The sequence below is a fragment of the Chenopodium album genome, chromosome 26 (assembly GCF_948465745.1).
Source record: "Chenopodium album chromosome 26, dcCheAlbu1.1, whole genome shotgun sequence".
In the NCBI taxonomy this organism is placed as follows: Eukaryota; Viridiplantae; Streptophyta; class Magnoliopsida; order Caryophyllales; family Amaranthaceae; genus Chenopodium; species Chenopodium album.
In genome coordinates, this window is record NC_137859.1 from 9,597,163 (window position 1) to 9,649,730 (window position 52,568).

Here is a 52,568-nt window from a genome sequence, read left to right on the forward strand (position 1 = left end):
TATTTTATCAAAGCTATTTGCATATAAACGATAAATGTGTTGGATGTTGTGCAATATTCTAAACTTTAGTTGAACTACTTTAAAATAACGCTCACATAAAGAAACAACCTTTCGTTGTCCAATATCTAATGCTGTTATATAATTAAACCATAAAATTTTAAACAATTCTAAACTTTATTATTCCAATCCTCCATTTAATTTATGATTAATTGATAAAATTGCAAAATTAATTACACATGAGGATAAGAAGGTAAATAAATATTTAGAGGGGTATAATAGTCCGAGCACTATTCATAAGGTAGGGAAAAGTTACCACTTTTCACATAAAAACCACTCATAATGTATTAGATTAATCATATCCTTTATAACTTGTATCCATTGAAAAATACACATTAAAATAAATTCAAACTCATTACAAATTAAAAGTTACCTTTAGATAAGTTAAAGTCACCATATCAATCAATCAATCAATCAATCAAAGCCTTAATCCCAAAAGTGGGGTCGGCTAACATGAACCAAATTTGATTATTCCGTGTAGTCATCAACATAAATCTTTCTCCTCCATCCCTTACGATCCAAAACTTCATCCTCACGTAAATCCATGCACTTCATATCCTTCCTCACTCCTTCCAACCAAGTCATCTTTGGTCTCCCTCTTCCTCGTTTAATCCCTCCATGGTCCCACTCTTCCACTCTTCGCACCGGTGCACCCTCGGGTCTCCGTCTTACATGTCCAAACCAACGCAGACGATTTTCCCTTTAGATAAGTTAAAGTCACCATAATAATTGTTAATTTGACCGTCAGTCAATAAAGTTAACAAATGTTCGCCTTATGTAAATCTTATTACAAAAAAGAGAAGAAAAAAAAAAATAGATACTCATACAAGACTTGAAAACTCATTTTGATCTCTTCACATGTGATGATTCTTGGACTCTTGGTGTACGCCATGGTTAAGGAGTATTATGAATTCATAAGAGTGTACGTAGTTTTATTCTAAAGAAAAAGGAAGGTTGCCACTTAGAATCCCCTATATATGTGTAGTTTAGACAAATCTAAGTGCTGATAAAAAATTAATGGATTTGAACAATAATATGTGTACTTAAATGGATTAAATTTTAACCCAAATAACCTTTAAAATTAATGGGTGCTTGGTTAGTTGGTGATGTCCATGTCATGGAGCATAGCAATATAGCATCATAAACATTCATTTAATTCAATTTCAATTCAATAGCTAGAACATTCATCAGTTTATTGAGAGGCAGATAGAGTGAATGATTAGACCACAAATGTTGGTCACCTAGTCAGTGATTGCATGAATATTATCCATTGTGATAACTCTAGTCTTGTTTCCATTATCTTTTCTGATACATTAGAAATTCCCCATGTGAAAAGGTTTTCTTTTTATTTTTCTAACCTTGCCCGAGCTAGCTTTCTATACAATTGTTTTTCTAAAGATTGATTAAGATCACGTGGTGTCATGTAATGCTTGATGATAAGCCAAGTCTGCATGTCATGGTGCTAGCTAGACCTAGCCAACTATGTTCATGCTATGGCATAATTTTCAATAAGTTAGCCTACACAAGGTCCAAAGTCCATGTTATCATATTGTGCTTAAATATAACCCATCATTTACAAATTTGACAATTACCAATTTACCATACCATAATGCCCACTCCATATCATTGCCCGGTTAATCTGGTATCCTCTTTTCGTACGCGAAATTCCTAACTCCTAACACTGATAAAGTGATAAGTTTAATAAACTTATCAAGTGGCAAATAAGAAAATAAAAAGAACTTTTGTATTATAAAATAATAATAAAACAAAAAATGCAAATATGAAATTACAAACATACCCCTTTGAGCTATTAAGTGAGCAAGGTAGGTATTAGTATGCAATTACAAATATACCCCTTGATAAGTTTTATAAAATTATCAAAGTTAAGAGTTGGGCAGCCCTCATTTTTCGTATTGCACTATGTCGCACTAGAGGTGTCAAAAGCACACCCAACCCAACCCAACTTCGTATAACTCAACTTTTAAAATTGACATGACCCGATCTGACCTTATCAGACCCAATTCGATCATCTAAACTGACACCCCTATGTCGCATCGTATCATGTCATGCGTCAGCCCAGGCTAGTCGATTGCAAATTTCGTAAGTAACTCTATCCATCGAACTCCCCAACATTCAAAACATAAAAACCCAATGGCAATACAGTCAGTTACAGGACCCACCTTCCCCTTCCCGCCGGCACCCAACCACCACCGTCCAACACCTTCATCAACAGCAACACCCCTTCGCTCCAAACCCACCACTTCTTCCGACCCAGATTCCTCTGACCACCTTCCTTCTTCTTCAACCTCCATTAAAACCGACAACACCCAGAAAAAATGGTGGTTTCCTGATTCCAAAGAGAAGGAGAGAGAAGCAAAAGAGAGAAAAGAAGAAATCAACAGAAAAATTGCATCCCAAAAAGCCATTTCTGTCATTCTTAGAAGGGAAGCTACTAAAGCTGTTATTGAGAAGAAGAAAGGGATTAGTTCTAAAAGGCTGTTACCTAGGACTGTTCTTGAAGCTCTTCATGAACGTATTAAAGCTCTTCGTTGGGAATCTTCCCTCAAGGTTTAATTTTCAGTTTTGATAATTTTTTGAATTAGATGGTTTGCTTTAATTTCTTCATTGATGAATTTTGATATTTGGGTATTGTTGTGAATTAATTTTTGAGGGTTTATTTGCTTCTTTAATTGAATTTTGGAGTTGGGTTTTTTGTTATAATGTTTGTGATTGAAGTTTTGAATTAGCAGGTCTACTGTTTGTGAAGGAATGTGAGGTTTGTTCAAGTGCTTGTATTGTATTGTGTATTACTGTGGTTTATTAGCTAGATGAGTGTGTGTTTGAACAGCATTGATCCGTCCCGAAATCGGAGCAATTAAGAGCAGGAGCTAAATAGAAATGTTGTCTGATTCTTAGTCCGTTAGAGTGAAATCGAATGGAATGGACTGATTTCAATCCTTTGAATTCATTAGATGCTGGATCCTTGTGAGGTAGAAGTCATTAGTTGTTATCGAAAAATATTTAGGAAAAGATTTTGTTGGGAGAGAGTTCATTAGTGGTGATTTTGGGGTGTTCAAATAAAGAATATGTTTTACGCCAACCAGCATTTTGAGCAAGTTAGTATGCTAATTTAGGTGTAGGTTGAGAAACATATCAATAAAAACATTTGTTTGGCATTCTTTTTTGTTTTCAGTATTCTGATTTTTTAAAAAACAGAAAACTGTTTCCACTTTTCATTGTCAGTTTTCAAAATTATTATGATTTTAATATTTGTGGAATGGACTATGGAGGATGGATATATTATTAAGACTGATACTAAAGTTTTGTTAGTCTATTTTGCCCGAAGCCCCAAACTCATAGTTATTCCTATTCTGGTTTTAGATGGATTACATTATGAGCTTTCATATATATTTTTTTTTTGGTGCAAAGTTTTCATATATTAATAGCTTTATGGATACCCATTTGTGGTTTGAGAGACACATGCAGTGGCATATGATATGAGGAAGGTAGAGAGATTCCAGCTGGTAACTATATTGAGGCTTTAGCTCATAAACTCTTGCTTAGACCTTTTGAACTGCAAACTCATAAACTCTGGTACAGGGCTACTTGTTAATCATTGTAGTTTGTGCTGGTAGCATGTGTGCTATATATTGGACTTTATTGTGCAAGTTATTCAAGGATGAATTGAGTCTAACCTACATCATAATGACGCAACGGTCTTCAATTCTAGAAGCTGGTGTGATATATTCTCATTATCAAAAGGCTAGTTTATTATAGCATGTCCTTTATACTTGGAAGTTGGAACATGAAGCAATTCTTACAAAGATCATAAGATATATTAAGTGCACAGATTGCATCAACCTAGATTTTTTTTCTCATTCAAATCTGCTTATTTTACTTTTTTAAATAGTGGGTGCACACAATATTTTGTGCCCTCATCTGTACAACCTAGGACAGATAATCATTTGCTGCTATTCTACTTGTCTGTGCCTTGGAGTCAGATTGAATTTGGGATCCTTTAACAGACTAGATTTGTAAGCCCTGTGATGTATATACTGTAATTACCAAATGTAAAGATGCTGAAAATAAACCCTTGAAAATTGATGTCTTGTTTTATAAGAGTTGATACTTCTATGAAGGGATAGGCTTTCTCTAAAACATCTCCAGGTGATATAATGCAGGTGTTTGAACTAATGCGGGAGCAGTTGTGGTATAGACCCAACTCTGGTATATACATCAAGCTTATTGTCATGCTTGGAAAGTGTAAGCAGCCTCAGAAAGCCCATGAATTGTTTCAAACTATGGTTGATGAGGGCTGCATTATAGATCATGAAGCATGCACTGCACTCATGTCAGCCTACAGCAGGAGCTGTCAGTTTGATGAAGCCTTCTCGCTGCTTGAGCATATGAAGAACAGTACTAATTGTAGACCTGATGTTTATACGTACTCAATCCTCATAAAGTCGTGCCTCCAAGTCTTTGCCTTTGATAAAGTTCATATGCTGCTTTCTGATATGGTATCACAGGGAATTCCACCTAATACCGTCACATATAATACACTGATTGATGCTTATGGGAAATCAGGAAAGTATGTGGGTTTTATCTCTTCTCTTTACTTTCTGTTCGGATAATTAGAGAGCCTTTTGTGTTTGGGCTATCTATTAATTCATGTTATTTGTTCAATATCTGTTGCATTAGTTGCATGCTTGTTTCTGTTTTCCGAATCGAGTTATGTCTGCATAAATGCAACTATGGTGCTTGTACCAGGTTTTGGTTGTCTTGGTCCTTGCTCCTTGCCCTAAATTTGTTGTGGTCAAATGACAAAAAAACATATGAATTTTTTCAACCTCTATTTTTTTTTTTTATCCATCCAAAATTAAGTGTTTGCTAACTGAATTCTGAGCTAGTCTTGGAGTACTTTGTTTGTTCTGGTCGTGCTATGTGTGATAACTTCTTATGAAAGATATGCATGGTTTCCTCTGGATTTAAAATTGGAAATCGTACATTTATTTATTTATGTTATTCTTTGTAAATTTACACAAAATTGACCCCCCACCTTCAAGCAACCTTTTGTAATTCTTGTTTTTCCTTTTTTTTTCCCCCCCTTTTGCAACCAGATGGGTGTGACATTTGTGGTGATGGTCAGAGAATTCATTTACTTTCTCCTATTTCATAAAAAGGTTTGCAGAAATGGAATCAGTACTAGCAGAGATGCTTACTAATCAGAATTGTGAACTTGATGTATGGACCATGAATTCTACGCTCCGAGCTTTTGGCAACAGCGGACAAATTGAGATGATGGAGAAATGTTATGAGAAGTTCCAGGGTGCTGGAATTGAACCCAATATCAGAACTTTCAACATACTCTTAGATTCATACGGCAAAGTTGGACAGTATAAAAAGATGAGTGCTGTTATGGAATATATGCAGAAATATCACTACTCCTGGACAATTGTGACCTACAATGTGGTAATAGATGCATTTGGAAAGGCTGGGAAATTAAAGCAAATGGAATATTTGTTTAGGTTGATGCAATCAGAAAGGGTTAAGCCAAATTGTGTCACATTTTGCTCACTTGTGAGGGCTTATGGTGAAGCTGGAAGCGGTGACAAAATTGGTACTGTGTTGCGGATTATTGAGAACACGGATGTAACTTTGGATACCATGTTCTTTAACTGTCTGGTTGATGCATATGGGAGGATGGAACGATTTGCTGAGATGAAGGAGGTTCTTGAGATGATGAAGAAGAAGGGATGTAAGCCTGATAGTGTTACTTATAGAACCATGATTAAAGCTTATAACATTGCTGGCATGACAAATCAAGCAAAGGAGTTAAGAGATTTCATTACATCTTCAGAAAAATCTTTGAGATTGAAGGACCAACATTAATGTACGAATTTTTTTTATATTTTTTTTGGTTGGAAAAATAAAAAATTAGGTTGAAAGTTATATTGTAGAAAACTATACCTTGTAATTATTTCGGTATACCTCCTCTATTCCTATTTAGTTGATAAACTTTGACTTTTAGCACAAATTTAACCTTTTTTTTTTTTTTTTTTTTTTTTGTTGTATAAAAACACATATTTTTTTAGGATAAAATGTAAAATCATTTTTTGTCTAATTGTTTTTTATAATATCCTCACTCGATAATCCATAGAGACATTCACATAATCCCTTCGTTTTTTTTTATTTGCATCACTTTCTTTTTATGGGTGTTTTTTTTAATTGCATCTCTTCTATATTTGGTAACTTTATACAATATTTTATCATTTCTCTCTCTTACTTTAAACCCCACTGAAATTATTTTATCATTTTTCTCTCTTTCAAGGTCCTCCCTTAAATAACAAAAATATTTATCTTCAATTCTTTCACATACGTTCTCTTTCATGGTCACCATCTTACTTTTACAATGTAATACAATTATTTATTCATCTACTCGTAATATTTTATTACTCTTCTAAAACTTTGTGCATTCTCAAGTGATGCAAAAAAAATGGAAGGAGTAATAAACTATGACTAATTAAGGTTGTAGTAAATATCCCGTAATAATAAAAAAAAAAAAAAAAAAAAGTTTATAATAAATACATGTACCAAGTTTCCAAAAAAAAAAAAAAATTGGTGCATGTACAAACTAGGGGATGGTCTCCCCAAAACTATTGGCTTTTGGATTAGATACATACACCACGAATTTGGATATAAACTGTCTTGGGTGTGGCTTGCCAGTTGTCACATCGTGTAAAATAACAAGGTAACCCCTATAATAATAACGATGTCACATATGAGAATGTGTGATATATTTGTTAGCAATTGTTTAAAATACTTGTACAATATAGTTTTTTAAGTTTATGGAGTACATTAGAATGTTGTCATAAATGATTATGGGAAAAACAAACTAAATTTGTTATTTGCATAATAAAATGACAAAGGGAAAAAAAATTATGAAGGAAAATTCCCCCCAAAAAAAACCTTCATTGTAATATAGTATGAACCACATCCGGTTGATCCGTTAGACATATCTGGGGGTATTATAGTAGCCTTCTCAAATGGTAAGTCGGATATATATGCGTAATTTGCAAGAAACTTCATTAGATGGGCTTTTAATTGACGTTTACCTTCATCTTCTTCTTCCTCCCACTTGTCTTCAAGCTACTTCGATTTGGACATCACCAACACCAACATCTTCTTCTTCTTCCTCCCACTCATCTCCAAGCTACTTCAATTTCGACATCCCCAACACCAACGGCGGCTTCACCGCCAAATTAAACGAAAACCCTTAAAACAAATTGAGAAATAAAGGATTTATATGGTTAACCCTAAAGGATAGGTGATGAGCTTTCCCTCCCTCGTTCACCATTGAAGCTGAGCCTCCCCTTATTATCCATTGAAGCTGAGATTCATCAATGGCAGCCCGTACTTGATTTGTGACAATTACTTTGCGAAATTAAAAAGAAATTACCTCATTCTTTTGTGCAGTGGATAATCTGAATTTTACATTGATAAATTTGTTGCTTTGTTGGTGTTATTAATCGATATAATCATATAATTATAAGGTGGGAAATAATTATTGAGAAGAGAGAGAAAATGAAAACTGAAGCCCACTTTCACCGTTACATGTATGTAGCCAAACGGTAGGAAACAGTAGAAACATGTCGCTTTCGATCAACTTGAAAATTATAAAACAACAGCTAGCAAAAGTAATAATAAGATTATGAACAGTGTCGTTCATATATACGAGTTTGCCACCAGATCAACGAAATTCATTAAAAGAAAAGCAGTGGCTATTATATCACCAACCGCAGCTAGAAAGAGAACAGAAGAGTAGTGAAGAAGAAATCCCTCAAAGCCCCTTTCCATCTCTAGTAGAGTAGCAGCTGGCATTCCTATATTCCTTATTAGATTTTATGTTAATTTCTTTAATTTAGCAGATCCGGTATCGGAGGCATTCTTCTAACATTAAGAATCTTCCAGGGGGAGTAGCATTTCTACCTATACTTGAAGTAGCTAAGGTGTTAACTCAGTAACCTAAGTTAAGGAATACATGGAAATCTCCAAAGGTAAGGCTTTAAAAGAGTTTTCTTTTTTGGAGGATAGCAGAAATAGCCAAGAACTCAGCCGGAATCTCAATACTTTTTAGTACCCGAAGCAAGCTAAACGAGCCACCAGTCCAAACTCAATAAATGAAACGGTTTATTAATGGTTTATTTCGGCGATATTCAATCTTGGTATGAGTTAGCGGAAGTTTTCTAGCTTGATGCGGGTCTCAAGACTTCCCAAGTCTTTGATAACGTTGTAAACAAAAGGAGTTTATAAATAGAGATTTACCTTAGTAAGAAAGGCGTCAATAAAAAATCCTTAATCAGTAGAAGACTAATAAAGCTGTATAGCCTAAGGATATAATATAGATGGGTAAAATGACTATTTATAAACTACCTTTAGCAGTTTCTTTTAAACAAATCAAGTAGTTTTATGTTAATCATGGATAATATGGAGTAATTAGATTTTACATTCTTATATATGAAATTATAATTGAATTCTTTTAACAAATCATGCATTTTTTTTGTTATAATAATAATAATTTAGTAAGGAGAACATGTGATAAGTGATAATATAGCTCACTGTATAAATTTTTAGTTATGAACCTTAGTGGATGACATGAAATGACTTAGAGCCTCATGTCTCACATAAACATTAATAAGAGCATTTCGTATTACATTAGCTCGGTCTTATGTATATATGAATCTACGAAGAGAATATGAGAGATGTACTGCTTGAGCATGTGATGTCTAGAACCATCTATTTGAGGAGATTATGGAAGTTTCTAGAGAGGCGTTGTAAGTAGGATGGAGTACTATAAATAGGCTCCAAGGCTCATCTGTACATTCCAAGTTGAAAGTTCAATACAAGAAGCATTCTCAAAGCATTTGTGTACTCTTGCAACTCAATCTCTAAATGTACAAGGAAACTAAGGCATGAGGGTAAAAAATGAGTGTTTGGATAAAGGAGAAAGGGGAGTAAGAATTTTAATTACTTAATTTGTTTGGATAAAGGAGAAAGGGGAGGGATGAGGTTTTGCATAGATTGTACATAGCAAAAACTCATTTTAGGATTTTCTTTAACATACATAAATATTTCATACATCAAACATTAATAAAGCACTACAAACAAACAATTAACATCTAATGAGTCTAATCAAAATTATTTAACCCAAAAATCAGAAATTTTTTCTTGTTCACAAATTAGTTTCATCCATTAATACTAGTTCCAATTCATGAATTACACTACTAAAAATTGGCCAAATTGCGACCGGCGCAAACGGTCGCAAAAAATAGTGAAAACGGTCGCAAAACATAATTGCGACCATCAACGGTCGCAACATGGCGGTCGTTATTATCATGGTCGCAAAAATAAAAAATTACGACTGTTTGACGGTCGCAAATTTTTAACGACCGTTTTAACTATTTTCAACGACCGTCATAAAAACGGTCGCAAATATTTAAAATTGCGACCGCCTTATGAAACGGTCGCAAACATCGAATTTAGCGACCGTCATAAGCCGTCGCTAAAAGTTTTAAAAAAAACAAAAAAAAAAAAAGACCCACCCACCCACCCACCCTTAGCCCAGATCCATCCAAACCAGATCCCACCCAAACCACCACCACTGCTCACCCTAAACAACCACTAGCTGCCTCTGCCGCCCTCTACCCACCATCACCGTCGCCCACCAATACCCAGCACCACCCACCCATCCTTAACCCAGAAAAACAGTTAAAAAAATACCCAAAAAACAGCAAACAAAAACGAAATAAAACATTATCAAACAATCAAACAATTTCGAACAAAAATCCAAAAAAGACATAATTCGAACAAATTTATCAAAACAATTTAACCCACAAATAAAATGCTCAAAAATTAAACCAAAAAAATCGCCCAAAAATTCAACCCATAATTATACCCAAAAAAATAAAACCACAACAATTAAACCCACAATTTTGAACAAAAAAATCGACAAAAAAATCAAACAAAAACGAAATAAAACCCTCATAAATCGAACCTAAATTCGAGAAGTTCAAGCTCAAAATCAAACCAAAAATCTATGAAATTCGAACAAACAAAGAACAAATTCGAACAGAATTAACAAAAACTCGAAATAAAACCAAAATCTAAGGAATTCGAACAGAAACGCAAACAAAAATCGATAACAAAATCAAACAAACATGGAAATTCGAACAGAAAACGAATTCAACCACAAAATTCGAAAATAAACAAAATTTTCAGAAAATTAAACATACCTTTCATTATATATCTTCCTCTTTAGGTGAATATGGTCAAATTCGACCAAGAAAACTCCAGATCTGAAATTTTTGAGGTCGAATTTGACCATAAACACCAAAGTTCGTGTGTTGTTTTTAACGGTGGGCTTTGCTTGTAACGGTGGCTGCTCTATTTCGGGTTGGTGAAGAGAGGAGATGCGAGAGAAAGAGAAAAAGATGAGGAGAAGAGGATGAGTGAGAAGAGGGCCGTTCACTGGGAGGTGGAAAGAGGAAAGAGAAGAGAGAGACAGAAGAAGGGTGTGAGAAAAAGAAAGGAGAAGAGGATGTGTGAGGAGAGAGAAAGGATAGAGGATGCGTTAGGACTTAGGAGAAGAGGACGGCTGCTTCTAATATTAGGGTTTGGGTGATCTTGTTTTATACCCTTTTTTTTTAATTTGAAAAAGCACTTTTGCGACCGTTATGGCGGTCGTAATGTTGCGACCGTTTCTCAAACGGTCGTAATTAAAGCATTTTGCGACCGCTACTAACGGTCGTAACAAAATTAATTTAATTTTGAATAAATTTTCACATGAATTTTATTTTTTAAATATATTTAAGTACCTTTGCGACCGTTTTATAGCCCAAAACCGGTCGCAAATATCAATTTTTGCGACCGTTTTGATGACGGTCGTAGAAAAACGGTCGCAATTCGCCCGAATTTTAGTAGTGTTAGTTTCATCCATTAAAACTAGTTTCATTTCACAATTTCTAGAGTAGAGGAGAAGAGAGAAAATAACATGTTGTATTATTTTGATCTTTACAGTGGCGGGTCCAAGATGTTTAATGAAGTAAAAATAAGCAGTTGTTTAAGAAAATTTAAAACTAAAATTAAAACCGGACTTTATTTTAGCTATTTATATTGAAAAATTCCCACAAAACGATTAGCAAAATAATAATCCGAGTGATTTTATTGATGCAATGCAATGTGTTAGTATATTGTTGTGCTACTTGTTAATTGACAATGTGATTTTGGACATGCATACATTTGACCGAGAACTTAAAACAATTAATAAGATATATTATACTTTTAAAAAATAATTACGATTAAAAAAACTACATAATGGCATGAAGTATCAAATTAATTATTTTTAGAAATTAATACTAGTGATTTTACTTGTACTTTTATTTAAACAAACAATTCGTATCTAATTAATCATTATAGTTTCCCTCAAAAAAAAAAAATCATTATATAAAATAAACCATAAATCATAGATAATTTGTGAAAATGAAATAAAATCTTTATTAATAAGAGACCAAAACTGAGGCAGATTTTCTCTTACCACTGCAACATTGATAAACATTTAATATAAATGTTCAATATTAAAAAATTTATACCAAATTTCTGGGGGTTTGTTACTATGTGGATCCGCCATTTGACCTTTACTTTGAATAAAACTCGAAGAGATGTTAAGAGAAGGCAAAACCCTATGAATGGGTGGAAATCTTGACGGTAGGGTAAGAGAGAAAATAAGATTGATCATAATGTATAATGTTATAAAAAAAATAAAAAAGTACAATTGTCTTTTCACAATTAATTAGTTTGTATAATATGTTTCTTCTATATCTTTTTCAAATTTGGAAAGATTTTAATCTTAAATAATTACACAAAACTTTTCATCCATTTCCCTCCCATTCATTTCCCTTACCCCTAATTTGTTATCCAACAATGGATTTAGTCCTCTCTTTTCCCTCCATTATTTCTAATCCAAACACACCGTAAGACACTAAGAAAGAGTGCTTAGTTCAATCATGGAGAAAGTTTGACTCGTCATTGTAAATGGGTGGTGCACGGTGCGTAACTAGGTCAGATTCAACACGTGACATGGATAAAACAGAGAAAAACCGTTTTAATTTAATCAGTTAAGTTTTACATAATTATATGATTACCCGATGAAAAAATTGTATTATAAAAAGTTAATCTATTAGAGAAACAAAAAAAAATTAATTCACTTTTTAGGTTTAAGCAATGATATTGTTAAAAAAGTGTGTGCATTAGCATACAAACAAATTAAAGTATATAATAATAAGTGACATATTTCTATAAAAATGTTTTTGTTAAGTGTTATAGTAGATGATTTAAATTTGTTTTATATAACACGATTATTGTTTCTATTAATACAATTTTTAAAGAAACAAATTAATGTCAATTTGGTTGACAATTTGGAGAGATTGTTATATACACCTGTGTACACAGAGTATATATAACAATTTATAGACAAATTAACAAGCTGAATAGTCAAGCGATAATCCATTTACAATAAACTTATATAAATACTCGAGTTCATTTATAGTATACAATAAAATTCAAGGGAAATTGTAATCCGATTATTTGAAACTATTTAGTCGCTATGCCATTGAGCTTATTTTATATGGACATGTTTGTAATTAACTCAACTTATTTCATCTTAATCTATCCAAACTTATTTTATAAACTTTATGTGTGACTTATTCTATATATAATCATTTATGTATACTTATTGTATCTAGAATTATTTTATTTGGAATTAAATTATTTATGTATGTAATTTAATCATCTTTATTTTTATATTTCTAATTAATTTCCATATCATATGTACTTTTGTTTGAAATATAGATGTAAGTCATGTAGCAACTTGGTTGCTCACTCATAAACATAGAGATTGAAGGCAAATTTTTTTCCACATCACCTTTATGATAGAATAAGTAATGTAATAATTAATTTATTGTTGCCATGGGCCATTTTTTTCTATTCAAAAGATGGATTATCTACACGGATTTACGAAGATACACAAATTATAAGAAAATCAAAAATAAAATGTATTGTTTACCCAAAAATTGCATCCAATTAGATTGTCTAAAAACTTGATTTGGTTATAGATATTAAGATGCAGAGTACATCATTTTCTACAATCATCTCAAATTATATTGTACCAAAAGTGAGCACATTCGGATCATAAATTTACAAAAATTTCATATTGTGAGAATAAATTTACAATAATCCATTAATGCGTGTTTTAGCTACATGCTATCCCTTGTTCTCTCTATCTTTCTCGATTCATATATTACATTAACAAGAGTTTGATATATCAATGGTGAGTCTTTCTCTATGTGAATATTTCCTTTGATGACCAAACACAAGTAATATATTACTGAGCTTAAAATATTTTTGAAAGCTGATATATAAAATTCACCCTTATTTACAGAGTGAATGCTAGCAACCTCCAGTTTACCGAATCATTGAGAATTATAAAGTCGCAGATTCAGGTTCGTACCTATTATTTTAATCGCAAACTTGTTCTATGCATTAATATATATGCACTTGTATTTTACGAATCTAATTTTTTCTATTAAAACACTGAGATACTTTATACTCCGTATTAGATGTAATCATTTTTCTGATCGATAACATTATTATTCTATTCGAAAAATCTACATATTCCCTCAATTTTACAATTTTATAAAAACATAGTTCCCCACGTCCAAGCCCACTTTGCTTCCTCTTACTATTTAGATCCCCTTACCACTATTACACATCTTTTTAGAGAGAGAAAAACAAGGTACTCAATTTTGAGAGAAAAAAACAAAACCAAATTTTATTTATTACACCAAAAGAGAGGGAAAGAAAAACAAAAAAAAACCAAAGTTTTGTTTTTTATTTTTTTATATTTATATTTATTGTCTTGGGGAAAAAAAAAAATCCACGTGGGAAAAAAAATTATTTTTATTTTAATTTTTTTTTTGAAACGAAGAACCAACGTCGAGGTCGAAAAGCTTGTATTTTTTTTTTTCTGGGAAAAAGGGGGAAAACAAAAACAGCAAAAAAAAGAAAAAATTGAGTACACTTCGATTTGAGGACGTGTTTGCATGCTTCGACATTTTTACAGAGAAATTGGAGAGAGAAATTGGTTGATAATTTCATGAAATTTTGCTGGGAATTCGTTGTTTGAAAAGGGGGAAAAACAAAAATCAAATTTTATTTTCTTTCACTTTCGTTTTACAAGCCCTAAAAAAACCCTAGTTTCGAAAATTAGGGCAACGGATTTCATACTTTGCTTCATTCTCGTGCCCTAGAGTTTGTATCTAAGGGTTTCGCGTTGCGCGGGTGTTGTATTTTGCTCAGGTGATCTTCTCGACCTTCAATTTTGACCTAATTTTTTGTTTTTGGGTTCGCAAACCCTAGAATGTCATCAAGTTTGGGAAATTAGGGTTAGGGGATGTTAAATTATGTTCAATTTGTCTTGATTTTCGACTTGTTTGGTCAATTGATGAGCTGGGGATTGTCGAAATGTGATTATCCTTGCATTATGCTGCTCAATTTTTGTTGGGATGGTGATGGGGTGATATTTTTTTGATAGTTCTTCAAATCTCGAAGCTTTTTATCTGTGGCATTGAATGCTAAACTGTAATTTGAGCTCGCTCTAGATGTAAAGTGAAGTTCGTTGTCGGGAGGTCATTATTTGATCATTTCTAGTCAAGGTTTTGTGTTGCTGGCATCTGTAGAATGTTGTTTCTAAGGTGAAATGAGGAACCATTGTTTCATTTATTTGTTCACTTGTTAATGTTGTTATTAAATAGCTTTCGTTTCGTTGTTTGCTGATAGTGCACGGTACAATTTCGGTACATTTTCTGAAAGTCTGTACAGTTTTCAAACTTTGGTGTGGCTGTGTTCTGCAACTAGTTTAGTTTGTCTCAGATAATTAGTCATGGTTTTATCAGCATTAGATTAGATGTATATCTGTCCACCTATTTTGGTTTAAGAGTGTTGAGAGCACTGCTCGTATATCTCCTCCCACCCCCCTTGACCATTTTGTTGGTCAATATGTATTAAATGTTTTTTTTTTTTTTTTTTTTTTTTTTTTTTTTTTTTTTTGAGGGAAATATGTATTAAATGTTAATATCCATTTACATGTTAAAACATTAGTTTTTGTTGCACTGTAATTATTGTACAAAGATAATAGTTATTAAGCTAATGAGAGGAGTCATTGTGGTATAAATATATATAATCCAAACAATATTGTGAGTTTCAGGTTCGTTTCGTCAAATTCTTTGTTTTTACCTTCTTTTATGAATAAATTATTGATATTTGCCAATAATATTCCTCAATATTATATGGAGCATGGCACGAGAGCAAGTCAAACTCCCTCATCGTTATATTGGTGGGTTGCTGTGAGTATGTATACATTGTATAGTATATGACACACGGAATTACATTCTAGATTGGCAGTGTCAATGGGTATTTGTGTTTCATAATTTTCCCTATGTAAGTCCTTTGAATGCCTGAGCAATAAAGCATTTTTAATATTTGTAATTTAGTAATAAAGTCTATTGCAGCTAGGATTAGCAATGAAAAGGAAAATCTGACAATATTAATAGAAAAGCTATAATTAGTGATTTAAATAAGTGTACATAACATACAAGTACATGCTTTTGTGCTTGCATACACGCGCACAAGCACACAATCACATGAATGCATATACTAGTTATGAATATGTAAAGAAGTATAGCATGTGTGTGTCTATATAGAAGGCGGGTTATTCAAAATGGATTTTTAGAATTAGGATTTATAACGTTTAATATTCAATAAATCTGAGATTCAATGACACACAACTGTTGGTAGTAGGAACCTGAGCCATTTAATTTTTTTATTGTACTCGTACTGCTCTAAGCTCTCCTAATTTTACCCTGTATCTCCTTTCTCTTCAATTCTCTCTCCTTGAAATTAACTATTGGCTGGCCATAAATGGATTCAAGCAACTGGCTAGACTTTCTTTGATGGTTTAAATAGTTATTCTTTTTCCTTTGTTTTTACTTGAATATTTTAAACATCCATTGTCCTCTCGTTCTTTCTAAACAACATCTTCACCTGTTTTTCAATTTTTATTCATACATGGTTTCCTACCCCAATTGGTAGTTTGGAGCTTCAATAGGTGGTTTTGGATGGTTTCTCTCTTAGATTTTTTCCTTATAGATTTTTATCGAGTTAGTTGGAACTTAATTTCGTAAAATTTGCTAGTATCCAAAATTATTGATCTGATAGCAAGCTTATTATTATTTTTTTCTTGTTCAAATTTCCTGTAATTGATCTTGCACTCACTATTGAATTCAAGTTTTGAGGTTCAACAGGCCCGAATTGTGTTTTTTATTGTGAATTTATTTATTACTTTTTTTTTATCCTTAAACTGTAGTTGAAACAGTAAGCAACTTAACTCCGATACGGAACTTTTGCCAAGTATTTTTCATTTTTTCCCTGTTTAGTTAGATGTTTCTCATTTTGGTAATGAACATCTTAAATGCATGATATCGTAGTTGCTTGATTGTTTTCTAGGAAGTCACGGATTGATCTTTGACTTTCACATTAGTTTTTGGCTGCTGGCTTTTTGACGACAAGGCTGTTAGTTGAGAGAAGGGGGAGGGTGCAGGGAGCAAAATAAAGGGGTTGTTAAGGATTTTGGCAAAGGTTTTTTGGTACTTATTTTGTTTCAGCCCTTATTAGCATAATTAGTTAGATATATTTACAAATATGTCATTAATGGTTCTGCCTTAGGGTATCTATTAGATTCAGTTTTCCACTTATTATTATTATTATTTTATTATTTTTATTTTTTAGAGTTAACTACTCTTGTTATTTAAGTTCATATCTAAGTAGGCATGAGTGACCTATGATTTCTTCATGAATTTGGATCTTTGTATGGTTGGGAGATTATAATTATTGGGACTTAAATGGGCATTTGCTACATTCTAACAGATTTTAGAATTTAGATCTTTGTATGGCTGGGGGATTGTAATTATTATGTGGGACTTAATTGGACAACTGCAACATGCTAACAGATCTTAGAGTGCAAATTTATTTTATACATATTTCCATTAATCTAGTAAAATTCTTGTAGGGCTTAAGCTCTGGGCCCTGGGGCTTCGTGTGGGTATTTGTTGTACTGTGTTGCTTATCTTTCTTGATCATAGTTTACCTTTAATCTTTTATTGTATTCAACAGCAATGACTTTTGAAGATTCAGTTGTATGGTGTGTGGATATGGATTCACAGATGTATGTAAGCCCTATATGTAGTCCAGAATTGCGGAGAGACCGTTCCTGAATTTTGGCTGTATGCAATATGGCTAAACTTCAGTATACTTACCTGTTTTCGATAGTCTGTAGTTGTCCTATCAAATTGCTAATCAAGTTCTGTGCTAAGCAGTTATAATTTCTACTCCAGTTTCTTTATTGTGACTTATCAATTTCCTAATTTTATTTCATCTTTTTTACTGTCAAAGTTTATCTATAACTTGAGGCAATAATTTTTTTTTGGTGATGTTCTTTTCTTCAGAGACCTGACAAAATTTTAGAGCAATGGAAGGGGGCCAGCTATAGCTTTCTGGATAGGAATGCATGGATTTAGTTCTGGATCTACTTTCCTCGTAAATGCTGAGGTTGATTCCATGGGAGGAGTTGTTGACGGTGGAGTTGGTATTGGCAACAAACCCTCTCCATGCCGAGCAGCAATTGCAAAAGCACAGGCTGATCTACGGTAAGATGGATTTATCTCTTAGAGATTGTTGTTTTTTTTGGTTGTTTTACCTACAATACTTACACTCATGACAGACTGGAATATGATGTTCGAGAGGAGAGGAGGAGAGAGCTTGAGTTTCTTGAGAAAGTAAGAATCTCTATCATCCTTTTTCAGTGCATCAATGCCATCCTCTATTGTTGTGTGGTTCATGTGTTAAATACTTCTGTTGCTAATGCCCTTCTCTTTGCAGGGTGGAAACCCTCTTGACTTCAAATTTGGTCATGCTGCGTCAGTGAGTGTCCAGTCTACTTCACATACGTATCAACACCCAGATCAGATTTTGACTAGGTAGCAACTAAACTTGATTTCTTATGCGGAAGTGTGGACAATGTGTATTAATCAGTAGTTATTTATTATTATGATTTTTTATTGTGATACAGTGAAGCAAAAGGCAGTTTTGCACTGACTGCGTCACCTCATGGAGATTCTGTGGAAAGTAGTGGGAGACTGGGTATAACTACAGCCTGTGAGCCAAATAGTGCTGATAATTTTGATGGTGATAACGAGACTCTTGAAAGTGAAAGAAAGTCTAAACATCCTACTAGGGCTAGCATTACTCCTTCAGAGCATTCTTCTCAACTTGATGGGAGCCAAAATGTCAAAGATTCTGAGGACTCCCCTATTTTTCAGCCCAAAAAGGGTCAAGCATATAAGAGAAGGAATCGGTCTCGGACAAACCGTGATGGCCCTCGATCAAGTTCCAGTGACATGGCTACTCGTGGTGGACCTAATTCCGCTTTGCCTGGTCGACATGGATTACTTTCAAAACCGGTTTTTCCTGAGAATAAGTTTGTAATAGAGTCAGATGGTGCCCATGGCTTGCATTTATCAACAACCTCTAGACCTATTGAAAATTCTGAAGGTAAGTTAAATATGTCATCTTTAAAGGATAAATGGGAGGAACTGGGTACTTCAAGAGTAAAAGCTGATGATGTTCCTGCTGCTACTACCTCTGTCAAAACTGATCTAGCTGCAGTAAATGAAGATGTAGTTACTGTAGATGCTGCAGGTCCTCCTGGTTCTGGTACAGAGAAAAAGGAAGATATTGCTAGTTCTTCCCAACCAGATGAGTGTGGTAAACTCAATGGTGATGGAAAATCGACACCAAATGATGCCCTTATTTACAATGCTGCAGTTGTTACTAAGGGAATAGATTCTGAGTCTTCGTGCACCCATACTAGCGTTAGTGTAGATGGAAATGGAAATATTGAGAGTGATTTGTATACTAACTTAAAGAATGTAGATAGTAATGGGGCCCCTAAGGAGCACAAGCTACCACTTGGGGATAAGTCCATCAGTGTAGATGATGAAATGCTGTATGAGAAGCATGTTACCAATACAGTAGAAACTTCTTGTGTTAAGGATGTTCAGAATTCTATCAGTCACCAAAGCAATGGCTTTGCTGATAAGGATCAAGAAGTTGAGGTAGATAAATCTTCTAGAGACAAGTCTGAGTGTCCTAATATTAGAGAGGAGTTAGGGGCAAATGATCATGCTGAGACAAAACCAGATAAAGAGCATGGTCTCCTTGGTGATTCAGTTCCCAAAGCAGAGAGCTCTTGTCCCGTGGGACCACTTTCCTCTGTCGAACCTTCTTCCCATGAGGTGAATAACGATTTCCCTGCTCCACCTCCTGCTTCGAAGCCTCAAACTTCTAATGATAACCAACGGAAGCAGGTTGACAAGGCACACGAGGACAGGGTATTAGAAGAGGCACGGATTATAGAGGTAATTTTTTTTTTTCATTTATGATATCTTAGCTCTTAGATTGTGTACCTGTTGCTTTTTGATCAAGGGATTATGTTTTTTTAAATAGGCCAAACGTAAAAGAATAGCAGAATTGTCTGTTGGTTTGATGCCAAGGGAGCATAAACGTAAATCTCATTGGGACTTTGTTCTTGAAGAGATGGCTTGGTTAGCAAATGATTTTTCGCAGGTCTGTTAAGCTGAACCTGTCTTTTCTTTGTTATTGCCATAAATTTAATTCGTTTCCTCCTCTAGTCTCGGAGTTCGTGATTTCTGTTGCCGGACATTTCAGGAAGTTCCATCAGTGTCATATATCTTTCTTATCTCAGTTTTTGTACTTTTGAATTTTTTCCAGGAGCGTGTTTGGAAGATAGCAGCTGCTGCTCAACTTGGCCACCGGGTAGCCTTTGCGTCTCGGTCAAGAGCGGAGAAACAACATAAGTTAATGAAGCAGAAAAGTGTAGCCCATACTTTGGCAAATGCCGTGATGGAGTTTTGGCATTCAGCAAGTCTTCGTGCTGAAAATGTTGCCAGTTCTCAGTCAGAGAAATGTACGAGTGATGCTTCAATAATGGCACATGCAACTGGACAGGCGAAGGATGAGGCTGGAGCTCCTGATAAGGTATTGCGTGTCTGCTTATTATCTAGTTTTTACCTTTGGAATGTGTGGTTTTCATTTTTATTATCATTTACTCCCTCCGTTTTATTTTGTTCGTCCCACTCTCTATTTTAGAGTACCATTTTTGATTCTAATCCCTCATATATCCTCTTTATTTCCCCATATTTCCCTCATTTTAATGGTTCATAACTCCATATGCAAAACTTTAATGGTCCCAATGTATTTTATTCCAATAGATGGGTGGGCCCCAATGTATTTTAATGGTCCCAATGTACATGAATCATCGCTTTTCTTAATTTACGCAAATGATTCTAAATGCGACTAACATTATGAAACGGAGGGAGTAAATGAGTAATAGTTTGTCCAAATAGTCTGGATCAAATTTGTTTTTTTGTAGCAGGCTTACTCTATGTTCCTCTCTGACATAGTTGTATCATTGTTGCTTGCCTGTTGTTTATTGATTAATGATGAACAGTATTGATGCTGGATATGAATTTTATTATGATATATTTCAATGTAGTAATGTCTTTTCAGTTCATTAGACTATTGTGTCACTGAGTTGGTATGCTCTAGTTTTTCATTGGGTAATTGTTTTCATTCTGTCCTATGTGAATCACAATAAAGCAACAAGTCTTAATGCAGTTTTTGTTTGTGATTGGATGTCTTCTGCTGCTAGATATCATATTTGTTTTTTTTAGGTTATATTATTTGGTGCTACTGGTGTGTTACATTTCCTGATGGCATTTGTTATTAGATAGTACATATTGCTTTTGAGTGCCTATAACTTTAGTGCATGTTATTGTTTGTCAGGATGAAGCTTCTGAAGAGAAGCGGCAATCTACTGGAAGTAAACAGGACCTTGCTCTCTATGGATACGCAGTTAGGTTTTTGCAATACAATTGCTCCCTAACACCTCTTGTCAAAGTTGAGGATTCAGGGACCCCAGATGTTGCATATGATATGGACCTGACAGGAGTTTCCTGGCAGGACCAGCTAACCGAGGTATGTATGGATTTGGTGATGTTGGGAATGTCATACGGCTATCTGTATCTGTCCATGGGTTTTGCTTAAAAGATGACATGTTAACATGTGTGTATGGTTGTATTCCACTTGTTAGCCCCTTCTTTTGGAATCACTATCCTTTGTACATTGCCCTGCGGCCCCTGCCTGTTTATGTTGTCTTAAATGGCTATAAAAACTTGGCTATGATCTTTTATCGATTAGACACCCAATCCCCGTAATTGTTGTAACTAAGTGAAATTGGGGGATTTAAGGAAAGGGAAATCACTTGGCTTATCAAGATTTTAAGAAAAGGAGAGTATTGTTTGATTCATTGCTATTATAAAAACCTATATATATGTGAGTTATAAACTACTGTTTTTGCATTTACCCAAGACAACATTAACTTGTTATGGGATGTCTAAATGTATTTTAAATAAGAGAATTTCTCATTGGTAGCCATAAAGAATTGCACATTCTCAATGGTAACAAATTTTTGTACAAATTCTCTAAAATAGCATTACTCTTATTAATTTTCCCTAACATGACAATATTTTTGTATAACCACTAATAAACTTAATTAAACAATAATTAACTAAATAATTAACAAAAAAAATAATAAAAAAACCTAGCCATCCCAGCACCTTGCCCCCACCTCCGCTACCCTGCTCCCCACCCCGACCACCCCATGCCGGCGCCGTACTACCCATGAAAACGCGTGCCGGAGCCGGAGATACCCATCTCAACCCGAATTACCTTCCCCGTCAGCTGAACCACCTTAGCCCCTCCCCTCCCTCGAAAAACACTATTTCCCCACCGGCTGGCGCTAAAATCCCTTCCCTGGGCGAACACGATTAACGCCATCTCCATTCCATTTTGCATTGTTGCCCTTTTAACTTCCACCCAAAACCCTCTACATCCACAAATTAAAAATCTAGGGTTTCGAATTGAGTTGGTAGGGTTTTAGCATGGTTAAAGGGGGGAAAGGGAGTGGAACCGACAGAGGGTTGAGGCGGGGTGTTGCCGTTGCCGGCGCGTGGTTTCAAGGGTAGTATGGCGCCGGTGGGGGGGGGGGGTGGGCAGGTGGGTGGCGGAGGTGGGGGCAAGGTGGCTGGGATGGCTGGTATTTTTTTAAAATGATTATTTTTGTTTTTATTAATTATTAAGGTAAATTCTTTTTAATTAATCTAATTAGTTGTTAATTACAAATATATTGTCATATTAGAAAAACTTTTCAAAAGTAATGCTATTTGAGAGAGTTTGTATAAAATTTTGTTACCATTGAGAATGTGCAATTTTACATAGCTAACAATGAGAATTTCGTTTAAAAAAAATACCATCATTTTGAGACAGGGTGTAATGAAGGTTAGTTGGGGTTCTTCCATTTGTACTGTGTGTAGCTAAATTAATTGGTTGACACTTAAACCTAAAAAATCGATTATCCCCATGACAAATAGCTTTATGTGATTCCGAGGTTCTTAATTCCTCCTGTGGCTGATTTTTATTTTACAGTTTTTCTCACGTGAGTGATGTGTTTTTTTTATCTGAATATCTTCAGAGATTGATTTGTATGTTTAAAATTACATGTCTCTCCGCTGAGAGGCCTTATTTTATACTCCTTTTTTACTTTTTTCAGGAAAATCTCTTTTATTTGGTTCCTCCGGGTGCTATAGAGACCTACAGAAAATCAATTGAATCATGTTTGACAGAGCTTGAGGTACACACATCTAGTCTTTGTAAATGTCATGCTATATATCCCAATTCTCTATGTTGGACAATTCTTGCATTGTTCTTTTATCACTAAGCTAATTTAGATTCCAGAGAGTCACAGAAGGTTATGCAACAATTATTGAGCTTTGTATTTTATATGTTTGTTTTTGTACCCCTGTATATGTGATTCTTTGTAGCACGTTTAACCTTCTCTCTTTATGCACCTTTCCATGGACGACATGATTAATTTAGAGGGCGAGCAACAATGTACAGGAGGAAGTTGATACATCCTTTTATGATGCTACAGCAGGTACTGCTTGATGTGCTGACTTATATATATATATATATATATATATATATATATATATATATATATTTGCTGAATTAGTGGTTATTATGTTTAACAATGTCTCTTTACTTTATAGAATTTGGATATCAAGAGAATGATTATGAAGAAGATGAAGGAGATAATGTTTACTACCTGCCTGGAGCATTTGACACTGGGAGACCATCAAAAAAGAAACGAAAAAATATGAAATCATATCCTTCTGCTAGATCATATGAATTGGGAGGTGATCTTGCCTATGGCCGCTGTGTGGATAGCAGAAATGGAACCCCTCAGTCTGCCTTAATGGGAAAAAGGCCTGCTGACAAAAATTTTCATGTTGGTTCTATTCCTACAAAAAGGGTACGCACTGCTTCTAGGCCGAGGGTTGTGGGTCCCTTTGGTGCAGGGTCCGCTGGTGTTGCTCCAGCACCAAGTAGGGCAGATGCTTCTAGTGGAGATACTAATTCTTACCAGGATGACATGAGCACTCTGCATGGTGGGTCCATTGTCCCAAGAGGCTCAGAGGTTGATTCTGCTATGGACTTTGAGAATCAATCTACATTTGATTCTGCAGAATTTTTGGCGAAGCCTAAGAAGAAGAAGAAAATGAAGCATCCGGTAAGTAATTTGTTAAACTGGATACTTGGTTAAATGATATTACTTGACTTAATTGTTTGCTTTATTCTTAATGGTTGCAGGGTGCGGCATATGACTCTAGGTGGCAGGTTGATTCTTCTTTCCAAAATGAGCAGGTGATCCTTGCTCTTGTAGTTTGCTTCCATGTCTGCGAAGTTTGATAAGGCTTAAGGGTTTTTTGGTTAGTTGATTTATTATGGCATGAAGAGGCTATCTATTATTCAAAAACTGATTTTAACTCAAGGCAGGGGATATCGTTTAGTATTTATGGCCGAAAGCTCTACAGTTAAAAGATAATTAAAATATCTGATTATGGGGTATTGCGATTATGAAAAAAAAGGAAAACATAATCACTGAGATTTATTAAAGGAAAGGGCAAAGAAGCATCAGCCTCTATATTGACTATATTGATGCTCCTTTTATATTTATACTCATCATAAGTTTTTCTTTGAAAAATATGAGGTTTTCTGGCCATTGAATTCCAACCAAACTCTTTGTTTGTTAATCTTCACCAATTCCTAGGCCTCCGTTTGTTTCCTCCTACTGTAAACCTTTTTTTTTTTTGGAGGCATCTTTTATCCTTTCCTAAGACAAGCTGTTCCATTTATATAGCTGTTCTGAAGCAGCACAGCAAAGAGTTCCATATTAATCCCATCTAATATTGTACATTTACCTATTTTCAGTTGACTAAAATGTTGCCTCATTTGGTACCCTCCTATATCTATTGTAACATTCTAGCAATTTTTTCCTTTATATTTTGGCCCTTCCTAAAACTAAATTAGTAGTGGTACTACAACTAGTGAGTTTGGAAGTAGGCATTTAGTGCTTGTGTATGTCTTTTGAATTGTGTAAAATACAAGAATTTGATTGGGGTTCCTAAACCATATCTGTAAAATACCAAGTGCTTGTGAATATCTTGTCTTTCTAGTTGTGTATGGTACTCGTCACTTTTCTATTGTTACGTATTTTATTTTGGATGTATCCTTTCCGTGGTTACTTTTTTAGACTTTCCTGATGTAGAATACTAATTTAACTCATTTACTGCCATATTTGCATACTTTCAATACACACTTACCCTTATATTACCTACTTCCAATGCAACTTTTCCTATTTACCAAAATTTACCTATTCCCAAAGCAACTAGTTTCATTTACCAAAATATTTGCCTATTCTTAAAACAAAATTTCTCATTTTACATACTCCCAAAGTCTCTTAATTCTCATGTAAAAAAAATCAAATGTAACTGTAGAAAATTGACGGATGGGGTAACAGTTTGTGGTGAAGTGAAGTTTTTTAGAAGAGAATCTGACATTTTGTGTTGATATTTTGCTTAAACATAGATGCTTGGTTGTAATTCTTTATCTGTGGTTAGTTTATGTGGTGGTTTGGATTATATATGGACTATGTCCGGGTGATATTTATATGTCCGGCATCTTCTTTATTGCAAATACAGAAAGATCACACAAGAAAGAGATTGGACTGTCACCAGCCTGAATCCAATGGGAATAGTGGTGAGATTTTTTTTATAATATTTTTTTTTAATCTCAATTTTTAATTGCCTTTGTATAACCATATTAACTAATTGTTTATTCCACTCCCATATCTTCCATATGTAGGTCTGTTTGGTCACCATGCTAAGAAGCCAAAGACGATGAAGCAGTCGTTGGATAATTCTTTTGATAACACAATGCCCATGAGTGGGTCAGTTGCTTCACCAGTTGCTTCTCAAATGAGTAACATGTCAAGCCAGAGTAAAATCATCAAATTGATTGGAGGTCGGGATAGGAGTAGAAAGGCGAAAGGGCTTAAGGTAAAAAAATGAAAAGTGTGTATTTATTTTGTTTTAATGTTTTTTGTTTCTTAGTTATTGTAAAAATATATGAATACAATACGAGGAACAATCTTTATACTAGCTTCAATTAGTGCAGTCTTCTTGTGTATGACCTGATATGTCTCGACCATCTTGGACCCTTCTGTTGGTATTAAATAAAACTGTTTGGTTGTTTTATGTGATCACAGCATGAACTGATGAATATTACTTGTAGGTGCCTGCTGTGCAGCCTGGCTCTGGAAGCCCATGGTCTTCTTTTGAAGATCAGGTTTGCTATCTCTTCCATTTCTTCTACTAGCTGTATGTTTGTATATAGTTTGAGTTTGCCTGATATTCTTTGCTCTCTTTTGCTCTAGGCACTAATTGTGCTTGTTCATGATATGGGTCCAAATTGGGAGCTTGTAAGTGATGCTATTAACAGTACTTTGCGATTCAAGGTATTCTGTTTTGTGTAGCTCCTTTTTTCTGCTTTGGAACTGTTTTGATTAGTGATTTTTCACTTGTTCCACAAATAATTCGATTTCTTACAGTCAAAAGTAATTCTTGATGTTTTTTCCTTTTGCCAAAGAGATATTTCTTATTAATTCTTGCTGATTTTTCCAGTGCATTTTCCGCAAACCTGAAGAGTGTAAGGAGCAGCACAAAAATTTGATGGACAGGACTCCTGGTGATGGTGCTGATAGTGCTGAAGATTCAGGATCTTCTGCACCATATCCTTCTACGTTACCTGGGATACCAAAGGTAAATTAATAGGCAAATCGAAGTTACTATTTTGTATATATGCTTGACAATTTCCTCTCATGTACAAATTGAAAACTGATTTGCTTGTAATGATGCGTTTTCTCCTTGTTGCATCCTAGTGTCGGGGAAGCCTGCTTTTTCTGAATGTGTCGTACTTGGTTTTTTCAGGGCAGTGCGAGACAATTGTTTCAGCAGCTGCAAAGACCGATGGAGGAGGATACTATCAAGTCTCATTTTGAGAAGATTATTCATATTGGGCAGCAGTTGCACTACCGGAAAAAACAGGTTTTTTTTTTTTTTTTAAAATTTATTTATTTATTTTTTTTATTTAATTTTTTTTGTGTTTTGTATTTTCTTAAAAAAATTTACAAAGTGCATGGGCATATGATTTGAATGATTGCCTATGCTTTCAAAAGTATTATGAATTGGGAATTAACTACTCTGTGATTAAGGGTCATTCAGAATCATCTTTAATGTCATAGCAGTATCTAATCATTCTTCTCTGTAGAAGCATTGCAATAAACTCAGTTAGACTGTTATGTAGCATATATTCACTGCTGCTCTCCCATATTGCTCAAGATTAGTTCTCTTCCAATTCCTTGTTTGTGTTGGACATTTTGATAGTCTCAATTCTGTTGCTTCTTTGGCCCTTTGTTTGAAGGCATTGTTGAAGTATTGTTCGCTATAACGTAAGGTGTTAAGCAATGCCAGTAACAGATGAGTTTCTTTATTAAAAACCTATAATTCCTAACTATTCTGCAGTTCTTTTATGAGGTTATAATAGTTTGCATTCAGTCAATTGCTTGTGGTTTTATAGCAGTAAATGGTGGGTCATTTGTTTTGAAAGTGGTGTTATCTTTGTTTAACTTTTCTACATATGAAATATATAGGAGATCAGAGATCAGTCAGAGATCAGTAATGTTTTGTCGAGATACAAAAGTTTTTGATTGCTATTCTTTGTGATTTGTGAAGCAATTAATGCAATTTGGACAATAGATTGAATTATAGATTACAAATAACATCTGCTGTTGCAAAGTCATTTTCTAATCCAGCGGCATACTTATGCTTAATGTTATCTGTCTTATTGTGTACACATGTTTTCCTTTTGCTCGTTTTTGTCTCATGGGAGTGATGTGTCATTATTATTCAAGATTGGAAGTAGCTCTATTCTGGTTCACCATTTAAAGATCTTTGGTGGCTGTTAAATAGTTATCGTGCCTTGTAATAATCTTAGGAAAATTGACTCAAATTCAGATGAAATATGTTGCCTTTTCTTTTTTGGGATGGAATTGCTCCTGTGAAGTTTAGGATTATGCAACAAAAACTTAGGATAACTCCATTCTTTCAATTGTGTAAGCTGTATTAGTGTCCTATGTGTTTCCCACCTTGATTTTGAAATCTTTTTTAATTTCTAACTTGAGATTTCCTGCTTGTCAAGAATGATAATCCAGATATGAAGCAAATAACTCCTGTTCATGGTTCACATGTCGGTGCACTCTCCCAAGTCATGCCGAACAATTTGAATGGGGTGATTCTGACGTGAGTTTTATTCATGGTTTAGAACTTTTGATGTGTTTCCTAGGATGGGATGATCTTTCATTTATTGTTGTTTGTTATCTTTACTGTTATCATGTTCAATCCTAGATCCTCATTTTTGTTTTTTCTTTTCCCAGGCCACTTGATCTGTGTGATATTGCTGCATCCAACCAAGATACAATTCCTCTTGGGTTTCAAGGTTCGCATGCTGGAGGGTTGACATTGCCAAATCAAGGTGCTAGTCCGTCAATGCACCCATCCGGCAGTCTCAATACCTCAATCCCAGGTCTTCCAGGTTCTCCTAGCATGGGTATTAATAACAATATGGCATCTCAAACTCAGTTTTCCAACCCTCGGTAATTTGCTTTATGATTCGAGATCATGATTTGCTGTGGCATATCTGTGAATGAATTGTCTTGATCTTAACCGTTTGCTTTGCTAGGGATACTAGATACCCAGTCCCTAGGTCTACAGCTATGCCTATTGAGGAGCAGCAAAGACTCCAGCAGTACAATCATATGTTGCCTGGAAGAAATGTTCAGCCGTCAAACTTGTCGTCTGGGTCTCTTTCAGGATCAGATCGTGGTGTGCGTATACTTCCTGGTGGAAATGGTGTTGGTATGGGAGCTGGAATGAGCCGAAGTATGCCAATGTCAAGACCAGGAATTCAGGGGATTTCATCTTCCTCAATGCTGAATACTGGAAGTATGCTTACCTCCAACATGGGAGGGATGCCTAGCAACATGAATGTGCACTCTGGATCAGCTTCTGGTCAAGGAAACTCAATGTTTAGACCTCGTGATTCATTGCATATGGTGCGGGTGAGTTTGTTTTTCTTTCCTCTGTAGTCTTCTCCTCTGCTATTCTTTGCTTCGTTACAAGTTACTGTATTCCTCCATTTACTACCCACATAGTCTAAAACTAATTGGAGGAGATTATAGATATTCTTTATAAATTATAAATTCAATATGTCAATTTCGTTGTCAATATTTTGGTTCCATATAGTAACATTAATGTTTTCAATCTGCATCAGCATAAAGCAGTTGAGTAATCTTAACAAATATCATCTGATAAATAAAAAAAATAAAAAGTTTTTTTAGACAATTTGGGGGCCTTGGAAAGAGAGGAAAGAGGAGGGGAAGTGACATCAATAGTGATCTAACAATGTGATTTAAGTGAAACTGTAACAAGCTGTTTCTGTACATATTTAACCTATTAGATGTAGATCCTATTTTTCTTTTTTGGGACCTATTTAAATGTCATTTTTTTTTTTGTTTTTGTTTTGGGGGGGGTGGGGATGGATGATGGTTAGTTACATAAGGCACATGATGAATACTCAACATTGGTACTGTGATTTCATTCAGTGCAACTTTCTAATCTCACTCTACATTGCCTTCTGTGTACAGCCTGGGCAGAATGCAGAGCATCAGCGGCAGATGACATTGCCAGAATCTGGGAGCCCAGGTGTCCCTCCCTTTGGTGCTCTGAGTTCCGGGTTCAATAATCAGGCTGCTTCTCCACCTCTTCAAGCATATGCTGGCCACCACCATCAGCAGCATCTAATGACGCAGCAACATTCTCATGTGCTTGGTACTCCTCATCTTCCTGGATCAAATCACTCTGTCACGCCAGAGCAACAAGCCTTTCTCCGCCTTGCTGCTAGAGACAAGCAAATCCAGCATAGGTTGTTGCAGCGGCAACATCAGCAACAACAACAGCAACAGCAACAGCAACAGCTTCCTGCATCCAGTGCATTGATGACCCATGCTCAAAATCCTTCCCAGCTACCTGTATCATCTTCTGTTCAGAACTCTTCCCAGCTTCAATCACCATCTTCTTCTCAGCCAGTGTCATTACCTCCTTTGACTTCGTCATCCCCAAATACTCAGGTGCCTTCCCAGTCATCGCTGCAGCAAAAGCACCAGGTGGGAAAAGCAACACCTCAAGGACTTGGGCGGAATGCGCAAAGTGGCCCAAGTGGATTAATGAATCAAGCGGGAAAACAACGTCAAAGACAAGCTCAACATATACAGCAGCAGTATCTGCAATCTGGCAGGCAACATCCGCAACAGCGTCAACAAGCACAGCCTCAGCCTCCAGCTAAACTATTGAAAGGAATGGGAAGAAATAACGTGCTGATGCATCAAAATCTTCCCATTGACCCGTCTCATCTGAATGGCCTTACACCTAACTCAGGAAACCAAGTTGCTGAGAAAGGGGAGCAGGCTGTGCATTTGATGCAGCCTCAGGGCTTATATCCAGGATCTGGTCTAAATACGATGCAACAATCGAAACCTCTGGCTTCACCCCATAGTTCAAATCAGTTGCAACATCAAAAATCATATGCAAATTCAGTTTCGGCAGCACCAAAACAAGGCCAAATACCTTCTCACTTAGATGGTAGCAATCAGAGCCAGGTTCCAGTTGTTTCCTCTAATCCAGCATCTGGAGGGTCAACCCAAGGACTTCCCTCAACGGTAATGCCTTCTCCTAACCATCAACCGTTACAAGGACAGTCACAGCCTCCCCTTAAGGTGGTTAGTCAATCTCAGCCTGCTCTTCAGAGGGCAGTTCATCAAAATCGTCAAGTGAATTCTGATCCTTTGACCAAGTCGCAACCTGATCATGCCCCATTGGAGCAGCAGTATGCGAATAATACTTTAACTGCAGGGGTTCAACCAGCATGTGCTGATTCTACTAGTGTCGTACCTCCACCATCTTCTGCTGGCACTGCTGCGCGTAAACAAGCTCTGGAATCTCAAAGTGATCCAACTTTAACTAATCCACCCACAGCATCAGGTCCTATTAGTAGTCCTGCTATTACAACTTCATCAGATAATGAAACTTTATCATCAGTTAACGATGGTTTGGGGCAGAGGCAGCTGTCAGGTAACTTGGCAGTTCATGGACACGGGGTACAATTTCAGCACCAACAATCACAGCTACAACATCCATCACCACTTCAACCCATATTACCGCAAAAGCAGTCACAGCAACAGCTGCAGCAACTTGAAAAATCCCCCCAGAGAGTACCGCAATCGCAGGCTCAGTCACAGATTCAAGCTGGGCAAAGTGGTGTGTTTGCAAGGACCCCTAATTCAAGATTGGAATGATCCTCCCCATTTGTTGAGTGCTAGTCTCGGCACGCTTGTACCTGCCAAGATCAAGTCGGCATGCTCTTGTAACAGCAATGTACAGGTGAGTTTCAATTGAGCTTCAATTTTCCTCCAGACCAGGTGTTGCATCTAAACTTGTTTTGTGGGAGTGTGATGAATAGTGTCTGTTTCTTTTTTCTTGGATGGGTTATGGGTTTGTTAAAGTGACATTAGGATTAGACACTTGGCAGTTATTTGATTGACATGAAAAATATTAGTTGTACTTTTTGTTGAAAGGAAATTTAAAAAGGTAAACTTTAAAAGACAAGAAATTACTATAAGATTTGGCAAGCTGCTACCTAATTCACCCCATCCCTCCATTGAATTTAGGGATATGTGTACTCCCACACCCAGCCAAATTTTTTCTTGCAATACCTAGGGGATTATGTATGTTAATGGATTTTCGATTTTTCTGGGAAACATTACTTATTTAATTACTTATCACTTGATACACCTTACCAACTGAAAAATCAACTTGGGCCCATGTAATCACTCTTCCTAGCTTTCTTGTGTACCTGTGAGGCTGTGCTTGTAGATTGATGGGGGAGAAGAGTGGAAAGATCCGAAATGTCTTTATTTTTTATTCTTCCTTGTTCTGAAGTTTAGAGCTAGTTGAATCTGATTTTTCTGTAATTTCAAGCCTAATCACAGGTTGTGGAAAATTTTGAAGCATGCTCTCTAACCAAACAATTTTTCTTTATTCTTGGCTCTATTCCTTTGTTTTGTTAACTATAATGATCTTTCCCTTGGGTAGCATGCTCATGTTCTGTGGGTTCTCTAAGTTTCTTTATGCAACTCTTCATTTAGTTGGTTGGTTGGTTGGCTTTTCCTGTATTTGGGCAATTGAAAGGTCTTTAGATTGCATGTGTGTTTCAGGTTTTTAGTTGTGACCAATCTATCTCTGTTGGGTTAAATTAAATTTATGGATGTCGTTTAATGAGATGCTAACTAGGCTATGACATTACTTACAGATGAAGCTGTTAATTTGCAAGGGGACTACAGGAAAAGGTAAATGGGATGATGATCGTAACTTTCAGGTTACTGACTTGACAAGTTTAGGCAGGCTTTTTTTGGTTTATAATGTATATTACCACTGCTTAGAGCTTTGTGAAGATAGAGATTATAGAGGTATATGTACAGGATCTCATCTCTCTATCTTGTTAACCACCCTTTTTTTTTAATCCTTTTTCTTTTCCCCTCCCCAAACTTTGGGTTTTCCGCTCATCAATATGGGGTCTTATTCCTTTCCACCCCCAATAGTTAGTCCATGTATTATTTTGATTAGAGTTAAGGGGGAAGCTTCATTGTTACAGGCAAATGCCTTTGAAAATTTTGTGAATATAGCTTTGTAGTGTATAATGATTTTTTTAATCATTCTCTTGATCACCTTTTGTTCTCTTGCTCTAATTGTAACTTTTTCATAGTAATATTAGTATTATGTATTCCTTGTTTTGTAAGCTGATTTTGTGAGAATCCTGCAAATGTTAGTTTAAACATTTGCTCTCTCCTTGGCTATTGTACAATTTGTGCTGCGGTTCAATAGCTTTGAAGCTATGTCTTTGATTCCCATTCCGGTATATGAAAGAAAAAGATAATGTGAACAGCTGAAAAGGAAGCAGCAAGAGAAGAGCAAGCCTGTTTATTTTTTCTTTGCAGGTATATAGTCCTGGTTGCGTGAAAGGGGGGACTTCTGTTGTGCTTGTGTCGTGGAGAATGATGTGTAATGGAAATGTTACCTTGGGATAATTAGTTTGATTAATGAGTTATGGGATACGAGGAGCAATCGAAAGGGGTAACGTCCTGCACAAGTACCGCTCTAATTAGTGTGGTTCCCTCTTTCATATGTTATGATTTCATATTTGATTGGTTCTAAAAATTTGAATTGTTGTACGATAAAAACATGTTAGCTCGTTTACATTTTGATCTTTGTTTTGTGCATAAGGTGTCTCAAGTTTCATGGAGATGTATCTAGGAGCTTATAAGTTTGTAAATGATCTAAACTTCTTTCAGCCTTCCAATTCCATTTATTATTTCTTCATTGTCTTCATTGTAACTACGACTTGACAAAGTAACAGCAGCTGCTCATATTATCAAATACTAAATACATAGATCAAGGGATCGTAAAGACAGAGGTTGCAAGGTTTTTCCACCGGATTCAGTGAGTGTTGATATGCAGTGAGTGTGATTTCCATTCGGTCTCGGTAAGTAAAGGCGGGGATCGTAAGCTCTCAACACCAGTTCATCAAGAAGTTGAAGACTCTCGTATGCATAAGTTTGTTTGTCAACACGGTTCGCATTCATCCCTTCGACTTTCTTCCTCAAATTTGCAGCAAGTTATGCAAGGCAAGGTTATTCAGTTCTATCATCCTAAGTCGATGTCGTTAATGTCCGTTCGGGTTCGTCCGAGTAAAATTTCTATCCAGACAGAGGTCCCCAAGATGTAACTTCTAGGGAAGCAGAGACCTCTATTTCTACTTCGGTTAAGTACCTTTGTGGATTGGAGCGACAGGCAGTGCCCTCTATACAGTTCCAGTCGGCTCCTATTTCCCAGTCCATGTGTGCTCCGGTTTTGCAGTCATATCCGGAGGAGGTGGTCACCTCTTTCACGATGGAAGTCTCCCACGATGTGAAGCCAAGTGTAGAAGAATCAACTGCCTTACCTTCACTAAATGTATCCTGTGACGAGGAGCGGCGGACGGTGCCCATTCCAAAGTCTCAGCCGGTTCCCATTTCGCAGCAGTCCTTAGATGCTCTAGTGGCGCACAACAGTTCGGAGAGCATGACTGCCACTCTTTCTAATGGTAATAGTTATATGGGAGGAGTGAGTTCACAGGAGATTGTGGGAAAAATTTGTGGGTTCAGTTTCCAGTTGGCCACTTTGCATTCCAGTGCCAGGTCTTTGGGTCATCCAATTCGTCGTCATAATGCTATATTTCATCCTCGGTTTAGGAAAAAAGGTTCTTCAGTGGTTTGCCCTAGTCCAATTGCAGGTTGCCAGGTGGTTCGTGTAGGTACAAAACGTGTTCGTGGGCCTAGCGTGGACTTCAAGTACTCCAACTTGGCTCGAATAAAGTTTGCTCGCAAGTGTCTCTTTGGTGCTTTTGTGTAGTTTAGTTGGTTGTCTTCGTTTTTGTTTGTATTTCGTTATTAGTACTCTTTGTCAAAAAAAAAAAAAAAAATACATAGATCAAAACATGGTTCTATCTTCTACAGTGCAGCACTAGTACATGTACGTACCGAAGCTATAGGCATTGCATATATATGTTCTAAATGATTACAAGTATATACGTAGTACATAATATTTATATTGGATTTTTTTTCTTTTTTCTTTTTTTTTTTGGAGGATCAGGATCTCTTAATTAAGGATGTCAGTGGGGCGGGTCAAGTAGGAGACCCGCCCAATCCCCGCCTCAGTGGAGCGGGGATGGGTCTCGGTTTGGCGGGGATGGGGATAAAAACAATACCCGCCATGGGTGATGAGGCGGGGATGGATTTTAAGTTGTACCCGTCCCATCCCCGCCCCGCCCTACTTCGTACCCACCCCATTCCACCTCATACCTACATCTATATATCTTTACAAGCAAAATTATATACTTTTATACTATTTTATAAAATAATTACTTGAAATAAAATATCAATAAAATATACAAAAATGTACTACACTTAAGTTGTACCCGCCCCATCCCCGCCCTTCCCCACTCCGTACCCGCCCTATCCTCATCTCATACCTACATCTATATATCTTTACAAGCAAAATTATATACTTTTATAGTATTTAAAAAAAAAAATTACGTGAAATAAAATATCAATTATAATACTTTGTACTACACTAATATTATAACAAAAATGTGTGTAATATTAAGAATGTTTTTTTATGATTATAATCAATATTAATTATGTACGTTGTGTATTTGAGAGACGAAAATTAGGTGAGTCTTGAGTGGGGATTAGGCGGGTCTTTGGTCGGGATTAGGTGGAGATTGACATCCAAGTGGGGGGTTGCGCGGCGATGGTTTTGGAGTTATACTCGCCGGGGCGGGGACGGGGATGAATATCGGACCCGCCGCGGGGATGGGGATGAAAATGTTAAGTGGGGATGGGGATGGGAAGGCCAAGATCCGCCCCATTGACATCCCTACCTAGGATGTATCCCATTGGTCTCGAGACTTTTCTCCACCAGGCCGCGCAATCTCCAAAATTCCTCAAAAAGCGTGGATAATTGCCTTCAGTTTTGAAATTTTTTAACCTTTTTTGGCCGAAAATAAAAATTGAAGAGATGTTTACCAGGGTTTCTAATATCCTACGGGAGTCCAATTGGGTTGGTGGAACCATCCAATTTGCCTTAAAACGGTCAATTTACCCTTTCGAAACTAGCACCGATTTCGTGAATTCAAGCCTACTACGGACATTTATGACAACATATAATGGTCATATATGGTTTCGAACGACATTATATAACCCTGAGATGTATCTCCTAGAGCCATGAGACTTTTTGCCACCTGGCCCCGTAACCTCCAAAATTCCTCAAAAAGCATGGATAATAGCCTTCAAATTTGAAATTTTTTGACCTTTTTTCGCACGGAAATAAAAATTGCCGAGATGTTTACCATGGTTCCTAATATCCTTCGGGAGTCCAATTGGGTTGGTGGAACCATCCAATTTGCCTTAAAACTGTCAATTTACCTTTTCACAACTTGCACCGATTTCGTTAAACTCAAGCCTACCACGAACATTTATGACAACATATAATGGTCATATATGGTTCATAATGGCATTATATGGCCCTGAGATGTATCCCCCTAGGGCCTCAAGAGTTTTCTCCACCAGGCCCCGTAACCTCTAAAATTCCACAAAAAGCGTGGATAATAGTCTTTACTTTTGGAATTTTTTGACCATTTTTCGCCCGAAAATAAAAATTGCCGAGATGTTTACCAGGGTTCCTACTACCCTCCGGGAGTCCAATTGGGTTAATGGAACCATCCAATTTTCCTTAAAACGGTCGATTTAACCTTTTGCAACTTGCACTGATTTTGTGAACTCAAGCCTACCACGGACATTTATGACAACATATAATGGTCATATATGGCTCCGAATGGCATTATATGAACCTGAGATGTATCCTCTAAGGTCTCGAGACTTTACGCCACCGGGCCCGTAACCTCCAAAATTCCTCAAAAAGCGTGAATTATAGCCTTCAATATTAGAATTTTTTGACCTTTTTTCGCCCGGAAATAATAATTGCCGAGATATTTACCATGGTCTCTAATACCCTCCGGGAGTCCAATTGGGTTGGTGGAACCATCCAATTTGTCTTAAAACGGTCAACTTACCCTTTCGCAACTTGCACCGATTTCGTAAACTCAAACCTACCACGGACATTTATGACAACATATAATGGTCATATATGGTTTAGAACAGCATTATATGACATTGAGATGTATCCACTAAGATCTCGAGGCTTTTTGCCACTAGGCCCTGTAACCTCCAAAATTCCTCAAAAAGCGCGGATAATAGCCTTCAGTTTTGGAATTTTTTGACCTTTTTTCGCTCAAAAATAAATATCATCGAGATGTTTACCAGGGTTCTTAATACCCTCCAGGAGTCCAATTGGGTTGCTGGAACCATTTAATTTGCCTTAAAACGATCAATTTACCCTTTCGAAACTTGCATCGATTTTGTGAACTCAAGCCAACCACGACCATTTATGACAACATATAATGGTCATATTTGGTTCAGAACGACATTATATGACCCTGAGATGTATTCCCTAAGGTCTCGAGACTTTTTGCCACCAGGCCCCGTAACCTCCAAAATTCCTCATAAAGCGTGGATAATAGCCTTCAGTTTTGGAATTTTTTTACCTTTTTTCGTTCAAAAATAAAAATTGCGGAGATGTTTACCAGGGTTGTTAATACCCTCCAGGAGTCCAATTGGGTTGGTGGAACAATCCAATTTGCATTAAAACAATCAATTTACCCTTTCATAACTTGCACCGATTTCGAGAACTCAAGCCTACCACGGACATTTTTGACAACATGTAATGGTCATATATGGTTTAGAATGGCATTATATGACCCTGAGATGTTTCCCCTAAAGTCTCGAGACTTTTTGCCACCGGGCCCCATAACCTCCAAAATTCCTGAAAAAACGTGGATAATATCCATCAATTTTGGAATTTTTTTGACCTTTTTTCGTCAGAAAATAAAAATTGCCGAGATGTTTTCCAGGGTTGCTAATACTCTCCGGGACTCCAATTGGGTTGGTGGAACCATCCAATTTGCCTTAAAACAAGCAATTTACTCTTTCGAAACTTGCACCGATTTCGTGAACTCAAACCAACCACGGACATTTATGACAACATATAATGGTCATATATGGTTCAGAACGGCATTAGATGATCCTGAGATGTATCCCCTAAGGTCTCGAGACTTTTTACCACCGGGCCCCGTAATCTCCAATATTCCTCAAAAAGCGTGGATAATAGCCATCAGTTTTGGAATTTTTTTACTGTACCTTTTTCCGTCCGAAAATTAAAATTGCTGAGATGTTTACCAGGGTTTCTAATACCCTCCGGGGGTCCAATTGGGTTGGTGGAACCATCCAATTTGCCTTAAACAATCAATTTACCCTTTCGCAACTTGCACCGATTTCGTGAACTTAAGCCTACCACGGACATGTATGACATCATATAATGGTCATATATGGTTCAGAATGGCATTATATGACTCCTAGATGTATCCCCTAAGGTCTCGACACTTTTTGCCACCGGGCCTCGTAACCTCTAAAATTCCTCAAAAAGCGTGGATAATAGCCATCAGTTTTGGAATTTTTTGACCTTTTTTCGTCCGAAAATAAAAATTGCCGAGATGTTTTCCAGGGTTGCTAATACCCTCCGGGAGTCCAAATGGGTTGGTGGAACCATCCAATTTGCCTTAAAACGGTCAATTTACCCTTTCAAAACTTGCACTGATTTCGTGAACTCAAGCCAACCACAGACATTTATGACAACATATATTGTTCATATATGGTTCCAAACGGCATTATTGATAGCATGCTATTTTGTATGATTATAGAGTAGTTTTTATCGTTGAATATGTGAGGAATTGATGCCTTAGTTCATTATTCACTTTATTTTTATGCAATTTTTGTGTATCTTATGCTTCACGGGTTGTTCGTGTTTTTTGTTGAGATTTTAGGTCCAAAGACGACCAATTGTAGCCTAGGATGTTGAACCAAGGTTAGAAGCAAGAAGATGATGGAAATAAGCCAAGAAAAAGGACCCAAGTCAAGAAGAAAGAGAGATGTGCAGTGGAGAGGCCTCTCCATAGAGTGGCGCGTTCTCTCAGCCTCTCCAGGTCAGTGGAGAGGCCTCTCCACCCCGCTGCTGTAGCTACTTCCTTCCTTGGCAGTTTTAAGGAATTTGGTGAGGAGAGGCCTCTCCAACATAGGTCGCGCCTCTCCACCTCGTTGTTGAACTTCCTGCCTCACTTGGCAGATTTGAAAGAAGAGATGAGGACAGACCTCTCTAACATAGGGGAGCGGCCTCTCCACCTTTTTGGAGAGCCCTCTCCACCTTGCTACGCAACATTCTGCCCCAATCTCCCCTGGTTTGGAGCGGCCTCTCCAAGACATGGAGCTGCCTCTCCAGTCCCTAGGAGCGGCCTCTCCAAACCTTGGAGAGGGCTCTCCCGATAGGTTCTGCGAGCTTTCTATTGCGGAGTTTGCTATGTAACTGGGGGTTATAAATAGCTTTTGGGGGCTCATTTGTATGGGGATTTCTTCCTTCTTAACTCCTCTAGACTTATTCTCTTAATTAGTTCATAGTTTTCCTCTCTCTTAGTTTAGATTTTCAAAACTCAATCATTTTGTAAGAATTATTGGAAGTTTGTTCTATCAATTTCAACAACAATTATTCTCAACGTTGGAGCATCAATTAGTAATCTCTTTCTCTCTCCTTTGTTATTTAATTTTCTGATTTTATCTTTGGTTAATCTTAGTTCTTGCGTAATCTTTGTTAATTGTTCTTGCATGTTCAATCATCCTTGTTTAATCTCTCTCCTAGTTTAATTGAATTCATGTACCCTAGATTTTATTGCTAAATTGATTTTCACCATGATTTGTGAGTAGAATTAGCTAGGGGTTGGGTGAAGACCCAACCAAGCCATGGGTTGATTGATGTTTGTGCTTGCATGTTCATTTTGGGTTGATGATTGATTGTTAAGGGATTAGTTAATTGCATGTGTAATTGGTTGGCCACTTATTGCTCATGTATTCACTTCTATGCTAGCATTGAGAGATGGAGTCTAGTTGTGAGCCTATTCTTATATGATTATGCTAAATTCCTCTTGATTATGGTTCCTTGTTTGAATGATGTAGTAGTCTTGGTTGCAACAATTAGGTGAGAAATCCCAATTGTTTGTGCCTTAATGCTTTCTTGGATCGATTGAAAGACAAACTCGAGTTAGTAGTCTACTTCCCATTGTTAAGACTTGGTTGACCTATCTTGTTAGTTGAGTTTGGTTTAGGATTGCTTAGTGTTGTGGCTTCGAAAGAAGGCAATGTTGAGTGCCCTCGCTATCACCCAATTTATGTTCATGCTTGCCTATTGATTTGATCCGTTGGTTCGGTTGGAGTCGATTCCCATTTCCCCCTAGTGTTTGTCTCCATAGTAGTTATCCAATCAAAACCCCTAATTTGTGACCGAACTAGATTGCAACCATTTTATACTCTTGGTGTCCTTACCCATTCCTTGTGGATACGATCCTCTACTTACCCTAGACTTGTCTTAGGTTGGTTTAGGTAGAAATATTGTTTGGTTTTAGGGTGATTGTCCAACGACCGATTATTCCCTCTACCAATTATATAACCCTGAGATGTATCTCCTAGGGTCACGAGACTTTTCGCCACCGGGCCTCGTAACCTCCAAAATTCCTCAAAAAGCGTGGATAATAGCCTTCAAATTTGGAATTTTTTGATCATTTTTCGCCCGGAAATAAAAATTGCCGAGATGTTTACCATGGTTCCTAATATCCTCCGGGAGTCCAATTGGGTTGGTGGAACCATCCAATTTGCCTTAAAACTGTCAATTTACCCTTTCACAACTTGCACCGATTTCGTTAACTCAAGCCTACCACGGACATTTAGGACAACATATAATGGTCATATATGGTTCCGAACGGCAACCCTGAGATGTATCCCCTAGGGTCTCAAGATTTTTTGCAACCAGGCCTCGTAACCTCCAAAATTCCTCAAAAAGCGTGGATAATAGTCTTTTGTTTTGGAATTTTTTGACCATTTTTTGCCCAAAAATAAAAATTCCCGAGATGTTTACCATGGTTCCTAATACCCTCCGGGAGTCCAAGCGGGTTGGTGGAACCATCCAATTTGCCTTAAAACGGTAAATTTACCCTTTCGAAAGCTGCACCGATTTCGTGAACTCAAGCCTACCACGGACATTTATGACAACATATAATGGTCATATATGTGTCTGAACGACATTATATTACCCTGAGATTAGGGATGTTAGTGGGGCGGGTCAAGTAGGAGACCCGCCCCGGCCATCCCCGCCTCATGGTCTCGGTTTGGCGGGTGGTGGGCGGGGATGGGGATAAAAACAATCCGCCATGGTGATGGGGCGGGGATGGATTTTAAGTTGTACCCGCCCCGCCTCACCCGCCCCACTTCTTACCCACCCCATCTCCACCTCATACCAACATCTATATATCTTTACAAGCAAAATTATATACTTTTATACTATTTTATAAAATAATTACGTGAAATAAAATATCAATTATAATACTTTGTACTACACTTATATTATAACAAAAATGTGTGTAATATTAAGAATGTTTTTTTTATTATTATAATCCGTATGAATAATGTAGGATTGTGTATTTGAGAGACGAAAATTAGGTAGGTCTTGGGTGGGGATTAGGCGGGTCTTTGGTGGGGATTAGGTGGGGATGGATATCTAAGTGGAGGATGGTTTTAGAGTTATACTCGCCGGGGCGGGAACGGGGATGAATATTGGACCCGCCGCGGGGATGGAGATGAAAATGTTAGGTGGGGATGGGGATGGGTAGGCCAAGATCCGCCCCGCCCCATTGACATCCCTACTCTTAATGCCAAGCCAATAGCAGCTATATAATGAAATTAACAAGAAAATCTGATAATATTTCAAACTAACTATTTCTAATTCAAATGAGTTGTAAATCCGAATTATAAGCTCCAATATATAAAAAAAAAAAAAAAAAGTAGACAGTCAAAATCACATCCCTAAATGCGTTCCTTGCTACCACACCTAGTCCAATTCAGCCATTCTCGATCACAATTAACCTTTGCCTTAGGACTGCTGTCTACATGTATCTTGTGATTTGTGAACACCGAAGAGTTGGAGTCATGTATCCCTGGAGGTCGATTGCTACGAGTCTGTGTGTACCTTGCGGGGCAAATTCGAATTTAGGGCATTGATCTATTGTCACGCCACGACAGTTTCCAAATAAGCCATTTGATTATTTTGATTGCTATTAGTCATATTTCCTACACTATTTCCAAGCTCAATGAAAATGGAGATTCAAAACCAACACAAAACCAACACATGTAAATTTTGGTAACTCCTATATCATGTTTACTTCAAAAGTTCAAAGGAATGCAAATACTGGTGTTTTCAAGCAACATTTTCTTGTGAACAAGTTGTTGGTTGTGACCCAAATTTTAGGCCCATTAATTTGATGGAGTATTTGTTCATCTAGTTACTTTACATGTAGCATGATTGGTAATGCTATTCATTTTGTTTAGATTTTTCTACTAGCTTGTATCATGAAAGCCACTAAAATGATTATAGAATTCTTAACATAGGAAGTAACTAGAAATATACTTCGTGAATATTCCAGAACACCATGAATACAAGAATGATGAAAAAGTTCTTAGAATCTTCTAGCCATTTCTTGATTTCTTCTATGCTCTATCTACAACTATTAATATAGGTCTTGGGCATTCAATTATATATACACACTCAAGAAGCTATACCATAAACATACGTCTTTCACCTCTTTATAATTTTATACTACTTCCTCTGCTCTTAAATAATTAATGCACTTTGTTTGTTATTTTTAATATTTATATAATAAATTTGACCAACTTTTATAGAAACAAATTTAAAAATTAAAATATATAATTTTATATTGGCTTGTGTGTCACGTCATTGTGGGAACAATCGAATAGAGGGAATAAATCATATTTATAAATAAAAAATAAATTTAAAAAAATCTAGATATAGATGTTTGCCACGTTTGGTGTTGTCAATTATTCAGAAATGAAGGGAATAATACAAATTACTTTGTTAAGAATTATTCAATCTACTCTTATAAGTTGTATACTGGTATATAAGTAGATTTGTTATCATTATTTATAAAAAAAACTCCAAAAGTTAAAGATTACAAAATAAAGCAAACAAAACTAAACGAAAGCGAGAGAGAATTAACGAGATTGATCGATAATCTATGGAATTTAAGTTTCCACTATGACGGTGTATAAAAATTTAGTTCAAGTGTTTTTCCATTGGTCGTAGCTTCAACACCGTCTTTCGCATGACGGATTTATGAACTGGGATTGAGGCGCATTTGTCGTAGTGATATATAGTATAAAGTCAAGCATAGAGTATTTTCTTCCAAAGAACGACAAGCTTGATATTATCGCTGCCTCATCTGCCAACGGAGTTGCAATCAAGGCTCGTCATGACATTAAATGCGCGTCATGCACCGCCATAGTATCGTAACTGTGCTTGATTCTCTATTTTTTAACAAGTGAATATGATAATATTTCAAACAAACTATTTTTAATTCAAATGAGTGATGCGGCAATTGACGTTTGGTCTGTAGGATGCATCCTTGCGGAGATACTAGGCCGCAAACCTCTCTTCCTCGGTAAAAATCCCGTCGAACAAATCAAACTTATCATCAACTTTTTTGGAACTCTTAGTGAATCTGATCTCGCCTTCATAAAAATTCCAAATGCTGTTAAATACATCGAGGGATCACCTTATTCATACGGGTAGTTTGATCTAATATTAATTAAATTCGATATCTGATTTTGCTCAATCTTTTTTTATTTAATTTTATTATTTTTTTAATTTTATTTTAATAAACCTATATATTTTAAGATTAGTAAACTTGGTTCCTCTGATATATGGCCTTTAATTTTCACTTAGCATCACTTTATTTTTTTTGTGAAATAAATGTTAGAGAGAATTTTACATCATATGTCTTAGACTCTTAGTGTAGGGAATATTTCAAGCATTATGACCCCAAACTTGAACCCCACTGTGATCATATACTTGAGTATGGTGGCGTTCCAAAGGGAAGAAAAAGACAATCCAAAAGGACCATCAACTCCATAAGGTCTTGAACCAAATAGGGTCCGGGGATGAGGGTACGAATCCAATCTACAAAAGAAAGGACCCGCCCTATAAAATAGGCCTCTACTTTATTCTGCTCGTATTCATGTGCGCTTTTCGAATAACATACAAACATCATATTAAACCTACCCTGTTTATCTACGTTGGTTGAATATTAATGCACAAATAATTCTATTATTGGCGATCACTTGAATTAAAATCACATTAGCCTAAACCAAATTAATAATTATCTTATTAAGCATGATTTCAAGTACAAATTCCCTTTAGCAATCATAAAAGGTGTGATCAAGCAATAACAATAAAATATATCAAGCAACATAATAATACATCAATAAATAATAATGATGATGATAATAACATGATAAGGCATAATAAAGCTTAAAATAATAGTAAGATCCTAGGCATGATACTAACAAGATTAATAACAACTCCTAGCATGTCACTAAGCAATAAAGATCAAAGCTTTAAACCTAACATGGTACTAACATGATATTATGATATTAGAAATAAGTAAAGGCACCCTAAACATGACACTAGAAAGCATAAAATTAACATCCTAACATGATACTAGGAATATAAAACAATAATAAGCATGCAATCTACATTGTGAAAGAAATAGAGAGTAAGTTAATCTACTTACTTTGAAGCCTCGTACCTCTTTCTAATAACAAAATACACAAGTTAGTAAACTTCAAGGAAAATAAATAAAGAATAACTAAAGAATTAAATTGAAATCAAATTAAATAAAGTTTTGACTAGATTTGGACCAAACCCTCAAAAATTATCAAACCTTGCACGTCTAGGGCGAAGACAACTTCGAACTTGACTAAGAGACTTTAAGTCTTGTGAATGCGGAATTGTGTTTAGTAAAAGGTTGGTTTAAAAAGAGAGAGAAAAGAATTAAGCTATATTGCTTTAAGAGAGAATAGAGAGAATAGAGAGAATTAAGTAAGAATTGATGATGATCGTTGATGATCTGAAAACAGAAGTTCGGGACCCTATTTATAATGAAAATAGTCCGGAAAAATACAGAATTTGATAAGGAATAAAACTACACGCTGTCGCCAGAAATCGACTCTGTCGCGAGGCGACAGGGTCTGTCGCATGGCGACAGACTTGTCGTTTGGCGACAACCTGTATTAGCGCGTTTTCTTCACGCGGAATTCGATCTTTAATCAACTTAATCTACGGAATCCGTACAGAAGATAAAATACGTATTCTTAAGATAATAATAATAATAAAATAATGTTTTTAAATAAAAGTCCATTTTAAAAATAAATAATTATTAAATCTAATAATATTAGAATTAAAAAGAACTTTCTAGAAACTTCTAGAAAATTATAATTAATCCTAATAATTTTAGGAATAATAATTAACATTGGGCCCTCCTCTAGATCATTGGGCCGTATGTAAATAACTAACCGGGCCCAGTTTAGTATTTTGGCTATAACTTCCTCAATATTCATCGGAATTGGTCTTATAATATATCGTTGGAAAGGTCTCTTCGAACCCCATCCAACTACACTATTATTGGACCTTAATTATGGACCAAACTAAACTGGTTTGGCTATTTTAAAACAAATAGAGTTATTTTCAAAACAGAGAGAAGAGAATTTTAATAAAACTAAACCGCAACACTTGACTTTCAACCACTTTTACCTCATTCGATTATGGTTCGACGTGAAAGGCATTCAATCACTGGGTTTGGTTTTGGGGAGACACAAATGGATGTCTACACTTAGCATATTCATCACTTTGAAATTCCAGCCAAAATTTTTATTACCTAACAAGTTTTTTCAACACGGGAAACAAACTATGTTTCTTTAAGTGACAAAGCTACTGTAACTAATTGAATTTTTTTAATGTTCATCTGCAAAACTATTCTTTGTCTTAAACCGCTACTGGTTTAACCCCGAAACGACTTTACCTGTAATTTTACAAATTTAACCTCTTGTGAAGGGCGGCCTCTTATTACCCCCAATTGAATGAAACTAGTCTTCAATCCAATGCATCAAAATGCTACTCCATGCCGCAATAAGCTTGCGGAAAATCTCTTACTGTTGTTCTTCATTACCCTGTTTTTTCAATGAAATTAACACCCATTTCTTCTTCATTTCACCCTTTTTACTTCTGAAAAATGCTCATTATCGCTCATTTGCATCACCAGTAGCTACTAATTATAGAAACAACAGCAAAAACTTTAATTACCCATCTTCAAAATCTAATTTTTCAATCAAACCCAGTTGTTCTTTGTCTCCTGCAAATTACGCCACCCTTCTTAAATCTTGTATTTCTCAAAGAGCGATTGAACCTGGTAAGCAGATTCATGCTCAAATTTGCCTATCTGGGTTAGCTTTAAATGTTGGTTTAGCTACAAAACTTGTTGATCTTTATTGTAATTGCAATGCTTTGGTTTATGCACACCAACTGTTTGATAAAATGCCTAAGAGTAATTTGTTTTTATGGAATGTTTTGATTCGTGGGTATGCGTGGGATGGACCTTATCAAGTTGCTATATCACTTTATTATCAGTTGCTTGATCATGGGCTTAATCCTGATAACTTTACTTTCCCTTTTGTGCTAAAGGCGTGCTCGGCGCTTTTGGCTGTTAAGGAGGGTAGGGAGATTCATGAGCATGTTATCAGAACTGGTTGGGATAATGATGTGTTTGTGGGTGCTGCACTTATTGATATGTATGCAAAATGTGGTTGTTTGGAGAGTGCTAGAGGTGTTTTTGATAAAATTGTAAGTAGGGATGTTGTTTTGTGGAACTCTATGCTTGCTGCTTATGCCCAAAATGGGCACCCGGAAGATGCACTTACTTTGTGCAGTGAGATGGCGTTTGCGAGTCAGAGGCCTACTGTTGCTACCTTGGTGACAGTTATATCGGCTTCAGCTGACATTGGTGCTCTTCCTCAGGGTAGGGAGATTCATGGGTTTAGTTGGCGGCAAGGGTTTGCGTTTCAAGACAAGGTTAAAACTGCTCTTGTAGATATGTATGCAAAATGTGGGTCGGTTAGAGTTGCAAGGAGTGTGTTTGAGAGGCTTCAGGAGAAAAGGGTTGTTGCTTGGAATGCTATGGTTTCTGGGTATGCTATGCATGGTTGTTACGATGATGCAATTGACTTATTTGAGGAAATGATCAGACAAGGCTATGTGCCTGATCATATTACTTTTGTGGGGGTCCTTTCTGCTTGTCGTCATGGTCGTTTACTGGATGAAGGTTGGAGATATTTTAACCAAATGATTGAAGAGTATCATATCAATCCTACGGTGCAACATTATACATGCATGGTTGATCTCCTTGGCCATACTGGCCGACTAAAGGAGGCTCGTGATCTCATTATGGAAATGAAGGTTACGCCGGATTCTGCTGTTTGGGGTTCATTGCTAAATGCGTGTAAGATCCATGGAAATGTAGAATTGGGAGAATTAGCATTGGAGAAGATCATTGAGCTCCAACCTAATGACTCGGGAAATTATGTGATTTTGTCTAATATATATGCACAAGCTGGACAATGGGATGGAGTTGCAAGGGTGAGAAGATTGATGATTGATAAAGGAGTTAAAAAGAACATAGCATGTAGTTGGATAGAATTGAAAAATGAAGTTCATGCTTTCCTCTCTGGAGACACTACACATCCCATGTGTGATGCTATATATGCAGAATTGGAGAGGGTGACAGGATTGGTAATGGAAGCTGGATATGCTCCAACTACTGGGACTGTATTCCATGATGTTGAAGATGATGAGAAGACCGGTATGGTTTGCAGTCACAGTGAAAGGCTAGCAATTGCTTTTGGACTTATCAGCACTCAACCTGGAACAAGGCTTCATATCACAAAGAACCTTCGAGCATGTGAGGATTGTCATATCTTTATTAAATTTGTCTCGAAAGTGACACAAAGGGAAATAATTATAAGAGATGTCAATCGTTATCATCACTTCAAGGATGGCGAATGTTCTTGTGGTGATCATTGGTAAACTAGATGGGAGTCCTTTTGAAATGCCAAATGGTGTCTATATGCAGTGAAAGCAATATCTGATATCTACTCCCTCAGTTTTCCAGAAACAGTCTGGAGTCAGTTCCTCTCTTAAGGTATCTTCATGTTCTCCATTTGATGGCTCCCATCACTTTACCATGAGTCTTGTGACTTTTATGTTGTTTTGTTCTGGCATATTTCCTGTTCATTGGTCATGTGGTTAACGCCTTGTTTGTTTAGAGATGCAGAATATGCAGTTCCTTAGTCTGGCATTCTTTTCCAATAAATCATCAGCTGAAACTTTAGCAGTGCATTTTTATGCTTTGGAAGAAATGTTGAATGGAGAATCAGGACTTGTGCATATGCCTGCTGGTGGAAGCAGCTTTTGTATAATGTCCGGAACCATCAAACATGCCAATCTCAAGACCATCAGAAGATCTGTTTCTATGTGATTTCTGAATTCAGTTTTAACACTATTCATGAAGATGGAAGGACTGAAGGAGCTAAGGTTATTATTTGATCAATTTACTTATTGGGGTTTAGTTTATATGTGGCAATGTTTTTGGATTTGCGTTGACCATATACTATAATAATGATGTGACAGGAAAATAATCCCCTGTTGACCTTGTTAGAAAGAAGCAACATTGGCATAGGTTGTGGCAGCAGCATCAGTATCAAGTGCTTCCTTTGTTTTCTGCTGTAGTGATGCGTATTCAGGCTTCAGATCCCATACTCTGTACGCAAGTCACCCAGAAACCAGGATTCTGTGTATGCTTTACATTCTGTTGGTTTGTCTTGAAGTCATTGAAGTGGTACAACCTAAAACCTCTAAAAAATTTTGGCCACCTCTCGAGTTCCATGCAGTTCTTGATTTCATTATCTATATGCAACTATAGTACCAGCAATATCAAAGCTAGTTTAAATACCACATTGTCTTGATACATCTATCATCTGGATGAGGTTGGTCTTCCTCATGCTCCTGCACCAACTTGTTTTTCTTCTCTTACCATCGACATTGTAGCGCTGATCTAATCTTCCCTCTTAGCTAAATCTTCAGAGGGCAGTTCAACCAAGTCATGAAATGAATTTTTAATCCCTGATTGAGCTGCAATGAGCCGGTCATTCTTAAGTAGGTTGCCGATATTTGCTACATCTACCAGTTGAATGTCTTGGCCTTCTGCTAGAACTGTTGCTAGTAAAACATAGGAATCTCTGAGATTGTTCGATGTAACTTTGGTGTCTAATTAATGACATTTTGTGGTATAATTATACTGCTTAATTAATAGCCTCCAAAATTTGATAGGACAACCTAATTGTACTTTTTGGTTTGAAACATCCTAGTTGTACTTTTACCTTGACTCAAAAGCTCATTGTATGCAGTAATTTGCAAGGGTGTGGTGATGTATGTTTAACAGAAGTAATTTGCAATGGTATGGCGGTAATTTGCAAGTGTATTGACAAAGATTATAGAATGGAGGAATTAGTCTGTAGAAAGAATTAACTTATGTCAAAGTTAACTTGCATATTTTGCAATGATAAATGAATAATTTTTCCAATATTGACTCTGCTAAACATCATAATGTTTGCAATGATAAATCAAGGCATGATTCCTCTTTTTACTTGTTGACATTTTAAATGTCCTACAGTATCAGACATCAGTCAACAATTTTTTTATTTTTTTATTTTTATTTTTATTTTTTTTTTTTTTGTGGCAGGAAATAATTAACAGTTAAAAAATTTTTCAAAAACTAATAAACTAATTTGGAAGTATTGACTTTTACAAGTCCTATAAAAACAGTTATTCACAATGTACTTTACATAAAAGCAGCAGAACATAACTTGGAACTTCTAAGTGTTTGAACATGCAAAGTAAAAGATTCTTTTGAAGAACATCATGTTTGTTATTCTGAGTTCTTCTCAACTTCATACAGTACAATTTAGTAAATCATAGTTTTGATATCACTATGAAGTACAGTACTTTGTATATTACAAGATTGACCCTAAATATTACATAACTACACCCAAAGTACCATTTCTACTTTCAGAGACTACCAAATATAATTGCAGATCATTCATCAACCTAAACTTTATTGCAAATTTGTAACACAAAATTAACAACAATAAAATTAAATTACTCCCTTTTGATTTGATACTAATAATCCCGTTACAAGTAGAATTCAAACTAGTAACGCAACAACTAACTTCGAACATAAAAAAAAAAATTGAAACTTTTGATCACAAATCTGGACTCATCATTTTCATCTTCTTATCAGAGGAAGTAGCAGCAGCAGAAGCATCAGTAAAAGCCTTGTTAATCAATTCAATAGTTTTATGTTGATAAACAAGAATCATCTCCCTCTTCTTACTCTCCATTTCAATCCTCATTCTTTGATTATTTCTCATGAAATCAAGTTTTTTCTTCTCAATTTTCACAAAATTCTCAGCAAATCCCCTCATTTGAGCACCCAATTCACCCATCAAATTCCTCCCATTTTCTCTCTCCTCAACCCCACCAACCTCCTCATCACCTCCATCTTCAAATCCAACCTCCTCTTCCTCTTCCTCTTCATCATCCCCTTCCCAATAACTCTTCCTCTTCTTCAAATCCCTCAAACTCCTCATACCCCCACTTCGATACCCGTTTCCGAAACCCCGCCCCATCGCGCCAACCCTATCCCTCCTCAGCTTCTCCATGCTCCCGAACCGAACACCCCCTCCTTCCTCATCCTCCTCGTCATCTTCACCGTCACTACCATGTCTGACATAATGATTACTATTACTAATAGTATTATCGGCGGGGGCGATGGCGGAGATGGGGAGAGGCCCCCGCTCGAGCTGATCCATGAGGCTAAAATAGATCCAAGGATGATTGTGGTAATTAAAATTAGGACCCATCTTCTGTTTTTCGGCACGGTACCGCTTTCGAAGCTTCTCGATCTTGTGGCGGCACTGAGTGCCGGACTTAGAGGGGTCGTCAAGGCCGCAACGAGCGGCGACAGTGATGGCGACTTCTTCCCATTGAGAGGCTTTTAGTTGGCCGCGTTTAAGGGAGTACCATTTTTCTTGGTAAGCTTTGATGAGGTTGAGGGTTTCTTCGTGGGACCATGGGATTGGTTGGGGTTTTTTGAGGGGTGAGTATGAGAGGGCTTGGATTATTGGTGGTTGTTGTGGTGGTGGTGGGGTTGGGGTTGAGGTGGTGGTGGGTGTGATTGTGGTGGTTGGAGGTGAGGGAGGTGGTGATTGTTGGGGTGGTGATTGGGGTGGGGGTGATTGGGGTTGAGGAGAGGAGGACATTGTGGGAGGAGAGAGAAAAGGGAGGAGAGAGAAAGAGGGAAAAGAAGGGGTGGTGGTGAATGGTGGTGTGGTGGTGGGTGAAGGTGGGGTTGATAGGAGGTTGGGTGAAAGGATTAGGGGGTTTGGTGAGATGGGTAGTTAATGGACCCGACCCATTTTGGAGGGGTGTTTTCTGAGGTGGGTTTGACCCATTTGATGGGGATTTGGGATTTAAAGGGTGATTTGAGTATCGGACATTTTTGTAATTAACAAGTATTTGGATTAGCTGATAGCGAGTTGTTCTGTTTTAATCAAAGTGTCGAGGTTGAGACTTAGGAACAGACCGCAACATCACTTGTGGGGAGGGTTTTTCTCCTGATTAGGATTAGGATCTAATTTAGATCAAATTCGTACTTAGTTGGATTCTAATATCTATATCATCTAGCATGCTTGTACCAATGGAACGAAGTAACACAAAGGCATATGCTCTGCTTGCTCACGCTATGAAGCAAAAATGGAAGTTTTTAGATGATTTTTAATAATAAACTAGTTAGTGACCCGGGCGATGCCCTGGTTTATAGATATGGTGATTATAGATATAGTGATATTTCAAACGTTTGGATTTTTTTAAATTATTACTCCGTACTACAAAAATTAAGAGAATCAATTCTTGTATATAACTACAAAATTTCATTCCATGATGTTGTGTTGCTAGATTTTTCTACCTAGAACTTGAAATATTTTCTTAAAATTTTAAATAGCATATATATTGAATAGCAAAGAGCAACAATTAAATCTCGTAAATTTAAAAAGAGTCCTGTCTATATGTCTCATTTTTTTCATCTTATGATGCATCTTTGTTATCGACTGGGAGTTGTTGTTCTTCATCTGCATCTTCTCCTTACATAAGCTCTTCAATTTCCCTGTACAAATTTATATTACGATATCAGTGCTTTTGGAGTTTTTTTGTTCATAATAAACAGACACCCAAATGGAAATATATTCATTACTCCATATTTTTAAAATTTGATTTGCGTAATATAAGAAGAGAAAATGAAGTGTCATGTGTCAATCATAAAATTTTGTTCCCGTAAAAATCTCAAGATTCTATCAATTATGAGGCACACAGAAAACTTAAACTTATGTTGAAATTTACTATCATTGTATTATAGGCAATTAGGCATACAAATTTAATCACATGATGTAAGATGACAATATAACAATGTAAGATGACAATATAACAACGATCAACTTGTATCTTCTAAAAAAAGTGTAGGAAGGCAACAACCAATACAGAAATTACCTTTCTTTATTCTGGTTTTCTGAATGTGATCAATGATGTTTAGGTATTTTCGACAATAGTTACGGCCACAAATCAATAAAATATGGATACTTTCATAGTAAAACACATTTGCTTGATCAGTCGACCGCAATAACTACAAACTAAAATCACTGAAATATGGAAACTATAACAACGATTTCACACCTTTGCTGCATAATTTGGCTAGTTTTATACTGAAAAGTTAAGTGTTAGTAGTTAGTACTAATGTAACGTATATTAATTCAGCCATCAATGCCACAAATTTAGCCCAATTTAACTGTTATAAGATGAGGCAATTCAATGGTTTTGACAATTTTTTTTTTTTTTGAAAGAATGGTTTTGACAATTCTAATTTCTCTTTTA

The 52,568-nt window shown here is 36.3% G+C and overlaps 3 protein-coding genes and 1 pseudogene across 6 annotated transcripts; 3 read left to right on the plus strand and 1 right to left on the minus strand.

The window, feature by feature from the left end:
* Nucleotides 1-2,144: 2,144 nt before the first annotated feature.
* Nucleotides 2,145-6,128, plus strand: LOC145617437 (pentatricopeptide repeat-containing protein At5g48730, chloroplastic-like). Its single transcript, XM_081672142.1, has 3 exons — nucleotides 2,145-2,625; nucleotides 4,239-4,645; nucleotides 5,238-6,128. Exons 1-3 carry the CDS (start codon nucleotides 2,209-2,211, stop codon nucleotides 5,944-5,946), a joined length of 1,533 nt encoding a protein of 510 aa, XP_081528268.1. The 5' UTR covers nucleotides 2,145-2,208; the 3' UTR covers nucleotides 5,947-6,128.
* Nucleotides 6,129-14,107: 7,979 nt separating this feature from the next.
* Nucleotides 14,108-32,596, plus strand: LOC145618698 (chromatin modification-related protein EAF1 B-like). 2 transcript variants are annotated; one of them, XM_081673475.1, is made up of 23 exons: nucleotides 14,108-14,466; nucleotides 17,670-17,870; nucleotides 17,945-17,999; nucleotides 18,103-18,200; nucleotides 18,293-19,640; nucleotides 19,729-19,848; nucleotides 20,014-20,280; nucleotides 21,088-21,279; nucleotides 22,913-22,993; nucleotides 23,239-23,296; nucleotides 23,412-23,932; nucleotides 24,013-24,066; nucleotides 25,404-25,461; nucleotides 25,567-25,760; nucleotides 25,996-26,049; nucleotides 26,138-26,218; nucleotides 26,385-26,522; nucleotides 26,691-26,807; nucleotides 27,961-28,061; nucleotides 28,196-28,414; nucleotides 28,501-28,879; nucleotides 29,465-31,256; nucleotides 32,185-32,596. In XM_081673475.1, the coding sequence occupies exons 2-22, from the start codon at nucleotides 17,728-17,730 to the stop codon at nucleotides 31,169-31,171; spliced, it is 5,985 nt and encodes a 1,994-aa protein (XP_081529601.1). In that variant the 5' UTR covers nucleotides 14,108-14,466; nucleotides 17,670-17,727; the 3' UTR covers nucleotides 31,172-31,256; nucleotides 32,185-32,596. The 2 variants fall into 2 exon arrangements, with proteins under 2 accessions (XP_081529601.1, XP_081529602.1); XM_081673476.1 differs by having other exon boundaries at nucleotides 28,510-28,879.
* A 13,048-nt stretch (nucleotides 32,597-45,644) lies between these two features.
* Nucleotides 45,645-49,052, plus strand: LOC145618255 (pentatricopeptide repeat-containing protein At2g01510, mitochondrial pseudogene; annotated as a pseudogene). 2 transcript variants are annotated; one of them, XR_014107882.1, is made up of 3 exons: nucleotides 45,645-47,727; nucleotides 47,852-48,119; nucleotides 48,216-49,052. The product of XR_014107882.1 is annotated as a pentatricopeptide repeat-containing protein At2g01510, mitochondrial pseudogene, transcript variant X1 (transcript). The 2 variants fall into 2 exon arrangements; XR_014107883.1 differs by having other exon boundaries at nucleotides 47,860-48,119.
* Nucleotides 49,053-49,483: 431 nt separating this feature from the next.
* Nucleotides 49,484-51,399, minus strand: LOC145618256 (uncharacterized). The gene has a single exon (XM_081673032.1). The coding sequence runs from the start codon at nucleotides 50,903-50,905 to the stop codon at nucleotides 49,847-49,849; it is 1,059 nt and encodes a 352-aa protein (XP_081529158.1). The 5' UTR covers nucleotides 50,906-51,399; the 3' UTR covers nucleotides 49,484-49,846.
* Between the last annotated feature and the right edge of the window lie 1,169 nt (nucleotides 51,400-52,568).

Bases quoted from the DNA above. Each gene is read 5' to 3' on its own strand.
- LOC145617437 (XM_081672142.1), top strand. From the start codon at position 2,209: ATGGCAATACAGTCAGTTACAGGACCCACCTTCCCCTTCCCGCCGGCA. The intron at 2,626-4,238 runs GTTTAATTTTCA...GATATAATGCAG, and splicing joins GTTGGGAATCTTCCCTCAAG to GTGTTTGAACTAATGCGGGA. The intron at 4,646-5,237 runs GTATGTGGGTTT...TTTCATAAAAAG, and splicing joins GCTTATGGGAAATCAGGAAA to GTTTGCAGAAATGGAATCAG.
- LOC145618698 (XM_081673475.1), top strand. From the start codon at position 17,728: ATGCATGGATTTAGTTCTGGATCTACTTTCCTCGTAAATGCTGAGGTT. The intron at 19,849-20,013 runs GTCTGTTAAGCT...AATTTTTTCCAG, and splicing joins TAGCAAATGATTTTTCGCAG to GAGCGTGTTTGGAAGATAGC. The intron at 25,462-25,566 runs GTGAGATTTTTT...TTCCATATGTAG, and splicing joins TGAATCCAATGGGAATAGTG to GTCTGTTTGGTCACCATGCT.
- LOC145618256 (XM_081673032.1), bottom strand. From the start codon at position 50,905: ATGTCCTCCTCTCCTCAACCCCAATCACCCCCACCCCAATCACCACCC.